The following is a 72089-nucleotide window of genomic DNA, read 5'->3' on the forward strand; positions in this document are numbered from 1 at the left end:
CCGCCCATCAGCATAACAAGGGTCCCAGTTCTCCATGGCCTGTCCTGCCTTTCTGGATTTTACACTTTTTTCAGATGTCCCTTTTGACCGGGGGGAAGTGAGACTTCATTGTAGTGCAGATTTCCTTTGCAAGCTTGCTTGGTTGGCCAAAAAGGGCGTATGCGTTTTTTCCTGAATATATTCAGGAAAATACGCATACGCCCTTTTTGGCCAAGTGCATCATTGTCGACGTTCTGCCTCTTTTCCTATGCTATAAAGGCAATTCCAGTCTACCTCCTGAAATCGGTTTCCTGCAATTCTGCCCCGCTTTCAAGTCCTCTTGGCAGCCTCACTTTAGTATAGTTTTGGACGGTAGCTGTCATTTATAACTCTGCAGGTTTGTGAATTACAGTGCCCCTGAGCTCCTTTCTTCAACTCGCTTTCTTGTGAGCTGGGCACAACACCGCAGGATTGCTTCAGGCCCTAATCTGGTTCCGGCACGGGACGCTGAGCCTTTGGTTCATTCCTCTTCCTGGTGGGAAATGAGAGTTAAATTTGCCCGTCCAGACACCTGCAGCTAGTCTCTCATTGGTTCTCCCTATTCCTGTTCATCTTCCGCAGAAATTGCAAACTGGGCCAAACAGGAGGTTAAAGGCACTGACTCTCCAAGTCGGGAGAGTGTTAGTAAAGAGTCTGGAATGTTGCACCCGAGTACCAGGGGACGAGAACTGAGACATATTGGAACACGTCTCCCGATCACATGGTTGATCATACTCTGTGTTCCACATGCATGCTTTAGCTGAAGGAAGAATCCTTTAAACCTGGAGAGTTGAGACCCGTGGAATGGGTACCATGCAATATGACTTCAAAGGGTCTTCATTTGCTCACTGAACCTCTCCAATCCTATCACTGCTGCGTTTATGCCACTGTACACACGCTTGATTCTCTTTCGGAGACATAGCAATCCATAGATTTTAAGATACTTACTAGTCAGGTACATTCTTAGGCGTTTAATATGGGGTTTTGAGTCCATTTCGTTAAGCAAGGAGTAGCTCTTGTGTATTACATATTTGGCTTAAGGAAATTTATCTGTGCTCATTTCAATCTCTGGTTTTATGCAGCACCCCAACTCACCTTTCCCCTTAAGGAAGCATAAGTTGGTTTTCTAAATTTGAGACCCTGTTGTGTTTTGTAATCTAGTTCCTGTGTAGCCAAGTTTACATTCCGTGTATTAGTGATATCTTATGATGTTTCTTTTTCTGTGTGACTTATTTCAGTTAGAATCATCATACCTGAATCCACTCATTATGCTGCTATGGGCCTGATGACATAGATTTCATTGCTGAGTGATATTGCATTGTACGTAAGTACCACAACTTCTTTATCCATTTTTCACTTTCTGCGATATTGAACTAGTACCATAAACGAGGTTCTTGTAAACAGAGCCGTCCCAAACTTTGGGGTGGCTGTGTCTTTTTGATTTTAATTTCCCTAAGCTATAGGACCATAAGTGGAAGTGCCCTAGGCTCTGTTGCTTTGTTTTTTAGATGTTTCAGGAAACACCATACACTTCTCCCAAGTGGCTGTTGGGAATTTACATTCCGCCCATCAGCATAACAAGGCTCCCAGTTCTCCATGGCCTGTCCTGACTTTCTGGATTTTACACTTTTTTCAGATGGCCCTTTTGACCGAGGTGAAGTGAGACTTCATTGTAGTGCAGATTTCCTTTGCAAGCTTGCTTGGTTGGCCAAAAAGGGCGTATGCGTTTTTTCCTGAATATATTCAGGAAAAAACGCATACGCCCTTTTTGGCCAAGTGCATCATTGTGGACGTTCTGCCCATTTTCTTATGCTTTAAATGCAATTCCAGTCTACCTCCTGAAATCGGTTTCCTGCAATTCTGCCCGGCTTTCAAGTCCTCTTGGCAGCCTTACTTCAGTATATTTTTGGACGATAGCTGTCATTTATAACTCTGCAGCTTTGTGAATTACAGTGCCCCTGAGCTCCTTTCTTCAACTCACTTTCTTGTGAGCTGGCCGCAACACCGCAGGATTGCTTCAGGCCCTAATCTGGTTCCGGCACAGCACACTGAGCCTTTGGTTAATTCCTCTTCCTGGTGGGAAATGAGAGTTAAATTTGCCCGTCCAGACACCTCCAGCTAGTCTCTCATTGGTTCTCCCTATTCCTGTTCACCTTCCGCGGAATTTGCAAACTGGGCCAAACAGGAGGTTAAAGGCACTGACTCTCCAAGTCGGGAGAGTGTTAGTAAAGCGTCTGGAAGGTTGCACCCAAGTACCAGGGGACGAGAATGGAGACATATTTGAACACGTCTCCCGATCACACAGTTGATCATACTCTGGGTTCCACATGCATGTTTTAGCTGAAGGAAGAATCCCTTAAACCTGGAGAGTTGAGACCCGTGGAATGGGTACCATGCAATATGACTTCAAAGGGTCTTCATTTGCTCACCGAACCTCTCCAATCCTATCACTGCTGCGTTTATGCCCCTATACACATGCCTGATTCTCTTTCGGAGACATAGCAATCCATAGGTTTTAAGATACTTACTAGTCAGGTACATTCTTAGGCGTTTAATATGGGGTGTTGAGTCCATTTCGTTGAGCAAGGAGTAGCTCTTGTCTATTCCACATTTGGCTTAAGGAACTTTATCTGTGCTCATTTCAATCTCTGGTTTTATGCAGCACCCCAGCTCACCTTTCCCCTTAAGCAAGCATAAGTTGGTTTTCTAAATTTGAGACCCTGTTCTGTTTTGTAATACAGTTCCTGTGTAGCCAAGTTTACATTCCGTGTATTAGTGATATCTTATGATGTTTCTTTTTCTGTGTGACTTATTTCAGTTACAATCATCATACCTGAATCCACTCATTATGCTGCTACGGGCCTGATGACATAGATGTCATTGCTGAGTGATATTGCATTGTATGTAAGTACCACAACTTGTTTATCCATTTTTCACTTTCTGCGATATTGAACTTGTACCGTAAACGAGGTTCTTGTAAACAGAGCCGTCCCAAACTTTGGGGTGGCTGTGTCTTTTTGATTTTAATTTCCCTAAGCTATAGGATCATAAGTGGAAGTGCCGTAGGCTCTGTTGGTTTGTTTTTTAGACGTTTCAGGAAACACCATACAATTCTCCCGAGTGGCTGTTGGCAATTTACATCCCGCCCATCAGCATAACAAGGCTCCCTGTTCTCCATGGCCTGTCCTACCTTTCTGGATTTTACACTTTTTTCAGATGGCCCTTTTGACCAGGGGGAAGTGAGACTTCATTATAGTGCAGATTTCCTTTGCAAGCTTGCTTGGCTGGACAAAAAGGGTGTATGTGTTTTTTCCTGAATATATTCAGGAAAAAACGCATACGCCCTTTTTGGCCAAGTGCATCATTGTCGACGTTCTGCCTCTTTTCCTATGATTTAAATGCAATTCCAGTCTACCTCCTGAAATCGGTTTCCTGCAATTCTGCCCCGCTTTCAAGTCCTCTTGACAGCCTTACTTCAGTATATTTTTGGACGATAGCTGTCATTTATAACTCTGCAGGTTTGTGAATTACAGTGCCCCTGAGCTCCTTTCTTCAACTCGCTTTCTTGTGAGCTGGCCGCAACACCGCAGGATTATTTCAGGCCCTAATCTTGTTCCGGCATGGCACGCTGAGCCTTTGGTTAATTCCTCTTCCTGGTGGGAAATGAGAGTTAAATTTGCCCGTCCAGACACCTCCAGCTAGTCTCTAACTGGTTCTCCCTCTTCCTGATCATCTTCCACAGAAATTGCAAACTGGGCCAATCAAGAGGTTAAAGGCACTGTGTCTCCAAGTCGGGAGAGTGTTAGTAAAGCATCTGGAATGTTGCACCCGAGTACCAGGGGAGGAAAACTGAGACATATTTGAACACGTCTCCCGATCACAGGGTAGATCATACTCTGGGTTCCACATGCATGTTTTAGCTGAAGGAAGAATCCCTTAAACCTGGAGATTTGAGACCCGTGGAATGGGTACCATGCAATATGACTTCAAAGGGTCTTCATTTGCCCACCGAACCTCTCCAATCCTATCACTGCTGTGTTTATGCCCCTGTACACACGCTTGATTCTCTTTCGGAGACATAGCAATACATAGGTTTTAAGATACTTACTAGTCAGATACATTCTTAGGCGTTTAATATGGGGTGTTGAGTCCATTTTGTTGAGCAAGGAGTAGCTCTTGTCTATTCCATATTTGGCTTAAGGAACTTTATCTGTGCTCATTTCAATCTCCCGTTTTATGCAGCACCCCAACTCACCTTTCCCCTTAAGCAAGCATAAGTTGGTTTTCTACATTTGAGACCCTGTTCTTCTTTGTAATCCAGTTCCTGTGTAGCCAAGCTTACATTCCTTATATTAGTGATATCTTATGATGTTTCCTTTTCTGTGTGACTTGTTTCAGTTAGGATCATCATAGCTGAATCCACTCATTATGCTGCTATTGGCCTGATGACATAGATTTCATTGCTGAGTGATATTGCATTGTACGTAAGTACCACAACTTCTTTATCCATTTTTCACTTTCTGCGATATTGAACTTGTCCCGTAAACGAGTTTCTTGTAAACAGAGCCGTCCCAAACTTTGGGGTGGCTGTGTCTTTTTGATTTTAATTTTCCTAAGCTATAGGACCATAACTGGAAGTGCCCTAGGCTCTGTTGCTTTGTTTTTTAGATGTTTCAGGAAACACCATACACTTCTCCTGAGTGGCTGTTGGCAATTTAAATCCCGCCCATCAGCATAACAAGGCTCGCAGTTCTCCATGGCCTGTCCTGCCTTTCTGGATTTTACACTTTTTTCAGATGGCCCTTTTGACCGGGGGGAAGTGAGACTTCATTGTAGTGCAGATTTCCTTTGCAAGCTTGCTTGGTTGGCCAAAAAGGGCGTATGCGTTTTTTCCTGAATACATTCAGGAAAAAACGCATATGCCCTTTTTGGCCAAGTGCATCATTGTCGACGTTCTGCCTCTTTTCCTATGCTTTAAATGCAATTCCAGTCTACGTCCTGAAATTGGTTTCCTGCAATTCTGCCCCGTTTTCAAGTCCTCTTGGCAGCCTTACTTCAGTATATTTTTGGACGATAGCTGTCATTTATAACTCTGCAGCTTTGTGAAATACAGTGCCCCCGAGCTCCTTTCTTCAACTCGCTTTCTTGTGAGCTGGCCGCAACACCGCAGGATTGCTTCAGGCCCTAATCTGATTCCGGCACGGCACGCTGAGCCTTTGGTTAATTCCTCTTCCTGGTGGGAATTGAGAGTTAAATTTGTCCGTCCAGACACCTCCAGCTAGTCTCTCATTGGTTCTCCCTATTCCTGTTCATCTTCCGCAGAAATTGCAAACTGGGCCAAACAGGAGGTTAAAGGCACTGACTCTCCAAGTCGGGAGAGTGTTAGTAAAGCGTCTGGAATGTTGCACCCAAGTACCAGGGGACGAGAATGGAGACATATTTGAACACGTCTCCCGATCACACGGTTGATCATACTCTGGGTTCCACATGCATGTTTTAGCTGAAGGAAGAATCCCTTAAACCTGGAGAGTTGAGACCTGTGGAATGGGTACCATGCAATATGACTTCAAAGGGTCTTCATTTCCTCACCGAACCTCTCCAATCCTATCACTGCTGTGTTTATGCCCCTGTACACACGCTTGATTCTCTTTCGGAGACATAGCAATACATAGGTTTTAAGATACTTACTAGTCAGGTACATTCTTAGGCGTTTAATATGGGGTGTTGAGTCCATTTTGTTGAGCAAGGAGTAGCTCTTGTCTATTCCATATTTGGCTTAAGGAACTTTATCTGTGCTCATTTCAATGTCCCATTTTATGCAGCACCCCAACTCACCTTTCCCCTTAAGCAAGCATAAGTTGGTTTTCTACATTTGAGACCCTGTTCTTCTTTGTAATCCAGTTCCTGTGTAGCCAAGTTTACATTCCGTGTATTAGTGATATCTTATGATGTTTCCTTTTCTGTGTGACTTGTTTCAGTTAGGATCATCATAGCTGAATCCACTCATTATGCTGCTATTGGCCTGATGACATAGATTTCATTGCTGAGTGATATTGCATTGTACGTAAGTACCACAACTTCTTTATCCATTTTTCACTTTCTGCCATATTGAACTTGTCCCGTAAACGAGTTTCTTGTAAACAGAGCCGTCCCAAACTTTGGGGTGGCTGTGTCTTTTTGATTTTAATTTCCCTAAGCTATAGGACCATAACTGGAAGTGCCCTAGGCTCTGTTGCTTTGTTTTTTAGATGTTTCAGGAAACACCATACACTTCTCCCCAGTGGCTGTTGGCAATTTACATCCCGCCCATCAGCATAACAAGGCTCCCAGTTCTCCATGGCCTGTCCTGCCTTTCTGGATTTTACACTTTTTTCAGATGGCCCTTTTGACCGGGGGGAAGTGAGACTTCATTGTAGTGCAGATTTCCTTTGCAAGCTTGCTTGGTTGGCCAAGAAGGGCGTATGCGTTTTTTCCTGAATATATTCAGGAAAAAACGCATACGCCCTTTTTGGCCAAGTGCATCATTGTCGACGTTCTGCCTCTTTTCCTATGCTTTAAATGCAATTCCAGTCTACGTCCTGAAATCGGTTTCCTGCAATTCTGCCCCGTTTTCAAGTCCTCTTGGCAGCCTTACTTCAGTATATTTTTGGACGATAGCTGTCATTTATAACTCTGCAGCTTTGTGAAATACAGTGCCCCCGAGCTCCTTTCTTCAACTCGCTTTCTTGTGAGCTGGCCGCAACACCGCAGGATTGCTTCAGGCCCTAATCTGATTCCGGCACGGCACGCTGAGCCTTTGGTTAATTCCTCTTCCTGGTGGGAATTGAGAGTTAAATTTGTCCGTCCAGACACCTCCAGCTAGTCTCTCATTGGTTCTCCCTATTCCTGTTCATCTTCCGCAGAAATCGCAAACTGGGCCAAACAGGAGGTTAAAGGCACTGACTCTCCAAGTCGGGAGAGTGTTAGTAAAGCGTCTGGAATGTTGCACCCAAGTACCAGGGGACGAGAATGGAGACATATTTGAACACGTCTCCCGATCACACGGTTGATCATACTCTGGGTTCCACATGCATGTTTTAGCTGAAGGAAGAATCCCTTAAACCTGGAGAGTTGAGACCCGTGGAATGGGTACCATGCAATATGACTTCAAAGGGTCTTCATTTCCTCACCGAACCTCTCCAATCCTATCACTGCTGTGTTTATGCCCCTGTACACACGCTTGATTCTCTTTCAGAGACATAGCAATACATAGGTTTTAAGATACTTACTAGTCAGGTACATTCTTAGGCGTTTAATATGGGGTGTTGAGTCCATTTTGTTGAGCAAGGAGTAGCTCTTGTCTATTCCATATTTGGCTTAAGGAACTTTATCTGTGCTCATTTCAATGTCCCATTTTATGCAGCACCCCAACTCACCTTTCCCCTTAAGCAAGCATAAGTTGGTTTTCTACATTTGAGACCCTGTTCTTCTTTGTAATCCAGTTCCTGTGTAGCCAAGTTTACATTCCGTGTATTAGTGATATCTTATGATGTTTCCTTTTCTGTGTGACTTGTTTCAGTTAGGATCATCATAGCTGAATCCACTCATTATGCTGCTATTGGCCTGATGACATAGATTTCATTGCTGAGTGATATTGCATTGTACGTAAGTACCACAACTTCTTTATCCATTTTTCACTTTCTGCCATATTGAACTTGTCCCGTAAACGAGGTTCTTGTAAACAGAGCCATCCCAAACTTTGGGGTGGCTGTGTCTTTTTGATTTTAATTTCCCTAAGCTATAGGACCATAACTGGAAGTGCCCTAGGCTCTGTTGCTTTGTTCTTTAGATGTTTCAGGAAACACCATACACTTCTCCCGAGTGGCTGTTGGCAATTTAAATCCCGCCCATCAGCATAACAAGGCTCGCAGTTCTCCATGGCCTGTCCTGCCTTTCTGGATTTTACACTTTTTTCAGATCGCCCTTTTGACCAGGGGGAAGTAAGACTTCATTGTAGTGCAGATTTCTTTGCAAGCTTGCTTGATTGGCCTAAAAGTGCATATGCGTTTTTTCCTGAATATATTCAGGAAAAAACGCATATGCCCTTTTTGGCCAAGTGCATCATTGTCGATATTCTGCCTCTTTTCCTATTCTTTAAATGCAATTCCAGTCTACCTCCTGAAATCGGTTTCCTGCATTTCTGCCCCGCATTCAAGGACTCTTGGCAGCCTTACTTCGTATATTTTTGGACGATAGCTGTCATTTATAACTCTGCAGGTTTTTGAATTACAGTGCCCCCGTGCTCGTTTCTTCAACTCGCTTTCTTGTGAGCTGGGCGCAACACCACAGGATTGCTTCAGGCCCTAATCTGATTCCGGCATGGCACGCTGAGCCTTTGGTTAATTCCTCTTCCTGGTGGGAAATGAGAGTTAAATTTGTCCGTCCAGACACCTCCAGCTAGTCTCTCATTGGTTCTCCCTATTCCTGTTCATCTTCCGCAGAAATTGCAAACTGGGCCAAACAGGAGGTTAAAGGCACTGACTCTCCAAGTCGGGAGAGTGTTAGTAAAGCGTCCGGAATGTTGCACCCAAGTACCAGGGGACGAGAATGGAGACATATTTGAACACGTCTCCCGATCACATGGTTGATCATACTCTGGGTTCCACATGCATGTTTTAGCTGAAGGAAGAATCCCTTAAACCTGGAGAGTTGAGACCCGTGGAATGGGTACCATGCAATATGACTTCAAAGGGTCTTCATTTCCTCACCGAACCTCTCCAATCCTATCACTGCTGTGTTTATGCCCCTGTACACACGCTTGATTCTCTGTCAGAGACATAGCGATCCATAGTTTTTAAGATACTTACTAGTCCGGTACATTATTAGGCGTTTAATATGGGGTGTTGAGTCCATTTCTTTGAGCAAGGAGTAGCTCTTGTCTATTACATAATTGGCTTAAGGAACTTTATCTGTGCTCATTTCAATCTCTGGTTTTATGCAGCACCCCAACTCACCTTTCCCCTTAAGCAAGCATAAGTTGGTTTTCTAAATTTGAGACCCTGTTCTGTTTTGTAATCCAGTTCCTGTGTAGCCAAGTTTACATTCCGTGTATTAGTGATATCTTATGATGTTTCTTTTTCTGTGTGACTTATTTCAGTTAGAATCATCATACCTGAATCCACTCATTATGCTGCTACGGGCCTGATGACATTGATTTCATTGCTGAGTGATATTGCATTGTACGTAAGTACGACAACTTCTTTAACCATTTTTTACTTTCTGTGATATTGAACTTGTACCGTAAACGAGGTTCTTGTAAACAGAGCAATCCCAAACTTTGGGGTGGCTGTGTCTTTTTGATTTTAATTTCCCTAAGCTATAGGACCATAACTGGAAGTGCCCTAGGCTCTGTTGCATTGTTTTTTAGATGTTTCAGGAAACACCATACACTTCTCCCCAGTGGCTGTTGGCAATTTACATCCCGCCCATCAGCATAACAAGGCTCCCAGTTCTCCATGGCCTGTCCTGCCTTTCTGGATTTTACACTTTTTTCAGATGGCCCTGTTGATCGTGGGGAAGTGAGACTTCATTGTAGGCCAGATTTCCTTTGCAAGCTTGCTTTGTTGGCCAAAAAGGGCGTATGCGTTTTTTCCTGAATATATTCAGGAAAAAACGCATACGCCCTTTTTGGCCAAGTGCATCATTGTGGACGTTCTGCCTCTTTTCCTATGCTTTAAATGCAATTCCAGTCTACCTCCTGAAATCGGTTTCCTGTAATTCTGCCCCGCTTTCAAGTCCCCTTGGCAGGCTTACTTCAGTATATTTTTGGACGATAGCTGTCATTTATAACTCTGCAGGTTTGTGAATTACAGTGCCCCTGAGCTCCTTTCTTCAACTCACTTTCTTGTGAGCTGCCCGCAACACCGCAGGATTGCTTCAGGCCCTAATCTGGGTCCGGCAGGGCAGGCTGAGCCTTTGGTTAATTCCTCTTCCTGGTGGGAAATGAGAGTTAAATTTGCCCGTCCAGACACCTCCAGCTAGTCTCTCATTGGTTCTCCCTATTCCTGTTCATTTTCCGCAGAAATTGCAAACTGGGCCAAACAGGAGTTTAAAGGCACTGACTCTCCAAGTCGGGAGAGTGTTAGTAAAGTGTCTAGAATGTTGCACCCGAGTACCAGGGGATGAGAACTGAGACATATTGGAACATGTCTCCCGATCACACGGTTAATCATACTCTGGGTTCCACATGCATGTTTTAGCTGAAGGAAGAATCCCTTAAACCTGGAGAGTTGAGACCCGTGGAATGGGTACCATGCAATATGACTTCAAAGGGTCTTCATTTGCTCACCGAACCTCTCCAATCCTATCACTGCTGCGTTTATGCCTCTGTACTCACGATTGATCTCTTTCGGAGACATAGCAATCCATAGGTTTTAAGATACTTACTAGTCAGGTACATTCTTAGGCGTTTAATATGGGGTGTTGAGTCCATTTCATTGAGCAAGGAGTAGCTCTTGTCTATTACATATTTGGCTTCAGGAACTTTATCTGTGCTCATTTCAATCTCTGGTTTTTTGCAGCACCCCAACTCACCTTTCCCCTTAAGCAAGCATAAGTTGGTTTTCTCAATTTGAGACCCTCTTCTGTTTTGTAATTCAATTCCTGTGTAGCCAAGTTTCCATTCCATGTATTAGTGATATCTTATGATGTTTCTTTTTCTGTGTGACTTATTTCAGTTAGAATCATCATACCTGAATCCACTCATTATGCTGCTATGGGCCTGATGACATAGATTTCATTGCTGAGTGATATTGCATTGTACGTAAGTACCACAACTTCTTTATCCATTTTTCGCTTTCTGCGATATTGAACTTGTACCGTAAACGAGGTTCTTGTAAACAGAACCAACCCAAACTTTGGGGTGGCTGTGTCTTTTTGATTTTAATTTCCTGAAGCTATAGGACCATAAGTGGAAGTGTCCTAGGCTCTGTTGCTTTGTTTTTTAGATGTTTCAGGAAACACCATACACTTCTCCCAAGTGGCTGTTGGCAATATACATCCCGCCCATCAGCATAACAAGGCTCCCAGTTCTCCATGGCCTGTCCTGCCTTTCTGGATTTTACACTTTAATCACATGGCCCTTTTGACCGGGGTGAAGTGAGACTTCATTGTAGTGCAGATTTCCTTTGCAAGCTTGCTTGGTTGGCCAAAAAGTGCGTATGCGTTTTTTCCGGAAAAAACTCATACGCCCTTTTTGGCCAAGTGCATCATTGTGGACGTTCTGCCTCTTTTCCTATGCTTTAAATGCACTTCCAGTCTACCTCCTGAAATTGGTTTCCTGCAATTCTGCCCCGCTTTCAAGTCCTCTTGGCAGCCTTACCTCAGTATATTTTTGGACGATAGCTATCATTTATAACTCTGCAGGTTTGTGAATTACAGTGCCCCTGAGTTCCTTTCTTCAACTCGCTTTCTTGTGAGCTGGCCGCAACACCGCAGGATTGCTGCAGGCCCTAATCTGGTTCCAGCATGGCACGCTGAGCCTTTTGTTAATTCCTCTTCCTGGTGGGAAATGAGAGTTAAATTTGCAAGTCCAGACACCTCCAGCTAGTCTCTCATTGGTTCTCCCTATTCCTGTTCATCTTCCGCAGAATTTGCAAACTGGGCTAAACAGGAGGTTAAAGGCACTGACTCTCCAAGTCGGGAGAGTGTTAGTAAAGCGTCTGGAATGTTGCACCCGAGTACCAGGGGACAAGAACTGAGACATATTGGAACACGTCTACCGATCACATGGTTGATCATACTTTGGGTTCCACATGCATGTTTTAGCTGAGGGAAGAATCCCTTAAACCTGGAGAGTTGAGACCCGTGGAATGGGTACCATGCAATATGACTTCAAAGGATCTTCATTTGCTCACCGAACCTCTCCAATCCTATCACTGCTGCGTTTATGCCCCTGTACACACGCTTGATTCTCTTTCAGAGACATAGTAATCCATAGCTTTTAAGATACTTACTAGTCAGTTATATTCATAGGCATTTAATATGGGGTTTTGAGTCCATTTCGTTGAGCAAGGAGTAGCTCTTGTCTATTACATATTTGGCTTAAGGAACTTTATCTGTGCTCATTTCAATATCTGGTTTTATGCAGCACCCCAACTCACCTTTCCCCTTAAGCAAGCATAAGTTGGTTTTCTAAATTAGAGAACCTGTTCTGTTTTGTAATCCAGTTCCTGTGTAGCCAAGTTTCCATTCCGTGTATTAATGATATCTTATGATGTTTCATTTCCTTGTGACTTATTTCAGTTAGAATCATCATACCTGAATCCACTCATTATGCTGCTACGGGCCTGATGACATAGATTTCATTGCTGAGTGATATTGCATTGTACGTAAGTTCCAAAACTTCTTTATCCATTTTTCACTTTCTGCGATATTGAACTTGTCCCGTAAACGAGGTTCTTGTCAACAGAGCCGTCCCAAACTTTGGGGTGGCTGTGTCTTTTTGATTTTAATTTCCCTAAGCTATAGGACCATAAGTGGAAGTGCCCTAGGCTCTGTTGCTTTGTTTCTTAGATGTTTCAGGAAACACCATACACTTCTCCCAAGTGGCTTTTGGCAATTTACATCCCGCCCATCAGCATAACAAGGGTCCCAGTTCTCCATGGCCTGTCCTGCCTTTCTGGATTTTACACTTTTTTCAGATGTCCCTTTTGACCGGGGGGAAGTGAGACTTCATTGTAGTGCAGATTTCCTTTGCAAGCTTGCTTGGTTGGCCAAAAAGGGCGTATGCGTTTTTTCCTGAATATATTCAGGAAAATACGCATACGCCCTTTTTGGCCAAGTGCATCATTGTCGACGTTCTGCCTCTTTTCCTATGCTATAAAGGCAATTCCAGTCTACCTCCTGAAATCGGTTTCCTGCAATTCTGCCCCGCTTTCAAGTCCTCTTGGCAGCCTCACTTTAGTATAGTTTTGGACGGTAGCTGTCATTTATAACTCTGCAGGTTTGTGAATTACAGTGCCCCTGAGCTCCTTTCTTCAACTCGCTTTCTTGTGAGCTGGGCACAACACCGCAGGATTGCTTCAGGCCCTAATCTGGTTCCGGCACGGGACGCTGAGCCTTTGGTTCATTCCTCTTCCTGGTGGGAAATGAGAGTTAAATTTGCCCGTCCAGACACCTGCAGCTAGTCTCTCATTGGTTCTCCCTATTCCTGTTCATCTTCCGCAGAAATTGCAAACTGGGCCAAACAGGAGGTTAAAGGCACTGACTCTCCAAGTCGGGAGAGTGTTAGTAAAGCGTCTGGAATGTTGCACCCGAGTACCAGGGGACGAGAACTGAGACATATTGGAACACGTCTCCCGATCACATGGTTGATCATACTCTGTGTTCCACATGCATGCTTTAGCTGAAGGAAGAATCCTTTAAACCTGGAGAGTTGAGACCCGTGGAATGGGTACCATGCAATATGACTTCAAAGGGTCTTCATTTGCTCACTGAACCTCTCCAATCCTATCACTGCTGCGTTTATGCCGCTGTACACACGCTTGATTCTCTTTCGGAGACATAGCAATCCATAGATTTTAAGATACTTACTAGTCAGGTACATTCTTAGGCGTTTAATATGGGGTTTTGAGTCCATTTCGTTAAGCAAGGAGTAGCTCTTGTGTATTACATATTTGGCTTAAGGAAATTTATCTGTGCTCATTTCAATCTCTGGTTTTATGCAGCACCCCAACTCACCTTTCCCCTTAAGGAAGCATAAGTTGGTTTTCTAAATTTGAGACCCTGTTGTGTTTTGTAATCTAGTTCCTGTGTAGCCAAGTTTACATTCCGTGTATTAGTGATATCTTATGATGTTTCTTTTTCTGTGTGACTTATTTCAGTTAGAATCATCATACCTGAATCCACTCATTATGCTGCTATGGGCCTGATGACATAGATTTCATTGCTGAGTGATATTGCATTGTACGTAAGTACCACAACTTCTTTATCCATTTTTCACTTTCTGCGATATTGAACTAGTACCATAAACGAGGTTCTTGTAAACAGAGCCGTCCCAAACTTTGGGGTGGCTGTGTCTTTTTGATTTTAATTTCCCTAAGCTATAGGACCATAAGTGGAAGTGCCCTAGGCTCTGTTGCTTTGTTTTTTAGATGTTTCAGGAAACACCATACACTTCTCCCAAGTGGCTGTTGGGAATTTACATTCCGCCCATCAGCATAACAAGGCTCCCAGTTCTCCATGGCCTGTCCTGACTTTCTGGATTTTACACTTTTTTCAGATGGCCCTTTTGACCGAGGTGAAGTGAGACTTCATTGTAGTGCAGATTTCCTTTGCAAGCTTGCTTGGTTGGCCAAAAAGGGCGTATGCGTTTTTTCCTGAATATATTCAGGAAAAAACGCATACGCCCTTTTTGGCCAAGTGCATCATTGTGGACGTTCTGCCCATTTTCTTATGCTTTAAATGCAATTCCAGTCTACCTCCTGAAATCGGTTTCCTGCAATTCTGCCCGACTTTCAAGTCCTCTTGGCAGCCTTACTTCAGTATATTTTTGGACGATAGCTGTCATTTATAACTCTGCAGCTTTGTGAATTACAGTGCCCCTGAGCTCCTTTCTTCAACTCACTTTCTTGTGAGCTGGCCGCAACACCGCAGGATTGCTTCAGGCCCTAATCTGGTTCCGGCACAGCACACTGAGCCTTTGGTTAATTCCTCTTCCTGGTGGGAAATGAGAGTTAAATTTGCCCGTCCAGACACCTCCAGCTAGTCTCTCATTGGTTCTCCCTATTCCTGTTCACCTTCCGCGGAATTTGCAAACTGGGCCAAACAGGAGGTTAAAGGCACTGACTCTCCAAGTCGGGAGAGTGTTAGTAAAGCGTCTGGAAGGTTGCACCCAAGTACCAGGGGACGAGAATGGAGACATATTTGAACACGTCTCCCGATCACACAGTTGATCATACTCTGGGTTCCACATGCATGTTTTAGCTGAAGGAAGAATCCCTTAAACCTGGAGAGTTGAGACCCGTGGAATGGGTACCATGCAATATGACTTCAAAGGGTCTTCATTTGCTCAACGAACCTCTCCAATCCTATCACTGCTGCGTTTATGCCCCTATACACATGCCTGATTCTCTTTCGGAGACATAGCAATCCATAGGTTTTAAGATACTTACTAGTCAGGTACATTCTTAGGCGTTTAATATGGGGTGTTGAGTCCATTTCGTTGAGCAAGGAGTAGCTCTTGTCTATTCCACATTTGGCTTAAGGAACTTTATCTGTGCTCATTTCAATCTCTGGTTTTATGCAGCACCCCAGCTCACCTTTCCCCTTAAGCAAGCATAAGTTGGTTTTCTAAATTTGAGACCCTGTTCTGTTTTGTAATACAGTTCCTGTGTAGCCAAGTTTACATTCCGTGTATTAGTGATATCTTATGATGTTTCTTTTTCTGTGTGACTTATTTCAGTTACAATCATCATACCTGAATCCACTCATTATGCTGCTACGGGCCTGATGACATAGATGTCATTGCTGAGTGATATTGCATTGTATGTAAGTACCACAACTTGTTTATCCATTTTTCACTTTCTGCGATATTGAACTTGTACCGTAAACGAGGTTCTTGTAAACAGAGCCGTCCCAAACTTTGGGGTGGCTGTGTCTTTTTGATTTTAATTTCCCTAAGCTATAGGATCATAAGTGGAAGTGCCGTAGGCTCTGTTGGTTTGTTTTTTAGACGTTTCAGGAAACACCATACAATTCTCCCGAGTGGCTGTTGGCAATTTACATCCCGCCCATCAGCATAACAAGGCTCCCTGTTCTCCATGGCCTGTCCTACCTTTCTGGATTTTACACTTTTTTCAGATGGCCCTTTTGACCAGGGGGAAGTGAGACTTCATTATAGTGCAGATTTCCTTTGCAAGCTTGCTTGGCTGGACAAAAAGGGTGTATGTGTTTTTTCCTGAATATATTCAGGAAAAAACGCATACGCCCTTTTTGGCCAAGTGCATCATTGTCGACGTTCTGCCTCTTTTCCTATGATTTAAATGCAATTCCAGTCTACCTCCTGAAATCGGTTTCCTGCAATTCTGCCCTGCTTTCAAGTCCTCTTGACAGCCTTACTTCAGTATATTTTTGGACGATAGCTGTCATTTATAACTCTGCAAGTTTGTGAATTACAGTGCCCCTGAGCTCCTTTCTTCAACTCGCTTTCTTGTGAGCTGGCCGCAACACCGCAGGATTATTTCAGGCCCTAATCTTGTTCCGGCATGGCATGCTGAGCCTTTGGTTAATTCCTCTTCCTGGTGGGAAATGAGAGTTAAATTTGCCCGTCCAGACACCTCCAGCTAGTCTCTAACTGGTTCTCCCTCTTCCTGATCATCTTCCACAGAAATTGCAAACTGGGCCAATCAAGAGGTTAAAGGCACTGTGTCTCCAAGTCGGGAGAGTGTTAGTAAAGCATCTGGAATGTTGCACCCGAGTACCAGGGGAGGAAAACTGAGACATATTTGAACACGTCTCCCGATCACAGGGTAGATCATACTCTGGGTTCCACATGCATGTTTTAGCTGAAGGAAGAATCCCTTAAACCTGGAGATTTGAGACCCGTGGAATGGGTACCATGCAATATGACTTCAAAGGGTCTTCATTTGCCCACCGAACCTCTCCAATCCTATCACTGCTGTGTTTATGCCCCTGTACACACGCTTGATTCTCTTTCGGAGACATAGCAATACATAGGTTTTAAGATACTTACTAGTCAGATACATTCTTAGGCGTTTAATATGGGGTGTTGAGTCCATTTTGTTGAGCAAGGAGTAGCTCTTGTCTATTCCATATTTGGCTTAAGGAACTTTATCTGTGCTCATTTCAATCTCCCGTTTTATGCAGCACCCCAACTCACCTTTCCCCTTAAGCAAGCATAAGTTGGTTTTCTACATTTGAGACCCTGTTCTTCTTTGTAATCCAGTTCCTGTGTAGCCAAGTTTACATTCCTTATATTAGTGATATCTTATGATGTTTCCTTTTCTGTGTGACTTGTTTCAGTTAGGATCATCATAGCTGAATCCACTCATTATGCTGCTATTGGCCTGATGACATAGATTTCATTGCTGAGTGATATTGCATTGTACGTAAGTACCACAACTTCTTTATCCATTTTTCACTTTCTGCGATATTGAACTTGTCCCGTAAACGAGTTTCTTGTAAACAGAGCCGTCCCAAACTTTGGGGTGGCTGTGTCTTTTTGATTTTAATTTCCCTAAGCTATAGGACCATAACTGGAAGTGCCCTAGGCTCTGTTGCTTTGTTTTTTAGATGTTTCAGGAAACACCATACACTTCTCCCGAGTGGCTGTTGGCAATTTAAATCCCGCCCATCAGCATAACAAGGCTCGCAGTTCTCCATGGCCTGTCCTGCCTTTCTGGATTTTACACTTTTTTCAGATGGCCCTTTTGACCGGGGGGAAGTGAGACTTCATTGTAGTGCAGATTTCCTTTGCAAGCTTGCTTGGTTGGCCAAAAAGGGCGTATGCGTTTTTTCCTGAATACATTCAGGAAAAAACGCATACGCCCTTTTTGGCCAAGTGCATCATTGTCGACGTTCTGCCTCTTTTCCTATGCTTTAAATGCAATTCCAGTCTACGTCCTGAAATTGGTTTCCTGCAATTCTGCCCCGTTTTCAAGTCCTCTTGGCAGCCTTACTTCAGTATATTTTTGGACGATAGCTGTCATTTATAACTCTGCAGCTTTGTGAAATACAGTGCCCCCGAGCTCCTTTCTTCAACTCGCTTTCTTGTGAGCTGGCCGCAACACCGCAGGATTGCTTCAGGCCCTAATCTGATTCCGGCACGGCACGCTGAGCCTTTGGTTAATTCCTCTTCCTGGTGGGAATTGAGAGTTAAATTTGTCCGTCCAGACACCTCCAGCTAGTCTCTCATTGGTTCTCCCTATTCCTGTTCATCTTCCGCAGAAATTGCAAACTGGGCCAAACAGGAGGTTAAAGGCACTGACTCTCCAAGTCGGGAGAGTGTTAGTAAAGCGTCTGGAATGTTGCACCCAAGTACCAGGGGACGAGAATGGAGACATATTTGAACACGTCTCCCGATCACACGGTTGATCATACTCTGGGTTCCACATGCATGTTTTAGCTGAAGGAAGAATCCCTTAAACCTGGAGAGTTGAGACCTGTGGAATGGGTACCATGCAATATGACTTCAAAGGGTCTTCATTTCCTCACCGAACCTCTCCAATCCTATCACTGCTGTGTTTATGCCCCTGTACACACGCTTGATTCTCTTTCGGAGACATAGCAATACATAGGTTTTAAGATACTTACTAGTCAGGTACATTCTTAGGCGTTTAATATGGGGTGTTGAGTCCATTTTGTTGAGCAAGGAGTAGCTCTTGTCTATTCCATATTTGGCTTAAGGAACTTTATCTGTGCTCATTTCAATGTCCCATTTTATGCAGCACCCCAACTCACCTTTCCCCTTAAGCAAGCATAAGTTGGTTTTCTACATTTGAGACCCTGTTCTTCTTTGTAATCCAGTTCCTGTGTAGCCAAGTTTACATTCCGTGTATTAGTGATATCTTATGATGTTTCCTTTTCTGTGTGACTTGTTTCAGTTAGGATCATCATAGCTGAATCCACTCATTATGCTGCTATTGGCCTGATGACATAGATTTCATTGCTGAGTGATATTGCATTGTACGTAAGTACCACAACTTCTTTATCCATTTTTCACTTTCTGCCATATTGAACTTGTCCCGTAAACGAGTTTCTTGTAAACAGAGCCGTCCCAAACTTTGGGGTGGCTGTGTCTTTTTGATTTTAATTTCCCTAAGCTATAGGACCATAACTGGAAGTGCCCTAGGCTCTGTTGCTTTGTTTTTTAGATGTTTCAGGAAACACCATACACTTCTCCCCAGTGGCTGTTGGCAATTTACATCCCGCCCATCAGCATAACAAGGCTCCCAGTTCTCCATGGCCTGTCCTGCCTTTCTGGATTTTACACTTTTTTCAGATGGCCCTTTTGACCGGGGGGAAGTGAGACTTCATTGTAGTGCAGATTTCCTTTGCAAGCTTGCTTGGTTGGCCAAGAAGGGCGTATGCGTTTTTTCCTGAATATATTCAGGAAAAAACGCATACGCCCTTTTTGGCCAAGTGCATCATTGTCGACGTTCTGCCTCTTTTCCTATGCTTTAAATGCAATTCCAGTCTACGTCCTGAAATCGGTTTCCTGCAATTCTGCCCCGTTTTCAAGTCCTCTTGGCAGCCTTACTTCAGTATATTTTTGGACGATAGCTGTCATTTATAACTCTGCAGCTTTGTGAAATACAGTGCCCCCGAGCTCCTTTCTTCAACTCGCTTTCTTGTGAGCTGGCCGCAACACCGCAGGATTGCTTCAGGCCCTAATCTGATTCCGGCACGGCACGCTGAGCCTTTGGTTAATTCCTCTTCCTGGTGGGAATTGAGAGTTAAATTTGTCCGTCCAGACACCTCCAGCTAGTCTCTCATTGGTTCTCCCTATTCCTGTTCATCTTCCGCAGAAATCGCAAACTGGGCCAAACAGGAGGTTAAAGGCACTGACTCTCCAAGTCGGGAGAGTGTTAGTAAAGCGTCTGGAATGTTGCACCCAAGTACCAGGGGACGAGAATGGAGACATATTTGAACACGTCTCCCGATCACACGGTTGATCATACTCTGGGTTCCACATGCATGTTTTAGCTGAAGGAAGAATCCCTTAAACCTGGAGAGTTGAGACCTGTGGAATGGGTACCATGCAATATGACTTCAAAGGGTCTTCATTTCCTCACCGAACCTCTCCAATCCTATCACTGCTGTGTTTATGCCCCTGTACACACGCTTGATTCTCTTTCGGAGACATAGCAATACATAGGTTTTAAGATACTTACTAGTCAGGTACATTCTTAGGCGTTTAATATGGGGTGTTGAGTCCATTTTGTTGAGCAAGGAGTAGCTCTTGTCTATTCCACATTTGGCTTAAGGAACTTTATCTGTGCTCATTTCAATGTCCCATTTTATGCAGCACCCCAACTCACCTTTCCCCTTAAGCAAGCATAAGTTGGTTTTCTACATTTGAGACCCTGTTCTTCTTTGTAATCCAGTTCCTGTGTAGCCAAGTTTACATTCCGTGTATTAGTGATATCTTATGATGTTTCCTTTTCTGTGTGACTTGTTTCAGTTAGGATCATCATAGCTGAATCCACTCATTATGCTGCTATTGGCCTGATGACATAGATTTCATTGCTGAGTGATATTGCATTGTACGTAAGTACCACAACTTCTTTATCCATTTTTCACTTTCTGCCATATTGAACTTGTCCCGTAAACGAGGTTCTTGTAAACAGAGCCATCCCAAACTTTGGGGTGGCTGTGTCTTTTTGATTTTAATTTCCCTAAGCTATAGGACCATAACTGGAAGTGCCCTAGGCTCTGTTGCTTTGTTCTTTAGATATTTCAGGAAACACCATACACTTCTACCGAGTGGCTGTTGGCAATTTAAATCCCGCCCATCAGCATAACAAGGCTCGCAGTTCTCCATGGCCTGTCCTGCCTTTCTGGATTTTACACTTTTTTCAGATCGCCCTTTTGACCAGGGGGAAGTAAGACTTCATTGTAGTGCAGATTTCTTTGCAAGCTTGCTTGATTGGCCTAAAAGTGCATATGCGTTTTTTCCTGAATATATTCAGGAAAAAACGCATATGCCCTTTTTGGCCAAGTGCATCATTGTCGATATTCTGCCTCTTTTCCTATTCTTTAAATGCAATTCCAGTCTACCTCCTGAAATCGGTTTCCTGCATTTCTGCCCCGCATTCAAGGACTCTTGGCAGCCTTACTTCGTATATTTTTGGACGATAGCTGTCATTTATAACTCTGCAGGTTTTTGAATTACAGTGCCCCCGTGCTCGTTTCTTCAACTCGCTTTCTTGTGAGCTGGCCGCAACACCGCAGGATTGCTTCAGGCCCTAATCTGATTCCGGCACGGCACGCTGAGCCTTTGGTTAATTCCTCTTCCTGGTGGGAATTGAGAGTTAAATTTGTCCGTCCAGACACCTCCAGCTAGTCTCTCATTGGTTCTCCCTATTCCTGTTCATCTTCCGCAGAAATTGCAAACTGGGCCAAACAGGAGGTTAAAGGCACTGACTCTCCAAGTCGGGAGAGTGTTAGTAAAGCGTCCGGAATGTTGCACCCAAGTACCAGGGGACGAGAATGGAGACATATTTGAACACGTCTCCCGATCACATGGTTGATCATACTCTGGGTTCCACATGCATGTTTTAGCTGAAGGAAGAATCCCTTAAACCTGGAGAGTTGAGACCCGTGGAATGGGTACCATGCAATATGACTTCAAAGGGTCTTCATTTCCTCACCGAACCTCTCCAATCCTATCACTGCTGTGTTTATGCCCCTGTACACACGCTTGATTCTCTGTCAGAGACATAGCGATCCATAGTTTTTAAGATACTTACTAGTCCGGTACATTATTAGGCGTTTAATATGGGGTTTTGAGTCCATTTCTTTGAGCAAGGAGTAGCTCTTGTCTATTACATAATTGGCTTAAGGAACTTTATCTGTGCTCATTTCAATCTCTGGTTTTATGCAGCACCCCAACTCACCTTTCCCCTTAAGCAAGCATAAGTTGGTTTTCTAAATTTGAGACCCTGTTCTGTTTTGTAATCCAGTTCCTGTGTAGCCAAGTTTACATTCCGTGTATTAGTGATATCTTATGATGTTTCTTTTTCTGTGTGACTTATTTCAGTTAGAATCATCATACCTGAATCCACTCATTATGCTGCTACGGGCCTGATGACATAGATTTCATTGCTGAGTGATATTGCATTGTACGTAAGTACGACAACTTCTTTAACCATTTTTTACTTTCTGTGATATTGAACTTGTACCGTAAACGAGGTTCTTGTAAACAGAGCAATCCCAAACTTTGGGGTGGCTGTGTCTTTTTGATTTTAATTTCCCTAAGCTATAGGACCATAAGTGGAAGTGCCCTAGGCTCTGTTGCATTGTTTTTTAGATGTTTCAGGAAACACCATACACTTCTCCCCAGTGGCTGTTGGCAATTTACATCCCGCCCATCAGCATAACAAGGCTCCCAGTTCTCCATGGCCTGTCCTGCCTTTCTGGATTTTACACTTTTTTCAGATGGCCCTGTTGATCGTGGGGAAGTGAGACTTCATTGTAGGCCAGATTTCCTTTGCAAGCTTGCTTTGTTGGCCAAAAAGGGCGTATGCGTTTTTTCCTGAATATATTCAGGAAAAAACGCATACGCCCTTTTTGGCCAAGTGCATCATTGTGGACGTTCTGCCTCTTTTCCTATGCTTTAAATGCAATTCCAGTCTACCTCCTGAAATCGGTTTCCTGTAATTCTGCCCCGCTTTCAAGTCCCCTTGGCAGGCTTACTTCAGTATATTTTTGGACGATAGCTGTCATTTATAACTCTGCAGGTTTGTGAATTACAGTGCCCCTGAGCTCCTTTCTTCAACTCACTTTCTTGTGAGCTGCCCGCAACACCGCAGGATTGCTTCAGGCCCTAATCTGGGTCCGGCAGGGCAGGCTGAGCCTTTGGTTAATTCCTCTTCCTGGTGGGAAATGAGAGTTAAATTTGCCCGTCCAGACACCTCCAGCTAGTCTCTCATTGGTTCTCCCTATTCCTGTTCATTTTCCGCAGAAATTGCAAACTGGGCCAAACAGGAGTTTAAAGGCACTGACTCTCCAAGTCGGGAGAGTGTTAGTAAAGTGTCTAGAATGTTGCACCCGAGTACCAGGGGATGAGAACTGAGACATATTGGAACATGTCTCCCGATCACACGGTTAATCATACTCTGGGTTCCACATGCATGTTTTAGCTGAAGGAAGAATCCCTTAAACCTGGAGAGTTGAGACCCGTGGAATGGGTACCATGCAATATGACTTCAAAGGGTCTTCATTTGCTCACCGAACCTCTCCAATCCTATCACTGCTGCGTTTATGCCTCTGTACTCACGATTGATTCTCTTTCGGAGACATAGCAATCCATAGGTTTTAAGATACTTACTAGTCAGGTACATTCTTAGGCGTTTAATATGGGGTGTTGAGTCCATTTCATTGAGCAAGGAGTAGCTCTTGTCTATTACATATTTGGCTTCAGGAACTTTATCTGTGCTCATTTCAATCTCTGGTTTTTTGCAGCACCCCAACTCACCTTTCCCCTTAAGCAAGCATAAGTTGGTTTTCTCAATTTGAGACCCTCTTCTGTTTTGTAATTCAATTCCTGTGTAGCCAAGTTTCCATTCCATGTATTAGTGATATCTTATGATGTTTCTTTTTCTGTGTGACTTATTTCAGTTAGAATCATCATACCTGAATCCACTCATTATGCTGCTATGGGCCTGATGACATAGATTTCATTGCTGAGTGATATTGCATTGTACGTAAGTACCACAACTTCTTTATCCATTTTTCGCTTTCTGCGATATTGAACTTGTACCGTAAACGAGGTTCTTGTAAACAGAACCAACCCAAACTTTGGGGTGGCTGTGTCTTTTTTATTTTAATTTCCCGAAGCTATAGGACCATAAGTGGAAGTGTCCTAGGCTCTGTTGCTTTGTTTTTTAGATGTTTCAGGAAACACCATACACTTCTCCCAAGTGGCTGTTGGCAATATACATCCCGCCCATCAGCATAACAAGGCTCCCAGTTCTCCATGGCCTGTCCTGCCTTTCTGGATTTTACACTTTAATCACATGGCCCTTTTGACCGGGGTGAAGTGAGACTTCATTGTAGTGCAGATTTCCTTTGCAAGCTTGCTTGGTTGGCCAAAAAGTGCGTATGCGTTTTTTCCGGAAAAAACTCATACGCCCTTTTTGGCCAAGTGCATCATTGTCAACGTTCTGCCTCTTTTCCTATGCTTTAAATGCACTTCCAGTCTACCTCCTGAAATTGGTTTCCTGCAATTCTGCCCCGCTTTCAAGTCCTCTTGGCAGCCTTACCTCAGTATATTTTTGGACGATAGCTGTCATTTATAACTCTGCAGGTTTGTGAATTACAGTGCCCCTGAGTTCCTTTCTTCAACTCGCTTTCTTGTGAGCTGGCCGCAACACCGCAGGATTGCTGCAGGCCCTAATCTGGTTCCAGCATGGCACGCTGAGCCTTTTGTTAATTCCTCTTCCTGGTGGGAAATGAGAGTTAAATTTGCAAGTCCAGACACCTCCAGCTAGTCTCTCATTGGTTCTCCCTATTCCTGTTCATCTTCCGCAGAAATTGCAAACTGGGCTAAACAGGAGGTTAAAGGCACTGACTCTCCAAGTCGGGAGAGTGTTAGTAAAGCGTCTGGAATGTTGCACCCGAGTACCAGGGGACAAGAACTGAGACATATTGGAACACGTCTACCGATCACATGGTTGATCATACTTTGGGTTCCACATGCATGTTTTAGCTGAGGGAAGAATCCCTTAAACCTGGAGAGTTGAGACCCGTGGAATGGGTACCATGCAATATGACTTCAAAGGATCTTCATTTGCTCACCGAACCTCTCCAATCCTATCACTGCTGCGTTTATGCCCCTGTACACACGCTTGATTCTCTTTCAGAGACATAGTAATCCATAGCTTTTAAGATACTTACTAGTCAGTTATATTCATAGGCATTTAATATGGGGTTTTGAGTCCATTTCGTTGAGCAAGGAGTAGCTCTTGTCTATTACATATTTGGCTTAAGGAACTTTATCTGTGCTCATTTCAATCTCTGGTTTTATGCAGCACCCCAACTCACCTTTCCCCTTAAGCAAGCATAAGTTGGTTTTCTAAATTAGAGAACCTTTTCTGTTTTGTAATCCAGTTCCTGTGTAGCCAAGTTTCCATTCCGTGTATTAATGATATCTTATGATGTTTCATTTCCTTGTGACTTATTTCAGTTAGAATCATCATACCTGAATCCACTCATTATGCTGCTACGGGCCTGATGACATAGATTTCATTGCTGAGTGATATTGCATTGTACGTAAGTTCCAAAACTTCTTTATCCATTTTTCACTTTCTGCGATATTGAACTTGTCCCGTAAACGAGGTTCTTGTCAACAGAGCCGTCCCAAACTTTGGGGTGGCTGTGTCTTTTTGATTTTAATTTCCCTAAGCTATAGGACCATAAGTGGAAGTGCCCTAGGCTCTGTTGCTTTGTTTCTTAGATGTTTCAGGAAACACCATACACTTCTCCCAAGTGGCTTTTGGCAATTTACATCCCGCCCATCAGCATAACAAGGGTCCCAGTTCTCCATGGCCTGTCCTGCCTTTCTGGATTTTACACTTTTTTCAGATGTCCCTTTTGACCGGGGGGAAGTGAGACTTCATTGTAGTGCAGATTTCCTTTGCAAGCTTGCTTGGTTGGCCAAAAAGGGCGTATGCGTTTTTTCCTGAATATATTCAGGAAAATACGCATACGCCCTTTTTGGCCAAGTGCATCATTGTCGACGTTCTGCCTCTTTTCCTATGCTATAAAGGCAATTCCAGTCTACCTCCTGAAATCGGTTTCCTGCAATTCTGCCCCGCTTTCAAGTCCTCTTGGCAGCCTCACTTTAGTATAGTTTTGGACGGTAGCTGTCATTTATAACTCTGCAGGTTTGTGAATTACAGTGCCCCTGAGCTCCTTTCTTCAACTCGCTTTCTTGTGAGCTGGGCACAACACCGCAGGATTGCTTCAGGCCCTAATCTGGTTCCGGCACGGGACGCTGAGCCTTTGGTTCATTCCTCTTCCTGGTGGGAAATGAGAGTTAAATTTGCCCGTCCAGACACCTGCAGCTAGTCTCTCATTGGTTCTCCCTATTCCTGTTCATCTTCCGCAGAAATTGCAAACTGGGCCAAACAGGAGGTTAAAGGCACTGACTCTCCAAGTCGGGAGAGTGTTAGTAAAGCGTCTGGAATGTTGCACCCGAGTACCAGGGGACGAGAACTGAGACATATTGGAACACGTCTCCCGATCACATGGTTGATCATACTCTGTGTTCCACATGCATGCTTTAGCTGAAGGAAGAATCCTTTAAACCTGGAGAGTTGAGACCCGTGGAATGGGTACCATGCAATATGACTTCAAAGGGTCTTCATTTGCTCACTGAACCTCTCCAATCCTATCACTGCTGCATTTATGCCCCTGTACACACGCTTGATTCTCTTTCGGAGACATAGCAATCCATAGATTTTAAGATACTTACTAGTCAGGTACATTCTTAGGCGTTTAATATGGGGTTTTGAGTCCATTTCGTTAAGCAAGGAGTAGCTCTTGTGTATTACATATTTGGCTTAAGGAAATTTATCTGTGCTCATTTCAATCTCTGGTTTTATGCAGCACCCCAACTCACCTTTCCCCTTAAGGAAGCATAAGTTGGTTTTCTAAATTTGAGACCCTGTTGTGTTTTGTAATCTAGTTCCTGTGTAGCCAAGTTTACATTCCGTGTATTAGTGATATCTTATGATGTTTCTTTTTCTGTGTGACTTATTTCAGTTAGAATCATCATACCTGAATCCACTCATTATGCTGCTATGGGCCTGATGACATAGATTTCATTGCTGAGTGATATTGCATTGTACGTAAGTACCACAACTTCTTTATCCATTTTTCACTTTCTGCGATATTGAACTAGTACCATAAACGAGGTTCTTGTAAACAGAGCCGTCCCAAACTTTGGGGTGGCTGTGTCTTTTTGATTTTAATTTCCCTAAGCTATAGGACCATAAGTGGAAGTGCCCTAGGCTCTGTTGCTTTGTTTTTTAGATGTTTCAGGAAACACCATACACTTCTCCCAAGTGGCTGTTGGCAATTTACATCCCGCCCATCAGCATAACAAGGCTCCCAGTTCTCCATGGCCTGTCCTGCCTTTCTGGATTTTACACTTTTTTCAGATGGCCCTGTTGATCGTGGGGAAGTGAGACTTCATTGTAGGCCAGATTTCCTTTGCAAGCTTGCTTTGTTGGCCAAAAAGGGCGTATGCGTTTTTTCCTGAATATATTCAGGAAAAAACGCATACGCCCTTTTTGGCCAAGTGCATCATTGTGGACGTTCTGCCTCTTTTCCTATGCTTTAAATGCAATTCCAGTCTACCTCCTGAAATCGGTTTCCTGTAATTCTGCCCCGCTTTCAAGTCCCCTTGGCAGGCTTACTTCAGTATATTTTTGGACGATAGCTGTCATTTATAACTCTGCAGGTTTGTGAATTACAGTGCCCCTGAGCTCCTTTCTTCAACTCACTTTCTTGTGAGCTGCCCGCAACACCGCAGGATTGCTTCAGGCCCTAATCTGGGTCCGGCAGGGCAGGCTGAGCCTTTGGTTAATTCCTCTTCCTGGTGGGAAATGAGAGTTAAATTTGCCCGTCCAGACACCTCCAGCTAGTCTCTCATTGGTTCTCCCTATTCCTGTTCATTTTCCGCAGAAATTGCAAACTGGGCCAAACAGGAGTTTAAAGGCACTGACTCTCCAAGTCGGGAGAGTGTTAGTAAAGTGTCTAGAATGTTGCACCCGAGTACCAGGGGATGAGAACTGAGACATATTGGAACATGTCTCCCGATCACACGGTTAATCATACTCTGGGTTCCACATGCATGTTTTAGCTGAAGGAAGAATCCCTTAAACCTGGAGAGTTGAGACCCGTGGAATGGGTACCATGCAATATGACTTCAAAGGGTCTTCATTTGCTCACCGAACCTCTCCAATCCTATCACTGCTGCGTTTATGCCTCTGTACTCACGATTGATTCTCTTTCGGAGACATAGCAATCCATAGGTTTTAAGATACTTACTAGTCAGGTACATTCTTAGGCGTTTAATATGGGGTGTTGAGTCCATTTCATTGAGCAAGGAGTAGCTCTTGTCTATTACATATTTGGCTTCAGGAACTTTATCTGTGCTCATTTCAATCTCTGGTTTTTTGCAGCACCCCAACTCACCTTTCCCCTTAAGCAAGCATAAGTTGGTTTTCTCAATTTGAGACCCTCTTCTGTTTTGTAATTCAATTCCTGTGTAGCCAAGTTTCCATTCCATGTATTAGTGATATCTTATGATGTTTCTTTTTCTGTGTGACTTATTTCAGTTAGAATCATCATACCTGAATCCACTCATTATGCTGCTATGGGCCTGATGACATAGATTTCATTGCTGAGTGATATTGCATTGTACGTAAGTACCACAACTTCTTTATCCATTTTTCGCTTTCTGCGATATTGAACTTGTACCGTAAACGAGGTTCTTGTAAACAGAACCAACCCAAACTTTGGGGTGGCTGTGTCTTTTTTATTTTAATTTCCCGAAGCTATAGGACCATAAGTGGAAGTGTCCTAGGCTCTGTTGCTTTGTTTTTTAGATGTTTCAGGAAACACCATACACTTCTCCCAAGTGGCTGTTGGCAATATACATCCCGCCCATCAGCATAACAAGGCTCCCAGTTCTCCATGGCCTGTCCTGCCTTTCTGGATTTTACACTTTAATCACATGGCCCTTTTGACCGGGGTGAAGTGAGACTTCATTGTAGTGCAGATTTCCTTTGCAAGCTTGCTTGGTTGGCCAAAAAGTGCGTATGCGTTTTTTCCGGAAAAAACTCATACGCCCTTTTTGGCCAAGTGCATCATTGTCAACGTTCTGCCTCTTTTCCTATGCTTTAAATGCACTTCCAGTCTACCTCCTGAAATTGGTTTCCTGCAATTCTGCCCCGCTTTCAAGTCCTCTTGGCAGCCTTACCTCAGTATATTTTTGGACGATAGCTGTCATTTATAACTCTGCAGGTTTGTGAATTACAGTGCCCCTGAGTTCCTTTCTTCAACTCGCTTTCTTGTGAGCTGGCCGCAACACCGCAGGATTGCTGCAGGCCCTAATCTGGTTCCAGCATGGCACGCTGAGCCTTTTGTTAATTCCTCTTCCTGGTGGGAAATGAGAGTTAAATTTGCAAGTCCAGACACCTCCAGCTAGTCTCTCATTGGTTCTCCCTATTCCTGTTCATCTTCCGCAGAAATTGCAAACTGGGCTAAACAGGAGGTTAAAGGCACTGACTCTCCAAGTCGGGAGAGTGTTAGTAAAGCGTCTGGAATGTTGCACCCGAGTACCAGGGGACAAGAACTGAGACATATTGGAACACGTCTACCGATCACATGGTTGATCATACTTTGGGTTCCACATGCATGTTTTAGCTGAGGGAAGAATCCCTTAAACCTGGAGAGTTGAGACCCGTGGAATGGGTACCATGCAATATGACTTCAAAGGATCTTCATTTGCTCACCGAACCTCTCCAATCCTATCACTGCTGCGTTTATGCCCCTGTACACACGCTTGATTCTCTTTCAGAGACATAGTAATCCATAGCTTTTAAGATACTTACTAGTCAGTTATATTCATAGGCATTTAATATGGGGTTTTGAGTCCATTTCGTTGAGCAAGGAGTAGCTCTTGTCTATTACATATTTGGCTTAAGGAACTTTATCTGTGCTCATTTCAATCTCTGGTTTTATGCAGCACCCCAACTCACCTTTCCCCTTAAGCAAGCATAAGTTGGTTTTCTAAATTAGAGAACCTTTTCTGTTTTGTAATCCAGTTCCTGTGTAGCCAAGTTTCCATTCCGTGTATTAATGATATCTTATGATGTTTCATTTCCTTGTGACTTATTTCAGTTAGAATCATCATACCTGAATCCACTCATTATGCTGCTACGGGCCTGATGACATAGATTTCATTGCTGAGTGATATTGCATTGTACGTAAGTTCCAAAACTTCTTTATCCATTTTTCACTTTCTGCGATATTGAACTTGTCCCGTAAACGAGGTTCTTGTCAACAGAGCCGTCCCAAACTTTGGGGTGGCTGTGTCTTTTTGATTTTAATTTCCCTAAGCTATAGGACCATAAGTGGAAGTGCCCTAGGCTCTGTTGCTTTGTTTCTTAGATGTTTCAGGAAACACCATACACTTCTCCCAAGTGGCTTTTGGCAATTTACATCCCGCCCATCAGCATAACAAGGGTCCCAGTTCTCCATGGCCTGTCCTGCCTTTCTGGATTTTACACTTTTTTCAGATGTCCCTTTTGACCGGGGGGAAGTGAGACTTCATTGTAGTGCAGATTTCCTTTGCAAGCTTGCTTGGTTGGCCAAAAAGGGCGTATGCGTTTTTTCCTGAATATATTCAGGAAAATACGCATACGCCCTTTTTGGCCAAGTGCATCATTGTCGACGTTCTGCCTCTTTTCCTATGCTATAAAGGCAATTCCAGTCTACCTCCTGAAATCGGTTTCCTGCAATTCTGCCCCGCTTTCAAGTCCTCTTGGCAGCCTCACTTTAGTATAGTTTTGGACGGTAGCTGTCATTTATAACTCTGCAGGTTTGTGAATTACAGTGCCCCTGAGCTCCTTTCTTCAACTCGCTTTCTTGTGAGCTGGGCACAACACCGCAGGATTGCTTCAGGCCCTAATCTGGTTCCGGCACGGGACGCTGAGCCTTTGGTTCATTCCTCTTCCTGGTGGGAAATGAGAGTTAAATTTGCCCGTCCAGACACCTGCAGCTAGTCTCTCATTGGTTCTCCCTATTCCTGTTCATCTTCCGCAGAAATTGCAAACTGGGCCAAACAGGAGGTTAAAGGCACTGACTCTCCAAGTCGGGAGAGTGTTAGTAAAGCGTCTGGAATGTTGCACCCGAGTACCAGGGGACGAGAACTGAGACATATTGGAACACGTCTCCCGATCACATGGTTGATCATACTCTGTGTTCCACATGCATGCTTTAGCTGAAGGAAGAATCCTTTAAACCTGGAGAGTTGAGACCCGTGGAATGGGTACCATGCAATATGACTTCAAAGGGTCTTCATTTGCTCACTGAACCTCTCCAATCCTATCACTGCTGCATTTATGCCCCTGTACACACGCTTGATTCTCTTTCGGAGACATAGCAATCCATAGATTTTAAGATACTTACTAGTCAGGTACATTCTTAGGCGTTTAATATGGGGTTTTGAGTCCATTTCGTTAAGCAAGGAGTAGCTCTTGTGTATTACATATTTGGCTTAAGGAAATTTATCTGTGCTCATTTCAATCTCTGGTTTTATGCAGCACCCCAACTCACCTTTCCCCTTAAGGAAGCATAAGTTGGTTTTCTAAATTTGAGACCCTGTTGTGTTTTGTAATCTAGTTCCTGTGTAGCCAAGTTTACATTCCGTGTATTAGTGATATCTTATGATGTTTCTTTTTCTGTGTGACTTATTTCAGTTAGAATCATCATACCTGAATCCACTCATTATGCTGCTATGGGCCTGATGACATAGATTTCATTGCTGAGTGATATTGCATTGTACGTAAGTACCACAACTTCTTTATCCATTTTTCACTTTCTGCGATATTGAACTAGTACCATAAACGAGGTTCTTGTAAACAGAGCCGTCCCAAACTTTGGGGTGGCTGTGTCTTTTTGATTTTAATTTCCCTAAGCTATAGGACCATAAGTGGAAGTGCCCTAGGCTCTGTTGCTTTGTTTTTTAGATGTTTCAGGAAACACCATACACTTCTCCCAAGTGGCTGTTGGGAATTTACATTCCGCCCATCAGCATAACAAGGCTCCCAGTTCTCCATGGCCTGTCCTGACTTTCTGGATTTTACACTTTTTTCAGATGGCCCTTTTGACCGAGGTGAAGTGAGACTTCATTGTAGTGCAGATTTCCTTTGCAAGCTTGCTTGGTTGGCCAAAAAGGGCGTATGCGTTTTTTCCTGAATATATTCAGGAAAAAACGCATACGCCCTTTTTGGCCAAGTGCATCATTGTGGACGTTCTGCCCATTTTCTTATGCTTTAAATGCAATTCCAGTCTACCTCCTGAAATCGGTTTCCTGCAATTCTGCCCGGCTTTCAAGTCCTCTTGGCAGCCTTACTTCAGTATATTTTTGGACGATAGCTGTCATTTATAACTCTGCAGCTTTGTGAATTACAGTGCCCCTGAGCTCCTTTCTTCAACTCACTTTCTTGTGAGCTGGCCGCAACACCGCAGGATTGCTTCAGGCCCTAATCTGGTTCCGGCACAGCACACTGAGCCTTTGGTTAATTCCTCTTCCTGGTGGGAAATGAGAGTTAAATTTGCCCGTCCAGACACCTCCAGCTAGTCTCTCATTGGTCCTCACTATCTCTGTTCATCTTCCGCAGAATTTGCAAGCTGGGCCAAACAGGAGGTTAAAGGCACTGAGTCTCCAAGTCGGGAGAGTGTTAGTAAAGCTTCGGGAATGTTGCACCCGAGTACCAGGGGACGAAAACTGAGACATATATGAAAACGTCTCCTGATCACACGGTTGAACATACTCTGGGTTCCACATGAATGTTTCAGCTGAAGGAAGAATCCCTTAAACCTGGAGAGTTGAGACGCGTGGAATGGGTACCATGCAATATGACTTCAAAGGGTCTTCATTTGCTCACCGAACCTCTCCAATCCTATCACTGCTGCGTTTATGCCCCTGTACACACGCTTGATTCTCTTTCGGAGACATAGCAATCCATAGGTTTTAAGATAATTACTAGTCAGGTACATTCTTAGGCGTTTAATATGGGGTGTTGAGTCCATTTTGTTGAGCAAGGTGTAGCTCTTGCCTATTACATATTTGGTTTAAGGAACTTTATCTGTGCTCATTTCAATCTCTGGTTTTATGCAGCACCCCAACTCACCTTTCCCCTTAAGCAAGCATAAGTTGGTTTTCTAAATTTGAGACCGTGTTCTCTTTTGTAATCCAGTTCCTGTGTAGCCAAGTTTACATTCCGTGTATTAGTGATATCTTATGATGATTCTTTTTCTGTGTGACTTATTTCAGTTAGAATCATCATACCTGAATCCACTCATTATGCTGCTACGGGCCTGATGACATAGATTTCATTGCTGAGTGATATTGCATTGTACGTAAGTACCAAAACTTCTTTATCCATTTTTCGCTTTCTGCGATATTGAACTTGTCCCGTAAACGAGTTTCTTGTAAACAGAGCCGTCCCAAACTTTGGGGTGGCTGTGTCTTTTTGATTTTAATTTCCCTAAGCTATAGGACCATAAGTGGAAGTGCCCTAGGCTCTGTTGCTTTGTTTTTTAGATGTTTCAAGAAATACCATACACTAATCCCGAGTGGCTGTTGGCCATTTACATCCCGCCCATCAGCATAACAAGGCTCCCAGTTCTCCTTGGCCTGTCCTGCCTTTCTGGATTTTACACTTTTTTCAGATGGCCCTTTTGACTGGGGGGAAGTGAGACTTCATTGTAGTGCAGATTTCCTTTGCAAGCTTGCTTGGTTGGCCAAAAAGGGCGTATGCGTTTTTTCCTGAATATATTCAGGAAAAAACGAATACGCCCTTTTTGGCCAAGTGCATCATTGTGGACGTTCTGCCTCTTTTCCTATGCTTTAAATTCAATTCCAGTCTACCTCCCGATATCGGTTTCCTGCAATTCTGCCCCACTTTCAAGTCCTCTTGGTAGCCTTACTTCAGTATATTTTTGGACGATAGCTGTCATTTATAACTCTGCAGGTTTGTGAATTACAGTGCCCCTGAGCTCCTTTCTTCAACTCGCTTTCTTGTGAGCTGGCCGCAACACCGCAGGATTGCTTCAGGCCCTAATCTGGTTCCGGCATGGCACGCTGAGCCTTTGGTTAATTCCTCTTCCTGGTGGGAAATGAGAGTTAAATTTGCCCGTCCAGACAACTCCAGCTAGTCTCTCATTGGTCCTCCCTATTCCTGTTCATCTTCCGCAGAAATTGCAAACTGGGCCAAACAGGAGGTTAAAGGCACTGACTCTCCAAGTTGGCAGAGTGTTAGTAAAGCGTCTGGAATGTTGCACCCGAGTACCAGGGAACGAAAACTGAGAAATATTTGAAAACGTCTCCTGATCACACGGTTGAACATACTCTGGGTTCCACATGCATGTTTCAGCTGAAGGAATAATCCCTTAAACCTGGAGAGTTGAGACCCGTGGAATGGGTACCATGCAATATGACTTCAAAGGGTCTTCATTTGCTCACCGAACCTCTTCAATCCTATCACTGCTGCGTTTATGCCCCTGTACACACGCTTGATTCTCTTTCGGAGACATAGCAATCCATAGGTTTTAAGATATTTAATAGTCAGGTACATTCTTAGGCATTTAATATGGGGTGTTGAGTCCATCTAGCTGAGCAAGGAGTAGCTCTTGTCTATTACATATTTGGCTTAAGGAACTTTATCTGTGCTCATTTCAATCTCTGGTTTTATGCAGCACCCCAACTCACCTTTGCCCTTAAGCAAGCATAAGTTGGTTTTCTAACTTTGAGACCCTGTTCTGTTTTGTAATCCAGTTCTGTGTAGCCAAGTTTACATTCCGTGTATTAGTGATATCTTATGATGTTTCTTTTTCTGTGTGACTTATTTCAGTTAGAATCATCATACCTGAATCCACTCATTATGCTGCTACGGGCCTGATGACATAGATGTCAATGCTAAGTGATATTGCATTGTACGTAAGTACCACAAATTCTTTATCCATTTTTCACTTTCTGCGATATTGAACTTGTACCGTAAACGAGGTTCTTGTAAACAGAGCCGTCCCAAATTTTGGGGTGGCTGTGTCTTTTTGATTTTAATTTCCCTAAGCTATAGGACCATAAGTGGAAATGCGCTAGGCTCTGTTGCTTTGTTTTTTAGATGTTTCAGGAAACACCATACACTTCTCCCAAGTGGCTGTTGGCAATTTACATCCCGCGCATCAGCATAACAAGGCTCCCAGTTCTCCATGGCCTGTCCTGCCTTTCTGGATTTTACACTTTTTTCAGATGGCCCTTTTGACCAGGGGGAAGTGAGACTTCTTTGTAGTGCAGATTTCCTTTGCAAGCTTGCTTGGTTGGCCAAAAAGGGCGTATGTGTTTTTTCCTGAATATATTCAGGAAAAAATGCATACGCCCTTTTTGGCCAAGGGCATTATTGTCGACGTTCTGCCTCTTTTCCTATGCATTAAATGCAATTCCAGTCTACCTCCTGAAATCGGTTTCCTGCAATTCTGCCCCGCTTTCACGTCCTCTTGGCAGCCTTACTTCAGTATATTTTTGGATGATAGCTGTCATTTATAACTCTGCAGGTTTGGGAATTACAGTGCCCCTGAGCTCCTTTCTTCAACTCGCGTTCTTGTGAGCTGGCCGCAACACCGCAGGATTGCTTCAGGCCCTAATCTGGTTCCGGTACGGCACGCTGAGCCTTTGGTTAATTCCTGTTCCTGGTGGGAAATGAGAGTTAAATTTGCCCGTCGAGACCCCTCCAGCTAGTCTCTCATTGGTCCTCCCTATTCCTGTTCATCTTCCGCAGAAATTGCAAACTGGGCCAAACAGGAGGTTAAAGGCACTGACTCTCCAAGTCGGGAGAGTGTTAGTAAAGCGTCTGGAATGTTGCACCCAAGTACCAGGGGACGAGAACTGAGACATATTTGAACAGGTCTCCTGATCACACGGTTGATCATACTCTGGGTTCCACATGCATGTTTCAGCTGAAGGAAGAATCCCTTAAACCTGGAGAGTTGAGACCCGTGGAATGGGTACCATGCAATATGACTTCAAAGGGTCTTCATTTGCTCACCGAACCTCTCCAATCCTATCACTGCTGCGTTTATGCCCCTGTACACACGCTTGATTCTCTTTCGGAGACATAGCAATCCATAGGTTTTAAGATAATTACCAGTCAGGTACATTCTTAGGCGTTTAATATGGGGTGTTGAGTCCATTTCGTTGAGCAAGGTGTAGCTCTTGCCTATTACATATTTGGTTTAAGGAACTTTATCTGTGCTCATTTCAATCTCTGGTTTTATGCAGCACCCCAACTCACCTTTCCCCTTAAGCAAGCATAAGTTGGTTTTCTAAATTTGAGACCCTGTTCTGTTTTGTAATTCAGTTCCTGTGTAGCCAAGTTTACATTCCATGTATTAGTGATATCTTATGATGTTTCTTTTTCTGTGTGACTTATTTCAGTTAGAATCATCATACCTGAATCCACTCATGATGCTGCTACGGGCCTGATGACATAGATTTCATTGCTGAGTGATATTGCATTGTACGTAAGTACCAAAACTTCTTTATCCATTTTTCGCTTTCTGCGATATTGAACTTGTACCGTAAACGAGGTTCTTGTAAACAGAGCCGTCCCAAACTTTGGGGTGGCTGTGTCTTTTTTAATTTAATTTCCCTAAGCTATAGGACCGTAAGTGGAAGTGCCCTAGGCTCTGTTGCTTTGTTTTTTAGATGTTTCAGGAAACACCATACACTAATCCCAAGTGGCTGTTGGCCATTTACATCCCGCCCATCAGCATAACAAGGCTCCCAGTTCTCCTTGGCCTGTCCTACCTTTCTGGATTTTACACTTTTTTCAGATGGCCCTTTTGACCAGGGTGAAGTGAGACTTCATTGTAGTGCAGATTTCCTTTGCAAGCTTGCTTGGTTGGCCAAAAAGGGCGTATGCGTTTTTTCCTGAATATATTCAGGAAAAAACGCATACGCCCTTTTTGGCCAAGTGCATCATTGTGGACGTTCTGCCTCTTTTCCTATGCTTTAAATGCAATTCCAGTCTACCTCCCGATATTGGTTTCCTGCAATTCTGCCCCACTTTCAACTCCTCTTGGCAGGCTTACTTCAGTATATTTTTGGATGATAGCTGTCATTTATAACTCTGCAGGTTTGTGAATTACATTGCCCCTGAGCTCCTTTCTTCAACTCGCTTTCTTGTGAGCTGGCCGCAACACCGCAGCATTGCTTCAGGCCCTAATCTGGTTCCGGCATGGCACGCTGAGCCTTTGGTTAATTCCTCTTCCTGGTGGGAAATGAGAGTTAAATTTGCCCGTCCAGACAACTCCAGCTAGTCTCTCATTGGTCCTCCCTATTCCTGTTCATCTTCCGCAGAAATTGCAAACTGGGCCAAACAGGAGGTTAAAGGCACTGACTCTCCAAGTCGGGAGAGTGTTAGTAAGGCATCTGGAATGTTGCACCCGAGTACCAGGGAACGAGAACTGAGACATATTTGAACACGTCTCCTGATCACACGGTTGATCATACTCTGTGTTCCACATGCATGTTTCAGCTGAAGGAAAAATCCCTTAAACCTGGAGACTTGAGACCCGTGGAATGGGTACCATGCAATATGACTTCAAAGGGTCTTCATTTGCTCACCGAACCTCTCCAATCCTATCACTGCTGCGTTTATGCCCCTGTACACACGCTTGATTCTCTTTCGGAGACATTGAAATCCATAGATTTTAAGATACTTAGAAGTCAGGTACATTCTTAGGCGTTTAATATGGGGTGTTGAGTCCATTTCGTTGAGCAAGGAGTAGCTCTTGTCTATTCCATATTTGGCTTAAGGAACTTTATCTGTGCTCATTTCAATCTCTGGTTTTATGCAGCACCCCAACTCACCTTTCCCCTTAAGCAAGCATAAGTTGGTTTTCTAAATTTGAAACCCTGTTCTGTTTTGTAATTCAGTTCCTCTGTAGCCAAGTTTACATTCTGTGTATTAGTGATATCTTATGATGTTTCTTTTTCTGTGTGACTTATTTCAGTTAGAATCATCATACCTGAATCCACTCATTATGCTGCTACGGGCCTGATGACATAGATTTCATTGCTGAGTGATATTGCATTGTACGTAAGTACCACAACTTCTTTATCCATTTTTCGCTTTCTGCGATATTGAACTTGTACCGTAAACGAGGTTCTTGTAAACACAGCCGTCCCAAACTTTGGGGTGGCTGTGTCTTTTTTATTTTAATTTCCCTAAGCTATAGGACCATAAGTGGAATTGACCTAGGCTCTGTTGCTTTGTTTTTTAGATGTTTCAGGAAACACCATACACTTCTCCCGAGTGGCTGTTGGCAATTTACATCCCGCCCATCAGCATAACAAGGCTCCCAGTTCTCTATGGCCTGTCCTGCCTTTCTGGATTTTACACTTTTTTCAGATGACCCTTTTGACCGGGGGGAAGTGAGACTTCATTGTAGTGCAGATTTCCTTTGCAAGCTTGCTTGGTTGGCCAAAAAGGGCGTATGCGTTTTTTCCTGAATATATTCAGGAAAAAACGCATACGCCCTTTTTGGCCAAGTGCATCATTGTCGACGTTCTGCCACTTTTCCTATGCTTTAAATGCAATTCCAGTCTACCTCCTGAAATCGGTTTCCTTCAATTCTGCCCCACTTTCAAGTCCTCTTAGCAGCCTTACTTCCGTATATTTTTGGACGATAGCTGTCATTTATAACTCTGCAGGTTTGTGAATTACAGTGCCCCTGAGCTCCTTTCTTCAACTCGCTTTCTTGTGAGCTGGCCGCAACACCGCAGGATTGCTTCAGGCCCTAATCTTGTTCCGGCACGGCACGCTGAGCCTTTGGTTAATTCCTCTTCCTGGTGGGAAATGAGAGTTAAATTTGCCCGTCCAGACACCTCCAGCTAGTCTCTCATTGGTTCTCCCTATTCCTGTTCATCTTCCGCAGAATTTGCAAACTGGGCCAAACAGGAGGTTAAAGGCACTGACTGTCCAAGTCAGGAGAGTGTTAGTAAAGCGTCTGGAATGTTGCACCCGAGTACCAGGGGATGAAAACTGAGACATATTTGAATACGTCTCCCAATCACACGGTTGATCATACTCTGGGTTCCACATGCATGTTTTAGCTGAAGGAAGAATCCCTTAAACCTGGAGAGTTGAGACCCGTGGATTGGGTACCATGCAATATGACTTCAAAGGGTCTTCATTTGCTCACCGAACCTCTCCAATCCTATCACTGCTGCGTTTATGCCCGTGTACACACGCTGGATTCTCTTTCAGAGACATAGCGATCCAAAGGTTTTAAAATACTTACTAGTCAGGTACATTCTAAGGCGTTTAATATGGGGTGTTGTGTCCGTCTCATTGAGCAAGGAGTAGCTCTTGTCTATTACATATTTGGCTTAAGGAATTTTATCTGTGCTCATTTCAATCTCTGGTTTTATGCAGCACCCCAACTCACGTTTCCCCTTAAGCAAGCATAAGTTGGTTTTCTAAATTTGAGACCCTGTTCTGTTTTGTCATTCAGTTCCTGTGTAGCCAAGTTTACATCCCGTGTATTAGTGATATCTTATGATGTTTCTTTTTCTGTGTGACTTATTTCAGTTAGAATCATCATACTTGAATCCACTCTTTATGCTGCTACGGGCCTGATGACATAGATTTCATTGCTGAGTCATATTGCATTGTACGTAAGTACCACAACTTCTTTATCCAGTTTTCGCTTTCTGCGATATTGAACTTGAACCGTAAATGAGGTTCTTGTGAACAGAGCCATCCCAAACTTTGGGGTGGCTGTGTCTTTTTTATTTTAATTTCCCTAAGCTATAGGACCATAAGTGGAAGTGCCCTAGGCTCTGTTGCTTTGTTTTTCAGATGTTTCAGGAAACACCATACACTTCTCCCTAGTGGCTGTTGGCAATTTACATACCGCCCATCAGCATAACAAGGCTCCCAGTTCTCCATGGCCTGTCCTGCCTTTCTGGATTTTACACTTTTTTCAGATGGCCCTTTGGACCGGTGGGAAGTGAGACTTCATTGCAGTGCAGATTTCCTTTGCAAGCTTGCTTGGTTGGCCAAAAAGGACGTATGTGTTTTTTCCTGAATATATTCAGGAAAAAACGCATACGCCCTTTTTGGCCAAGTGCATCATTGTGGACGTTCTGCGTCTTTTCCTATGCTTCAAATGCAATTCCAGTCTACCTCCTGAAATCGGTTTCCTGCAATTCTGCCCCGCTTTCAAGTCCTCTTGGCAGCCTTACTTCAGTATATTTTTGGACGATAGCTGTCATTTATAACTCGGCAGGTTTGTGAATTACAGTGCCCCTGAGCTCCTTTCTTCAACTCGCTTTCTTGTGAGCTGGCCGCAACACCGCAGGATTGCTTCAGGCCCTAATCTGGTTCCGGCATGGCATGCTGAGCCTTTGGTTAATTCCTCTTCCTGGTGGGAAATGAGAGTTAAATTTGCCCGTCCAGACACCTCCAGCTAGTCTCTCATTGGTTCTCCCTAAAGAATCTGGAATGTTGCACCCGAGTACCAGGGGACGAGAACTGAGACATATTTGAACACGTCTCCCGATCACACGGTTGATCATATTCTGGGTTCCACATGCATGTTTTAGCTGAAGGAAGAATCCCTTAAACCTGGAGAGTTGAGACCCTTGGAATGGGTACCATGCAATATGACTTCAAAGGGTCTTCATTTGGTCACCGAACCTCTCCAATCCTATCACTGTTGCGTTTATGCCCCTGTCCACGCGCCTGATTCTCTTTTGGGGACATAGCAATCCATAGTTTTTAAGATAATTACTAGTCAGGTACATTCTTAGGCGTTTAATATGGGGTGTTGAGTCCATCTCGTTGAGCAAGGAGTAGCTCTTGTCTATTTCATATTTTGCTTAAGGAACTTTATCTGTGCTCATTTCAATCTCTGGATTTATGAAGCACCCCAACTCACCTTTCCCCTTAAGCAAGCATAAGTTGGTTTTCTAAATTTGAGACCCTGTTCTGTTTTGTCATTCAGTTCCTGTGTAGCCAAGTTTACATCCCGTGTATTAATGTTACCTTATGATGTTTCTTTTTCTGTTTGACTTATTTCAGTTGAAATCATCATACCTGAATCCACTCATTATGCTGCTACGGGCCTGATGACATAGATTTCATTGCTGAGTGATATTGCATTGTACGTAAGTACCACAACTTCTTTGTCCATTTTTCACTTTCTGCGATATTGAACTTGTACCGTAAACGAGGTTCTAGTAACCAGAGCCGTCCCAAACTTTGGGGTGGCTGTGTCTTTGTGATTTTAATTTCCCTAACCTATAGGACCATAAGTGGAAGTGCCCTAGGCTCTGTTGCTTTGTTTTTTAGATGTTTCAGGAAACACCATACACTTCTCCCGAGTGGCTGTTGGCAATTTACATCCCGCCCATCAGCATAACAAGGCTCCCAGTTCTCCATGGCCTGTCCTGCCTTTCTGTATTTTACACTTTTTTCAGATGGCCCTTTTGACTGGGTGGAAGTGAGACTTCATTGTAGTGCAGATTTCCTTTGCAAGCTTGCTTGGTTAGCCAAAAAGAGCGTATGCGTTTTTTTCTGAATATATTCAGGAAAAAACGCATACGCCCTTTTTGGCCAAGTGCATCATTGTCGACGTTCTGCCTCTTTTCCTATGCTTTACATGCAATTCCAGTCTACCTCCTGAAATCGGTTTCCTGCAGTTCTGCCCCGCTTTCAAGTCCTCTTCGCAGCCTTACTTCAGTATATTTTTGGACGATAGCTGTCATTTATAACTCTGCAGGTTTGTGAATTTCAGTGCCCCTGAGCTGCTTTCTTCAACTCACTTTCTTGTGAGCTGGCCGCAACACCGCAGGATTGCTTCAGGCCCTAATCTGGGTCCGGCACGGCATGCTGAGCCTTTGGTTAATTCCTCTTCCTGGTGGGAAATGAGAGTTAAATTCGCCGGTCCAAACACCTCTAGCTAGTCTCACATTGGTCCTCCCTATTGTTGTTCATCTTCCGCAGAAATTTCAAACTGGGCCAAACAGGAGGTTAAAGGCACTGACTCTCCAAGTCGGGAGAGTGTTAGTAAAGCATCTGGAATGTTGCACCCGAGTAACAGGGGACGAGAACTGAGACATATTGGAATACGTCTCCCAATCACACGGTTGATCATACTGTGGGTTCCATATGCATGTTTTAGCTGAAGGAAGAATCCCTTAAACCTGGAGAGTTGAGACCCGTGGAATGGGTACCATGCAATATGACTTCAAAGGGTCTTCATTTGCTCACCGAACCTCTCCAGTCCTATCACTGCTGCGTTTATGCCCCTGTACACACTTGATTCTCTTTAGGAGACAATGCAATCCATAGGTTTTAAGATACTTACTAGTCAGGTACATTCTTAGGCGTTTAATATGGGGTGTTGAGTCCATCTCGTTGAGCAAGGAGTAGCTCTGTCTATTACATGTTTGGCTTAAGAACTTTATCTGTGCTCATTTCAATCTCTGGTTTTATGCAGCACCCCAACTCACCTTTCCCCTTAAGAAAGCATAAGTTGGTTTTCTAAATTTGAGACCCTGTTCTGTTTTGTAATTCAGTTCCTGTGTAGCCAAGTTTACATTCCGTGTATTAGTGATATCTTATGATGTTTCTTTTTCTGTGTGACTTATTTCAGTTAGAATCATCATACCTGAATCCACTCATTATGCTGCTACGTGCCTGATGACATAGATTTCATTGCTGAGTGATATTGCATTCTACGTATGTACCACAAATTCTTTATCCATGTTTCACTATCTGTGATATTGAACTTGTACCGTAAACGAGGTTCTTGTAAACAGAGCCGTCCCAAACTTTGTGGTGGCTGTGTCTTTTTGATTTTAATTTCCATAAACTATAGGACCATAAGTGTAAGTGCCCCAGGCTCTGTTGCTTTGTTTTTTAGATGTTTCAGGAAACACCATACACTTCTCCCTAGTGGCTGTTGGCAATTTACATACCGCCCATCAGCATAACAAGGCTCCCAGTTCTCCATGGCCTGTCCTGCCTTTCTGGAATTTACACTTTTTTCAGATGGCCCTTTGGACCGGTGGGAAGTGAGACTTCATTGCAGTGCAGATTTCCTTTGCAAGCTTGCTTGGTTGGCCAAAAAGGGCGTATGCGTTTTTTCCTGAATATATTCAGGAAAAAACGCATACGCCCTTTTTGGCCAAGTGCATCATTGTGGACGTTCTGCGTCTTTTCCTATGCTTTAAATGCAATTCCAGTCTACCTCCTGAAATCGGTTTCCTGCAATTCTGCCCCGCTTTCAAGTCCTCTTGGCAGCCTTACTTCAGTATATTTTTGGACGATAGCCGTCATTTATAACTCTGCAGGTTTGTGAATTACAGTGCCCCTGAGCTCCTTTCTTCAACTCGCTTTCTTGTGAGCTGGCCGCAACACCGCAGGATTGCTTCAGGCCCTAATCTTGTTCCGGCATGGCACGCTGAGCCTTTGGTTAATTCCTCTTCCTGGTGGGAAATGAGAGTTAAATTTGCCCGTCCAGACACCTCCAGCTAGTCTCTCATTGGTTCTCCCTATTTCTGTTCATCTTACACAGAAATTGCAAACTGGGCCAAACAGGAGGTTAAATGCCCTGACTCTCCAAGTAGGGAGAGTGTTAGTAAAGTGTCTGAAATGTTGCACCCGAGTACCAGGGGAGGAAAACTGAGACACATTTGAACACGTTTCACGATCACAAGGTGGATCATACTCTGGGTTCCACATGCATGTTTTAGCTGAAGGAAGAATCCCTTAAACCTGGAGAGTTGAGACCCATGGAATGGGTACCATGCAATATGACTTCAAAGGGTCTGCATTTGCTCACCGAACCTCACCAATCCTATCACTGCTGCGTTTATGCCGCTGTACACACGCTTGATTCTCTTTCGGAGACATATAAATACATAGGTTTTAAGATTCTTACTAGTCAGGTATATTCTTAGGCGTTTAATATGTGGTGTTGAGTCCACTTCGTTGAGCAAGGAGTAGCTCTTGTCTATTACATATTTGGCTTATGGAACGGTATCTGTGCTAATTTCAATCTCTGGTTTTATGCAGCACCCCAACTCACCTTTCCCCTTAAGCAAATATAAGTTGGTTTTCTACATTTGAGACCCTGTTCTGTTTTGTAATTCAGTTCCTGTGTAGCCAAGTTTACACTCCGTGTAGTAGTGATATCTTATGATGTTTCTTTTCCTGTGTGACTTATTTCATTTAGAATCATCGTACCTGAATCCACTCATTATGCTGCTACTGGCCTGATGACATAGATTTCATTGCTGAGTGATATTGCATTGTACGTAAGTACCACAACTTCTTTATCCATTTTTCACTTTCTGTGATATTGAACTTGTACCGTAAAGGAGGTTCTTGTAAACAGAGCCGTCCCAAACTTTGGGGTGGCTGTGTCTTTTTGATTTTAATTTCCCTAAGCTATAGGACCATAAGTGGAAGTGCCCTAGGCTCTGTTGCTTTGTTTTTTAGATGTTTCAGGAAACACCATACACTTCTCCAGAGTGGCTGTTGGCAATTTACATCCCGCCCATCAGCATAACAAGGCTCCCAGTTCTCCATGGCCTGTCCTGTCTTTCTGGATTTTACACTTTTTTCAGATGGCCCTTTTGACCGGGGGGCAGTGAGACTTCATTGTAGTGCAGATTTCCTTTGCAAGCTTGCTTGATTGGCCAAAAAGGGCGTATGCGTTTTTTCCTGAATATATTCAGGAAAAAACGCATACGCCCTTTTTGGCCAAGTGCATCATTGTGGACGTTCTGCCTCTTTTCCTATGCTTTACATGCAATTCCAGTCTACCTCCTGAAATCGGTTTCCTGCAATTCTGTCCCGCTTTCAAGTCCTCTTGGCAGCCTTACTTCAATATATTTTTGGACGATAGCTGTCATTTATAACTCTGCAGGTTTGTGAATTACAGTGCCCCTGAGCTCCTTTCTTCAACTCGCTTTCTTGTGAGCTGGCCGCAACACCGCAGGATTGCTTCAGGCCCTAGTGTGGTCCCGGCATGGCACGCTGAGCCTTTGGTTAATTCCTCTTCCTGGTGGGAAATGAGAGTTAAATTTGCCCGTCCAGACACCTCCAGCTAGTCTCTCATTGGTTCTCCCTATTCCTGTTCATTTTCCGCAGAAATTGCAAACTGGGCCAAACAGGAGGTTAAAGGCACTGACTCTCCAAGTGGGGAGAGTGTTAGTAAAGCGTCTGGAATGTTGCACCCGAGTACCAGGGGACGAAAACTGAGACACATTTGAACACGTTTCCCGATCACATGGTGGATCATACTCTGGGGTCCACATGCATGTTTTAGCTGAAGGAAGAATCCCTTAAACCTGGAGAGTGGAGACCCATGGAATGGGTCCCATGCAATATGACTTCAAAGGTTCTGCATTTGCTCACCGAACCTCACCAATCCTACCACTGCTGCGTTTTTGCCGCTGTACACATGCTTCATTCTCTTTCGGAGACATATAAATCCATAGGTTTTAAGATTCTTACTAGTCAGGTATATTCTTAGGCATTTAATATGGGGTGTTGAGTCCACTTCGTTGAGCAAGGAGTAGCTCTTGTCTATTACATATTTGGCTTATGGAACGATATCTGTGCTAATTTCAATCTCTGGTTTTATGCAGCACCCCAACTCACCTTTCCCCTTAAGCAAGCATAAGTTTTTTTTCTACATTTGAGACCATGTTCTGTTTTGTAATTCAGTTCCTGTGTAGCCAAGATTACATTCTGTGTAGTAGTGATATCTTACGATGTTTCTTTTTCTGTGTGACTTATTTCACTTAGAATCATTGTACCTGAATCCACTCATTATGCTGCTACGGGCCTGATGACATAGATTTCTTTGCTGAGTGATATTACATTGTACGTAAGTACCACAACCTCTTTATTCATTTTTCGCTTTCTGTGATATTGAACTTGTACCGTAAACGAGGTTGTTGTAAACAGAGCCGTCCCAGACTTTGGGGTGGCTGTGTCTTTTTCATTTTAATTTCCCAAACTATAGGACTATAAGTGGAAGTGCCCTAGCTCTGTTGCTTTGTGTTTTATATATCTCAGGAAACACCATACACTTCTCCAGAGTGGCTGTTGGCAATTTACATCCCGCCCATCATCATAACAAGGCTCCCAGTTCTCCATGGCCTGTCCTGCCTTTCTGGATTTTACACTTTTTTCAGATGGCCCTTTTGACCGGGGGGCAGTGAGACTTCATTGTAGTGCACATTTCCTTTGCAAGCTTGCTTGGTTGGCCAAAATGTGCGTATGCGTTTTTTCCTAAATATATTCAGGAAAAAACGTTTACGCAATTTTTGGCCAAGTGCATCATTGTGGACGTTCTGCCTCTTTTCCTATGCTTTACATGCAACTCCAGTCTACCTCCTGAAATCGGTTTCCTGCAATTCTGCCCCGCTTTCAAGTCCTCTTGGCAGCCTTACTTCAATATATTTTTGGACGATAGCTGTCATTTATAACTCTGCAGGTTTGTGAATTACAGTGCCCCTGAGCTCCTTTCTTCACCTCGCTTTCCTGTGAGGTGGCAGCACACCGCAGGATTGCTTCAGGCCCTAATGTGGTTCTGGCATGGCACGCTGAGCCTTTGGTAAATTCCTCTTCCTGGTGGGAAATGAGAGTTAAATTTGCCCGTCCAGACACCTCCAGCTAGTCTCTCATGGATTCTCCATATTCCTATTCATTTTCCGCAGAAATTGCAAACTGGGCCAAACAGGAGGTTAAAGGCACTGACTCTCCAAGTGGGGAGGGAGTTAGTAAAGCGTCTGGAATGTTGCACCCGATTACCAGGGGACGAAAACTGAGACACATTTGAACACGTTTCCCGATAACACGGTGGATCATACTCTGGTTTCCACATGCGTGTTTTAGCTGAAGGAAGAATCCCTTAAACCTGGAGAGTTGAGACCGATGGAATGGGTACCATGCAACATGACTTCAAAGGGTCTGCATTTGCCCACCGATCCTCACCAATCCTATCAGTGCTGCGTTTATGCCGCTGTACACACGCTTGATTCTCTTTCGGAGATATATAAATCCATAGGTTTTAAGATTCTTACTAGTCAGGTATGTTGTTAGGCATTTAATATGGGGTGTTGAGTCCACTTCGTTGAGCAAAGAGTAGCTCTTGTCTATTACATATTTGGCTTATGGAAGGGTATCTGTGCTAATTTCACTCTCTGGTTTTATGCAGCACCCCAACTCACCTTTCCCCTTAAGCAAGCATAAGTTGGTTTTCTACATTTGAGACCCTGTTCTGTTTTGTAATTCAGTTCCTGTGTAGCCAAGTTTACATTCCGTGTAGTAGTGATATCTTATGATGTTTCTTTTCCTATGTGACTTATTTCACTTAGAATCATCGTACCTGAATCCACTCATTATGCTGCTAATTGCCTGATGACATAGATTTCATTGCTGAGTGATATTGCATTGTACGTAAGTACCACAACTTCTTTATCCATTTTTCGCTTTCTGTGATATGGAACTTGTATCGTAAACGAGGTTCTTGTAAACAGAGCCGGCCCAATTTTTGGGGTGGCTGTGTCTGTTTGATTTTAATTTCCCTAAGCTATAGGACCATAAGTGGAATTGCCCTAGGCTCTGATGCTTTGTTTTTTAGATGTTTCAGGAAACACCATACACTTCTCCAGAGTGGCTGTTGGCAATTTACATCCCGCCCATCAGCATAACAAGGCTCCCAGTGTTCCATGGCCTGTCCTGCCTTTCTGGATTTTACACTTTTTTCAGATGGCCCTTTTGACCGGGGGGCAGTGAGACTTCATTGTAGTGCAGATTTCCTTTGCAAGCTTGCTTGGTTGGCCAAAAAGGGCGTATGCGTTTTTTCCTGAATATATTCAGGAAAAAACGCATACGCCCTTTTTGGCCAAGTGCATCATTGTGGACGTTCTGCCTCTTTTCCTATGCTTTACATGCAATTCCAGTCTACCTCCTGAAATCGGTTTCCTGCAATTCTGCCCCGCTTTCAAGTCCTCTTGGCAGCCTTACTTAAATATATGTTTGGACGATAGCTGTCATTTATAACTCTGCAGGTTTGTGAATTACAGTGCCCCTGAGCTCCTTTCTTCAACTCGCTTTCTTGTGAGCTGGCCGCAACACCGCAGGATTGCTTCAGGCCCTAGTGTGGTTCCGGCATGGCACGCTGAGCCTTTGGTTAATTCCTCTTCCTGGTGGGAAATGAGAGTTAAATTTGCCTGTCCAGACACCTCCAGCTAGTCTCTCATTGGTTCTCCCTATTCCTGTTCATTTCCCGCAGAAATTGCAAACTGGGCCAAACAGGAGGTTAAAGGCACTGACTCTCCAAGTGGGGAGAGTGTTAGTAAAGCGTCTGGAATGTTGCACCCGAGTACCAGGGGACGAAAACTGAGACACATTTGAACACATTTCCCGATCACATGGTGGATCATACTCTGGGTTCCACATGCATGTTTAAGCTGAAGGAAGAATCCCTTAAACCTGGAGAGTTGAGACCTATGGAATGGGTACCATGCAATATGATTTCAAAGGGTCTGCATTTGCTCACCGATCCTCACCAGTCCTATCACTGCTGCGTTTATTCCGCTGTACACACGTTTGATTCTCTATCGGAGACATATAAATCCATAGGTTGTAAGATTCTTACTAGTCAGGTATATTCTTAGGCATTTAATATGGGGTGTTGAGTCCACTTCGTTGAGCAAGGAGTAGCTCTTGTCTATTACATATTTGGCTTATGGAACGGTATCTGTGCTAATTTCAATCTCTGGTTTTATGCAGCACCCCAACTCACCTTTCCCCTTAAGCAAGCATAAGTTGGTTTTCTACATTTGAGCCACTGTTCTGTTTTGTAATTCGGTTCCTGTGTAGCCAAGGTTACATTCCCTGTATTAGTGATATCTTCTGATGTTTCTTTTTCTGTGTGACTTATTTCACTTAGAATCATCGTACCTGAATCCACTCATTATGCTGCTACGGGCCTCATGACATAGATTTCATTGCTGAGTGATATTGCATTCTACGTAAGTACCACAACTTCTTTATCCATTTTTCACTTTCTGTGATATTGAACTTGTACCGTAAACAAGGTTCTTGTAAACAGAGCCATTCCAAATTTTGGGGTGGCTGTGTCTTTTTGATTTTAATTTCCCTAAACTATAGGACCATAAATGGAAGTGCCCTAGGCTCTGTTGCTTTGTTTTTCAGATGTTTCAGGAAACACCATACACTTCTCAAGAGTGCCTGTTGGCAATTTACATCCCGCCCATTAGCATAACAAGGCTCCCAGTTCTCAATGGACTTTCCTGCCTTTCTGGATTTTACACTTTTTTCAGATGGCCCTTTTGACTGGGGGGGAAGTAAGACTTCATTGTAGTGCAGTTTTCCCTTGCAAGCTTGCTTGCTTGGCCAAAAAGGGCGTATGCGTTTCTTCCTGCATATATTCAGGAAAAAACGCATACGTTCTTTTTGGCCAAGTGCATCATTGAGGACGTTATGCCTCTTTTCCTATGCTTTACATGCAATTCCAGTCTACCTCCTGAAATCGGTTTCCTGCAATTCTGCCCCGCTTTCAAGTCCTCGTGGCAGCCTTACTTCAATATATTTTTGCACGGTAGCTGTCATTTATAACTCTGCAGGTTTGTGAATGACAGTGCCCCTGAGCTCCTATCCTCTACTCGTTTTCTTGTGAGCTGGCCGCAACACTGCAGGATTGCTTCAGGCCCTAGTGTGGTTCTGCCACGGCACGCTGAGCCTTTGGTTAATTCCTCTTCCTGGTGGGAAATGAGAGTTAAATTTGCCCGTCCAGACACCTCCAGCTAGTCTCACATTTGTTCTCACTATTCCTGTTCATCTTCCACAGATATTGCAAACTGGGCCAAACAGGAAGTTAAAGGCACTGACTCTCCAAGTGGGGAGAGTGTTAGTAAAGCGTCTGGAATGTTGCACCCGAGTACCAGGGGACGAAAACTGAGACACATTTGAACACGTTTCCCGATCACACGGTGGATCATACTCTGGGTACCACATGAATGTTTTAGCTAAAGGAAGAATCCCTTAAACCTGGAGAGTTGAGACCCATGGAATGGGTACCATGCAATATGACTTCAAAGGGGCTGCATTTGCTCACCGAACCTCACCAATCCTATCACTGCTGCGTTTATGCCACTGTACACAAGCTTGATTCTCTTTCGGAGACATATAAATCCATAGGTTTTAAGATTCTTACTAGTCAGGTATATTCTTAGGCGTTTAATATGGGGTGTTGAGTCCACTTCGTTGAGCAAGGAGTAGTTCTTGTCTATTACATATTTGGCTTATGGAACGGTATCTGTGCTAATTTCAATCTCTGGTTTTATGCAGCACCCCAACTCACCTTTCCCCTTAAGTAACCATAAGTTGGTTTTCTACATTTGAGTCCCTGTTCTGTTTTGTAATTCAGTTCCTGTGTAGCCAAGTTTACATTCCGTGTAGTATTGATATCTTGTGATGTTTCTTTTTCTGTGTGACTTATTTCACTTAGAATCATCGTACCTGAATCCACTCATTATGCTGCTATGGGTCTGATGACATAGATTTCATTGCTGAGTGATATTGCATTGTACGTAAGTACCACAACTTCTTTATCCGTTTTTCGCTTTCTGTGATATTGAACTTGTACCGTACACGAGGTTCTTGTAAACAGAGCCGGCCCAAACTTTGGGGTGGCTGTGTCTTTTTGATTTTAATTTCCCTAAGCTATAGGATCATAAGTGGAAGTGCCCTAGGCTCTGTTGCTTTGTTTTTTAGATGTTTCAGGAAACACCATTCACTTCTCCAGAGTGGCTGTTGGCAATTTACATCCCGCCCATCAGCATAACAAGGCTCCCAGTTCTCCATGGCCTGTCCTGCCTTTCTGGATTTTACACTTTTCTCAGATGGCCCTTTTGACCAGGGGGAAGTGAGACTTCATTGTAGTGCAGATTTACTTTGCAAGCTTGCTTGGTTGGCCAAAAAGTGCGTATGCGTTTTTTCCTGAATATATTCAGGAAAAAACGCCTACCCCCTTTTTGGCCAAGTGCATCATTGTGGACGTTCTGCCTCTTTTCCTATGCTTTACATGCAATTCCAGTCTACCTCCTGAAATCGGTTTCCTGCAATTCTGCCCCGCTTTCAAGTCCTCTTGGCAGCCTTACTTCAATATATTTTTGGACGATAGCTGTCATTTATAACTCTGCAGGTTTGTGAATTAGAGTGCCCCTGAGCTCCTTTCTTCAACTCGCTTTCTTGTGAGCTGGCCGGAACACTGCAGGATTGCTTCAGGCCCTAGTGTGGTTCCGGCATGGCACGCTGAGCCTTTGGTTAATTCCTCTTCCTGGTGGGAAATGAGAGTTAAATTTGCCTGTCCAGACACCTCCAGCTAGTCTCTCATGGGTTCTCCCTATTCCTGTTCATTTTCCGCAGAAATTGCAAACTGGGTCAAACAGGAGGTTAAAGGCACTGACTCTCCAAGTGGGGAGAGTGTTAGTGAAGCCTCTGGAATGTTGCACCCGAGTACCAGGGGACGAAAACTGAGACACATTTGAACACGTTTCCCGATCACATGGTGGATCATACTCTGGGTTCCACATGCATGTTTTAGCTGAAGGAAGAATCCCTTAAACCTGGAGAGTTGAGACCCATGGAATGGGTACCATGCAATATGACTTCAAAGGGTCTGCATTTGCTCACCGAACCTCACCAATCCTATCACTGCTGCATTTATACCACTGTACACACGCTTGATTCTCTTTCGGAGACATATAAATCCATAGGTTGTAAGATTCTTACTAGTCAGGTATATTCTTAGGCGTTTAATATGACGTCTTGGGTGCACTTCGTTGAGCAAGGAGTAGCTCTAGTCTGTTACATATGTGGCTTATGGAGCGGTATCTGTGCTAATTTCAATCTCTGGTTTTATGCAGCACCCCAACTCACCTTTCCCCTTAAGCAAGCATAAGTTGGTTTTCTACATTTCAGACCCTGTTCTGTTTTTTAATTCAGTTCCTGTGTAGCCAAGTTTACATTCCGTGTATTAGTGATATCTAATGATGTTTCTTTTTCTCTGTGACTTATTTCACTTAGAATCATCATACCTGAATCCACTCATTATGCTGCTACGGGCCTGATGACATACATTTCATTGCTGAGTGATATTGCATTGTACGTAAGTACCATAACTTCTTTATCCATTTTTCGCTTTCTGTGATATTGAACGTGTACTGTAAACGAGGTTCTTGTAAACAGAGCCGGCCCAAAATTTGGGGTGGCTGTGTCTTTTTGATTTTAATTTCCCTAAGCTATAGGACCATAAGTGGAAGTGCCCTAGGCTCTCTTGCTTTGTTTCTTAGATGTTTCAGGAAACACCATACACTTCTCCAGAGTGGCTGTTGGCAATTTACATCCCGCCCGTCAGCATAACAAGGCTCCCAGTTCTCCATGGCCTGTCCTGCCTTTCTGGATTTTACACTTTTTTCAGATGGCCCTTTTGACCGGGGGAAGTGAGACTTCATTGTAGTGCAGATTTCCTTTGCAAGCTTGCTTGGTTGGCCAAAAAGGGCGTATGCGTATTTTCCTGAAAATATTCAGGAAAAAACGCATACGCCCTTTTTGACCAAGTGCATCATTGTGGTCGTTCTGCCTCTTTTCCTATGTTTTACATGCAATTCCTGTCTACCTCCTGCAATCGGTTTCCTGCAATTCTGCCCCGCTTTCAAGTCCTCTTGGCAGCCTTACTTCAATATTTTTTTGGACGATAGCTGTCATTTATAACTCTGCAGTTTTGTGAATGACAGTGCCCCTGAGCTCCTTTCTTCAACTCGCTTTCTGTGAGCTGGCCGCAACACCGCAGGATTGCTTCAGGCCCTAGTGTGGTTCCGGCATGGCATGCTGAGCCTTTGGTTAATTCCACTTCCTGTTGGGAAATGAGAGTTAAATTTGCCCGTCCAGACACCTCCAGCTAGTCTCTCATTGGTTCTCCCTATTCCTGTTCATTTTCCGCAGAAATTGCAAACTGGGCCAAACAGGAGGTTAAAGGCACTGACTCTCCAAGTGGGGAGAGTGTTAGTAAAGCGTCTGGAATGTTGCACCCGAGTACCAGGGGACGAAAACTGAGACACATTTGAACACGTTTCCCAATCATACGGTGGATCATACTCTGGGTTCCACATGCATGTTTTAGCTGAAGGAAGAATCCCTTAAACCTGGAGAGTTGAGACCCATGGAATGGCTACCATGCAATATGACTTCAAAGGGTCTGCATTTGCTCACCGAACCTCACCAATCCTATCACTGCTGCGTTTATGCCGCTGTACACGCGCTTGATTCTCTTTCGGAGACATATCAATCCATAGGTTGTAAGATTCTTACTAGTCAGGTATATTCTTAGGCGTTTAATATGGGGTGTTGAGTCCACTTCGTTGAGCAAGGAGTAGCTCTTGTCTATTACATATTTGGCTTATGGAACGGTATCTGTGCTCATTTCAATCTCTGGTTTTATGCAGCACCCCAGCTCACCTTTCCCCTTTAGCAAGCATACGTTGGTTCTCCACATTTGAGACCCTGTTCTGTTTTGTAATTCAGTTCCTGTGTAGCCACGTTTACATTCCGTGTAGTAGTGATATCTTGTGATGTTTCTTTTTCTGTGTGACTTATTTCACTTAGAATCATCGTAACTGAATCCACTGATTATGCTGCTACGGGCCTGATGACATAAATTTCATTGCTGAGTCATATTGCTTTGTACGTAAGTACCGCAACGTCTTTATCCATTTTTCGCTTTCTGTGATATTGAACTTGTACCGTAAATGAGGTTCTTGTAAACAGAGCCGTCCCAAACTTTGGGGTGGCTGTGTCTTTTTGATTTTAATTTCCCTAAGCTATAGGACCATAAGTGGAAGTGCCGTAGGCTCTGTTGCTTGGTTTTTTAGATGTTTCAGGAAACACCATACACTTCTCCAGAGTGGCTGTTGGCAATTTACAGCCCGCCCATCAGCATAACAAGGCTCCCAGTTTTCCATGGCCTGTCCTGCCTTTCTGGATTTTACACTTTTTTCAGATGGCCCTTTTGACCGGGGGGCAGTGAGACTTCATTGTAGTGCACATTTCCTTTGCAAGCTTGCTTGGTTGGCCAAAAAGTGCGTATGCGTTTTTTCCTGAATATATTCAGGAAGAAACGCATATGCCCTTTTTGGCCAAGTGCATCATTGTGGACGTTCTGCCTCTTTTCCTATGCTTTACATGCAATTCCAGTCTACCTCCTGAAATCGGTTTCCTGCAATTCTGCCCCGATTTCAAGTCCTCTTGGCAGGCTTACATCAACATATATTTGGACGATAGCTGTTATTTATAACTCTGCAGGTTTGTGAATTACAGTGCCCCTGAACTCCTTTCTTCAACTCGCTTTCTTGTGAGCTGGCCGCAACACCGCAAGATTGCTTCAGGCCCTAGGGTCGTTCAGGCACGGCACGCTGAGCCTTTGGTTAATTCCTCTTCCTGGTGGGAAATGAGAGTTAAATTTGCCCGTCCAGACACCTCCAGCTAGTCTCTCATTGGTTCTCCCTATTCCTGTTCATTTTCCACAGAAATTGGAAACTGGGCCAAACAGGAGGTTAAAGGCACTGACTCTCCAAGTGGGGAGAGTGTTAGTAAAGCGTCTGGAATGTTGCACCCGAGTACCAGGGGACGAAAACTGAGACACATTTGAACACGTTTCCCGATCACATGGTGGATCATACTCTGGGGTCCACATGCATGTTTTAGCTGAAGGAAGAATCCCTTAAACCTGGAGAGTGGAGACCCATGGAATGGGTCCCATGCAATATGACTTCAAAGGTTCTGCATTTGCTCACCGAACCTCACCAATCCTACCACTGCTGCTTTTTTGCCGCTGTACACATGCTTCATTCTCTTTCGGAGACATATAAATCCATAGGTTTTAAGATTCTTACTAGTCAGGTATATTCTTAGGCATTTAATATGGGGTGTTGAGTCCACTTCGTTGAGCAAGGAGTAGCTCTTGTCTATTACATATTTGGCTTATGGAACGATATCTGTGCTAATTTCAATCTCTGGTTTTATGCAGCACCCCAACTCACCTTTCCCCTTAAGCAAGCATAAGTTTTTTTTCTACATTTGAGACCATGTTCTGTTTTGTAATTCAGTTCCTGTGTAGCCAAGATTACATTCTGTGTAGTAGTGATATCTTACGATGTTTCTTTTTCTGTGTGACTTATTTCACTTAGAATCATTGTACCTGAATCCACTCATTATGCTGCTACGGGCCTGATGACATAGATTTCTTTGCTGAGTGATATTACATTGTACGTAAGTACCACAACCTCTTTATTCATTTTTCGCTTTCTGTGATATTGAACTTGTACCGTAAACGAGGTTGTTGTAAACAGAGCCGTCCCAAACTTTGGGGTGGCTGTGTCTTTTTCATTTTAATTTCCCAAACTATAGGACTATAAGTGGAAGTGCCCTAGGCTCTGTTGCTTTGTGTTTTATATATCTCAGGAAACACCATACACTTCTCCAGAGTGGCTGTTGGCAATTTACATCCCGCCCATCATCATAACAAGGCTCCCAGTTCTCCATGGCCTGTCCTGCCTTTCTGGATTTTACACTTTTTTCAGATGGCCCTTTTGACCGGGGGGCAGTGAGACTTCATTGTAGTGCAGATTTCCTTTGCAAGCTTGCTTGGTTGGCCAAAATGTGCGTATGCGTTTTTTCCTAAATATATTCAGGAAAAAACGTTTACGCAATTTTTGGCCAAGTGCATCATTGTGGACGTTCTGCCTCTTTTCCTATGCTTTACATGCAACTCCAGTCTACCTCCTGAAATCGGTTTCCTGCAATTCTGCCCCGCTTTCAAGTCCTCTTGGCAGCCTTACTTCAATATATTTTTGGACGATAGCTGTCATTTATAACTCTGCAGGTTTGTGAATTACAGTGCCCCTGAGCTCCTTTCTTCACCTCGCTTTCCTGTGAGCTGGCAGCACACCGCAGGATTGCTTCAGGCCCTAATGTGGTTCTGGCATGGCACGCTGAGCCTTTGGTAAATTCCTCTTCCTGGTGGGAAATGAGAGTTAAATTTGCCCGTCCAGACACCTCCAGCTAGTCTCTCATGGATTCTCCATATTCCTATTCATTTTCCGCAGAAATTGCAAACTGGGCCAAACAGGAGGTTAAAGGCACTGACTCTCCAAGTGGGGAGAGTGTTAGTAAAGCGTCTGGAATGTTGCACCCGAGTACCAGGGGACGAAAACTGAGACACATTTGAACACATTTCCCGATCACATGGTGGATCATACTCTGGGTTCCACATGCATGTTTAAGCTGAAGGAAGAATCCCTTAAACCTGGAGAGTTGAGACCTATGGAATGGGTACCATGCAATATGATTTCAAAGGGTCTGCATTTGCTCACCGATCCTCACCAGTCCTATCACTGCTGCGTTTATTCCGCTGTACACACGTTTGATTCTCTATCGGAGACATATAAATCCATAGGTTGTAAGATTCTTACTAGTCAGGTATATTCTTAGGCATTTAATATGGGGTGTTGAGTCCACTTCGTTGAGCAAGGAGTAGCTCTTGTCTATTACATATTTGGCTTATGGAACGGTATCTGTGCTAATTTCAATCTCTGGTTTTATGCAGCACCCCAACTCACCTTTCCCCTTAAGCAAGCATAAGTTGGTTTTCTACATTTGAGCCACTGTTCTGTTTTGTAATTCGGTTCCTGTGTAGCCAAGGTTACATTCCCTGTATTAGTGATATCTTCTGATGTTTCTTTTTCTGTGTGACTTATTTCACTTAGAATCATCGTACCTGAATCCACTCATTATGCTGCTACGGGCCTCATGACATAGATTTCATTGCTGAGTGATATTGCATTCTACGTAAGTACCACAACTTCTTTATCCATTTTTCACTTTCTGTGATATTGAACTTGTACCGTAAACAAGGTTCTTGTAAACAGAGCCATTCCAAATTTTGGGGTGGCTGTGTCTTTTTGATTTTAATTTCCCTAAACTATAGGACCATAAATGGAAGTGCCCTAGGCTCTGTTGCTTTGTTTTTCAGATGTTTCAGGAAACACCATACACTTCTCAAGAGTGCCTGTTGGCAATTTACATCCCGCCCATTAGCATAACAAGGCTCCCAGTTCTCAATGGACTTTCCTGCCTTTCTGGATTTTACACTTTTTTCAGATGGCCCTTTTGACTGGGGGGGAAGTAAGACTTCATTGTAGTGCAGTTTTCCCTTGCAAGCTTGCTTGCTTGGCCAAAAAGGGCGTATGCGTTTCTTCCTGCATATATTCAGGAAAAAACGCATACGTTCTTTTTGGCCAAGTGCATCATTGAGGACGTTATGCCTCTTTTCCTATGCTTTACATGCAATTCCAGTCTACCTCCTGAAATCGGTTTCCTGCAATTCTGCCCCGCTTTCAAGTCCTCGTGGCAGCCTTACTTCAATATATTTTTGCACGGTAGCTGTCATTTATAACTCTGCAGGTTTGTGAATGACAGTGCCCCTGAGCTCCTATCCTCTACTCGTTTTCTTGTGAGCTGGCCGCAACACTGCAGGATTGCTTCAGGCCCTAGTGTGGTTCTGCCACGGCACGCTGAGCCTTTGGTTAATTCCTCTTCCTGGTGGGAAATGAGAGTTAAATTTGCCCGTCCAGACACCTCCAGCTAGTCTCACATTTGTTCTCACTATTCCTGTTCATCTTCCACAGAAATTGCAAACTGGGCCAAACAGGAAGTTAAAGGCACTGACTCTCCAAGTGGGGAGAGTGTTAGTAAAGCGTCTGGAATGTTGCACCCGAGTACCAGGGGACGAAAACTGAGACACATTTGAACACGTTTCCCGATCACACGGTGGATCATACTCTGGGTACCACATGCATGTTTTAGCTGAAGGAAGAATCCCTTAAACCTGGAGAGTTGAGACCCATGGAATGGGTACCATGCAATATGACTTCAAAGGGGCTGCATTTGCTCACCGAACCTCACCAATCCTATCACTGCTGCGTTTATGCCACTGTACACAAGCTTGATTCTCTTTCGGAGACATATAAATCCATAGGTTTTAAGATTCTTACTAGTCAGGTATATTCTTAGGCGTTTAATATGGGGTGTTGAGTCCACTTCGTTGAGCAAGGAGTAGTTCTTGTCTATTACATATTTGGCTTATGGAACGGTATCTGTGCTAATTTCAATCTCTGGTTTTATGCAGCACCCCAACTCACCTTTCCCCTTAAGTAACCATAAGCTGGTTTTCTACATTTCAGACCCTGTTCTGTTTTTTAATTCAGTTCCTGTGTAGCCAAGTTTACATTCCGTGTATTAGTGATATCTAATGATGTTTCTTTTTCTCTGTGACTTATTTCACTTAGAATCATCATACCTGAATCCACTCATTATGCTGCTACGGGCCTGATGACATACATTTCATTGCTGAGTGATATTGCATTGTACGTAAGTACCATAACTTCTTTATCCATTTTTCGCTTTCTGTGATATTGAACGTGTACTGTAAACGAGGTTCTTGTAAACAGAGCCGGCCCAAAATTTGGGGTGGCTGTGTCTTTTTGATTTTAATTTCCCTAAGCTATAGGACCATAAGTGGAAGTGCCCTAGGCTCTCTTGCTTTGTTTCTTAGATGTTTCAGGAAACACCATACACTTCTCCAGAGTGGCTGTTGGCAATTTACATCCCGCCCGTCAGCATAACAAGGCTCCCAGTTCTCCATGGCCTGTCCTGCCTTTCTGGATTTTACACTTTTTTCAGATGGCCCTTTTGACCGGGGGAAGTGAGACTTCATTGTAGTGCAGATTTCCTTTGCAAGCTTGCTTGGTTGGCCAAAAAGGGCGTATGCGTATTTTCCTGAAAATATTCAGGAAAAAACGCATACGCCCTTTTTGACCAAGTGCATCATTGTGGTCGTTCTGCCTCTTTTCCTATGTTTTACATGCAATTCCTGTCTACCTCCTGCAATCGGTTTCCTGCAATTCTGCCCCGCTTTCAAGTCCTCTTGGCAGCCTTACTTCAATATTTTTTTGGACGATAGCTGTCATTTATAACTCTGCAGTTTTGTGAATGACAGTGCCCCTGAGCTCCTTTCTTCAACTCGCTTTCTGTGAGCTGGCCGCAACACCGCAGGATTGCTTCAGGCCCTAGTGTGGTTCCGGCATGGCATGCTGAGCCTTTGGTTAATTCCACTTCCTGTTGGGAAATGAGAGTTAAATTTGCCCGTCCAGACACCTCCAGCTAGTCTCTCATGGGTTCTCCCTATTCCTGTTCATTTTCCGCAGAAATTGCAAACTGGGCCAAACAGGAGGTTAAAGGCACTGACTCTCCAAGTGGGGAGAGTGTTAGTAAAGCGTCTGGAATGTTGCACCCGAGTACCAGGGGACGAAAACTGAGACACATTTGAACACGTTTCCCAATCATACGGTGGATCATACTCTGGGTTCCACATGCATGTTTTAGCTGAAGGAAGAATCCCTTAAACCTGGAGAGTTGAGACCCATGGAATGGGTACCATGCAATATGACTTCAAAGGGTCTGCATTTGCTCACCGAACCTCACCAATCCTATCACTGCTGCGTTTATGCCGCTGTACACACGCTTGATTCTCTTTCGGAGACATATAAATCCATAGGTTGTAAGATTCTTACTAGTCAGGTATATTCTTAGGCGTTTAATATGGGGTGTTGAGTCCACTTCGTTGAGCAAGGAGTAGCTCTTGTCTATTACATATTTGGCTTATGGAACGGTATCTGTGCTAATTTCAATCTCTGGTTTTATGCAGCACCCCAACTCACCTTTCCCCTTAAGCAAGCATACGTTGGTTCTCGATATTTGAGACCCTGTTCTGTTTTATAATTCAGTTCCTGTGTAACCAAGTTTACATTCCGTGTAGTAGTGATATCTTGTGATGTTTCTTTTTCTGTGTGACTTATTTCACTTAGAATCATTGTAACTGAATCCACTGATTATGCTGCTACGGGCCTGATGACATAAATTTCATTGCTGAGTCATATTGCTTTGTACGTAAGTACCGCAACGTCTTTATCCATTTTTCGCTTTCTGTGATATTGAACTTGTACCGTAAATGAGGTTCTTGTAAACAGAGCCGTCCCAAACTTTGGGGTGGCTGTGTCTTTTTGATTTTAATTTCCCTAAGCTATAGGACCATAAGTGGAAGTGCCGTAGGCTCTGTTGCTTGGTTTTTTAGATGTTTCAGGAAACACCATACACTTCTCCAGAGTGGCTGTTGGCAATTTACAGCCCGCCCATCAGCATAACAAGGCTCCCAGTTTTCCATGGCCTGTCCTGCCTTTCTGGATTTTACACATTTTTCAGATGGCCCTTTTGACCGGGGGGCAGTGAGACTTCATTGTAGTGCACATTTCCTTTGCAAGCTTGCTTGGTTGGCCAAAAAGTGCGTATGCGTTTTTTCCTGAATATATTCAGGAAGAAACGCATATGCCCTTTTTGGCCAAGTGCATCATTGTGGACGTTCTGCCTCTTTTCCTATGCTTTACATGCAATTCCAGTCTACCTCCTGAAATCGGTTTCCTGCAATTCTGCCCCGATTTCAAGTCCTCTTGGCAGGCTTACATCAACATATATTTGGACGATAGCTGTTATTTATAACTCTGCAGGTTTGTGAATTACAGTGCCCCTGAGCTCCTTTCTTCAACTCGCTTTCTTGTGAGCTGGCCGCAACACCGCAAGATTGCTTCAGGCCCTAGGGTCGTTCCGGCACGGCACGCTGAGCCTTTGGTTAATTCCTCTTCCTGGTGGGAAATGAGAGTTAAATTTGCCCGTCCAGACACCTCCAGCTAGTCTCTCATTGGTTCTCCCTATTCCTGTTCATTTTCCGCAGAAATTACAAACTGGACCAAACAGGAGGTTAAAGGCACTGACTCTCCAAGTGGGGAGAGTGTTAGTAAAGCGTCTGGAATGTTGCACCCGAGTACCAGGGGACGAAAACTGAGACACATTTGAACACGTTTCCCGATTCCACGGTGGATCATACTCTGGGTTCCACATGCATGTTTTAGCTGATGGAAGAATCCCTTAAACCTGGAGAGTTGAGACCCGTGGAATGTGTACCATGCAATATGACTTCAAAGGGTCTGCATTTGCTCACCGGACCTCACCAATCCTATCACTGCTGTGTTTATGCGGCTGTACACACGCTTGATTCTCTTTCAGAGACATATAAATCCATAGGTTTTAAGATTCTTACTAGTCAGGTATATTCTTAGGCGTTTAATATGGGGTGTTGAGTCCACTTCGTTGAGCAAGGAGTAGCTCTTGTCTATTACATATTTGGCTTATGGAACGGTATCTGTGCTAATTTCAATCTCTGGTTTTATGCAGCACCCCAACTCACCTTTCCCCTTAAGGAAGCATAAGTTGGTTTTCTGCATTTGAGACCCTGTTCTGTTTTGTAATTCAGTTCCTGTGTAGCCAAGTTTACATTCCGTGTAGTAGTGACATCTTATGATGTTTCTTTATCTCTGTGATTTATTTCACTTAGAATCATCGTACCTGAATCCACTCATTATGGTGCTATGGGCTTGATGACATAGATTTCATTCCTGAGTGATATTGCATTGTACATAAGGACCACAACTTCTTTATCCATTTTTCACTTTCTGTGATATTGAACTTGTACCGTAAATGAGGTTCTTGTAAACAGAGCCATCCCAAAATTTGGGGTGGCTGTGTCTTTTTGATTTTAATTTCCCTGAGCTATAGGACCATAAATGGAAGTGCCCTAGGCTCTGTTGCTTTGTTTTGTAGATGTTTCAGGAAACACCATACACTTCTCCAGAGTGGCTGTTGGCAATTTACATCCCGCCCATCAGCATAACAAGGCTCCCAGTTCTCCATGGCCTGTCCTGCCTTTCTGGATTTTACACTTTTTTCAGATGGCCCTTTAGACCGGGGGGCAGTGAGACTTCATTTTAGTGCAGATTTCCTTTGCAATCTTGCTTGGTTGGTCAAAAAGGGCATATGCGTGTTTTCCTAAATATATTCTAGAAAAAACGCATACGCCCTTTTTGGCCAAGTGCATCATTGTGGACGTTCTGCCTCTTTTCCTATGCTTTACATGCAATTCCAGTCTACCTCCTGAAATCGGTTTCCTGCAATTCTGCCCCGCTTTCAACTCCTTTTGGCAGCCTTACTTCAATATATTTTTGGACGATAGCTGTCATTTATAACTCTGCAGGTTTGTGAATGACACTGCCCCTGAGCTCCTTTGTTCAACTCGCTTTCTTGTGAGCTGGCCACAACACCGCAGGATTTCTAAAGGCCCTAGTGTGGTTCTGGCACGGCACGCTGAGCCTTTGGTTAATTCCTCTTCCTGGTGGGAAATGAGAGTTAAATTTGCCCGTCCAGACACCTCCAGCTAGTCTCTCATTGGTTCTCCCTATTCCTGTTCATTTTCTGCAGAAATTGCAAACTGGGCCAAACAGGAGGTTAAAGGCACTGACTCTCCAAGTGGGGAGAGTGTTAGTAAAGCATCTGGAATGTTGCACCCGAGTACCAGGGGACGAAAACTGATACACATTTGAACACGTTTCCCGATCACACGGTGGATCGTACTCTGGGTTCCACATGCATGTTTTAGCTGAAGGAAGAATCCCTTAAACCTGGAGAGTTGAGACCCATGGAATGGGTACCATGCAATATGACTTCAAAGGGTCTGCATTTGCTCACCGAACCTCACCAATCCTATCACTGCTGCGTTTATGCCACTGTACACACGCTTGATTCTCTTTCGGAGACATATAAATCCATAGGTTTTAAGGTTCTTACTAGTCAGGTATATTCTTAGGCATTTAATATGGCGTCTTGAGTCCACTTCGTTGAGCAAGGAGTAGCTCTTGATTATTCCATATTTGGCTTATGGAATGGTATCTGTGTTAATTTCAATCTCTGCTTTTATGCAGCACCCCAACTCACCTTTCCCCTTAAGCAAGCATAAGTTGGTTTTGTACATTTGAGACCCTGTTCTGTTTTGTAATTCAGTTCCTGTGTAGCCAAGTTTACATTCCGTGTAGTAGTGATATCTTATGATATTTCTTTTTCTGTGTGAGTTATTTAACTTAGAATCATCGTGCCTGAATTTACTCATTAAGCTGCTACGGGACTAATTACAGAGATTTCATTGCTGAGTGAAATTGCATTGTATGTAAGTACCACAACGTCTTTATCCATTTTTCGCTTTCTGTGATATAGAACTTGTACCGTCAGCGAGGTTCTTGAAAACAGAGCCGTCCCAAACTTTGGGGTGGCTGTGTCTTTTTGATTTTAATTTCCCTAAGCTATAGGACCATAAGTGGAAGTGCCCTAGGCTGTGTTGCTTTGTTTTTTAGATGTTTCAGGAAACACCATACACTTCTCCAGAGTGGCTGTTGGCAATTTACATCCCGCCCATCAGCATAACAAGGCTCCCAGTTCTCCATGGCCTGTCCTGCCTTTCTGGATTTTACACTTTTTTCAGATGGCCCTTTTGACCGGGGGGCAGTGAGCCTTCATTGTAGTGCAGATTTCCTTTGCAAGCTTGCTTGGTTGGCCAAAAAGGGCATATGAGTTTTTTCCTGATTCAGGAAAAAACGTATACGCCCTTTTTGGCCAAGTGCATCATTGTGGACGTTCTGCCTCTTTTCCTATGCTTTACATGCAATTCCATTCTACCTCCTGAAGTCGGTTTCCTGCAATTCTGCCCCGCATTCAAGTCTTCTTGGCAGCCTTACTTCAATATATTTTTGGACGATAGCTGTCATTTATAACTCTGTAGGTTTGTGAATGACAGTGCCCCTGAGCTCCTTTCTTCAACTCGCTTTCATGTGAGCTGGCCGCATAACTGCAGGATTGCTTCAGGCCCTAGTGTGTTTCGGGCATGGCATGCTGAGCCTTTGGTTAATTCCTCTACCTCGTGGGAAATGAGAGTTAAATTTGCCCGTCCAGACACCTGCAGCTACTCGCTCATGGGTTCTCCCTATTCCTGTTCATTTTCCGCAGAATTTGCAAACTGGGCCAAACAGGAGGTTAAAGGCACTGACTCTCCAAGTGAGGAGAGTGTTAGTAAAGCCTCTGGAATGTTGCACCCGAGTACCAGGGGACGAAAACTGAGACACATTTGAACACATTTCCCGATCACACGGTGGATCATACTCTGGCTTCCACATGCATGTTTTAGCTGAAGGAAGAATCCCTTAAACCTGGAGAGTTGAGACCCATGGAATGGGTACCATGCAATATGACTTCAAAGCGTCTGTATTTGCTCAGGGAACCTCACCAATCCTATCACTGCTGCATTTATGCCGCTGTCCATGCGCTTGCTTCTCTTTTGGAGACATATAAATCCATAGGTTTTAAGATTCTTACTAATCAGGTATATTCTTAGGCGTTTAATATGGGGTGTTGAGTCCACTTCGTTGAGCAAGGAATAGTTCTTGTCTATTACATATTTGGCTTATGGAACGGTATCTGTGCTAATTTCAATCTCTGGTTTTATGCAGCACCCCAACTCACCTTTCCCCTTAAGTAACCATAAGTTGGTTTTCTACATTTGAGTCCATGTTCTGTTTTGTAATTCAGTTCCTGTGTAGCCAAGTTTACATTCCGTGTAGTATTGATATCTTGTGATGTTTCTTTTTCTGTGTGACTTATTTCACTTAGAATCATCGTACCTGAATCCACTCATTATGCTGCTATGGGTCTGATGACATAGATTTCATTGCTGAGTGATATTGCATTGTACGTAAGTACCACAACTTCTTTATCCGTTTTTCGCTTTCTGTGATATTGAACTTGTACCGTACACGAGGTTCTTGTAAACAGAGGCGGCCCAAACTTTGGGGTGGCTGTGTCTTTTTGATTTTAATTTCCCTAAGCTATAGGATCATAAGTGGAAGTGCCCTAGGCTTTGTTGCTTTGTTTTTTAGATGTTTCAGGAAACACCATACACTTCTCCAGAGTGGCTGTTGGCAATTTACATCCCGCCCATCAGCATAACAAGGCTCCCAGTTCTCCATGGCCTGTCCTGCCTTTCTGGATTTTACACTTTTCTCAGATGACCCTTTTGACCAGGGGGAAGTGAGACTTCATTGTAGTGCAGATTTCCTTTGCAAGCTTGCTTGGTTGGCCAAAAAGTGCGTATGCGTTTTTTCCTGAATATATTCAGGAAAAAACGCCTACCCCCTGTTTGGCCAAGTGCATCATTGTGGACGTTCTGCCTCTTTTCCTATGCTTTACATGCAATTCCAGTCTACCTCCTGAAATCGGTTTCCTGCAATTCTGCCCCGCTTTCAAGTCCTCTTGGCAGCCTTACTTCAATATATTTTTGGACGATAGCTGTCATTTATAACTCTGCAGGTTTGTGATTTACAGTGCCCCTGAGCTCCTTTCTTCAACTCGCTTTCTTGTGAGCTGGCAGGAACACTGCAGGATTGCTTCAGGCCCTAGTGTGGTTCCGGCATGGCACGCTGAGCCTTTGGTTAATTCCTCTTCCTGGTGGGAAATGAGAGTTAAATTTGCCTGTCCAGACACCTCCAGCTAGTCTCTCATTGGTTCTCTCTATTCCTGTTCATTTTCCGCAGAAATTGCAAACTGGGTCAAACAGGAGGTTAAAGGCACTGACTCTCCAAGTGGGGAGAGTGTTAGTGAAGCCTCTGGAATGTTGCACCCGAGTACCAGGGGACGAAAACTGAGACACATTTGAACACGTTTCCCGATCACATGGTGGATCATACTCTGGGTTCCACATGCATGTTTTAGCTGAAGGAAGAATCCCTTAAACCTGGAGAGTTGAGACCCATGGAATGGGTACCATGCAATATGACTTCAAAGGGTCTGCATTTGCTCACCGAACCTCACCAATCCTATCACTGCTGTGTTTATGCCGCTCTACACACGCTTGATTCTCTTTCGGAGACATATAAATCCATAGGTTGTAAGATTCTTACTAGTCAGGTATATTCTTAGGCGTTTAATATGGGGTGTTGTGTCCACTTCGTTGAGCAAGGAGTAGCTCTTGTCTATTACATATTTGGCTTATGGAGTGGTATCTGTGCTAATTTCAATCTCTGGTTTTATGCAGCACCCCAACTCACCTTTCCCCTTAAGCAAGCATAAGTTGGTTTTCTACATTTCAGACCCTGTTCTGTTTTTTAATTCAGTTCCTGTGTAGCCAAGTTTACATTCCGTGTATTAGTGATATCTAATGATGTTTCTTTTTCTCTGTGACTTATTTCACTTAGAATCATCATACCTGAATCCACTCATTATGCTGCTACGGGCCTGATGACATACATTTCATTGCTGAGTGATATTGCATTGTACGTAAGTACCATAACTTCTTTATCCATTTTTCGCTTTCTGTGATATTGAACGTGTACTGTAAACGAGGTTCTTGTAAACAGAGCCGTCCCAAAATTTGGGGTGGCTGTGTCTTTTTGATTTTAATTTCCCTAAGCTATAGGACCATAAGTGGAAGTGCCCTAGGCTCTCTTGCTTTGTTTCTTAGATGTTTCAGGAAACACCATACACTTCTCCAGAGTGGCTGTTGGCAATTTACATCCCGCCCGTCAGCATAACAAGGCTCCCAGTTCTCCATGGCCTGTCCTGCCTTTCTGGATTTTACACTTTTTTCAGATGGCCCTTTTGACCGGGGGAAGTGAGACTTCATTGTAGTGCAGATTTCCTTTGCAAGATTGCTTGGTTGGCCAAAAAGGGCGTATGCGTATTTTCCTGAAAATATTCAGGAAAAAATGCATACGCCCTTTTTGACCAAGTGCATCATTGTGGTCGTTCTGCCTCTTTTCCTATGTTTTACATGCAATTCCTGTCTACCTCCTGCAATCGGTTTCCTGCAATTCTGCCCCGCTTTCAAGTCCTCTTGGCAGCCTTACTTCAATATATTTTTGGACGATAGCTGTCATTTGTAACTCTGCAGGTTTGTGAATTAGAGTGCCCCTGAGCTCCTTTCTTCAACTCGCTTTCTTGTGAGCTGGCCGGAACACTGCAGGATTGCTTCAGACCCTAGTGTGGTTCCAGCATGGCACACTGAGCCTTTGGTTAATTCCTCTTCCTGGTGGGAAATGAGAGTTAAATTTGCCCGTCCAGACACCTCCAGCTAGTCTCTCATTGGTTCTCCCTATTCCTGTTCATCTTACGCAGAAATTGCAAACTGGGCCAAACAGGAGGTTAAAGGCACTGACTCTCCAAGTGGGGAGAGTGTTAGTAAAGCATCTGAAATGTTGCACCCGAGTACCAGAGGACGAAAACTGAGACACATTTGAACACATTTCCCGATCACACGGTGGATCATACTCTGGGTTCCACATGCATGTTTTAGCTGAAGGAAGAATCCCTTAAACCTGGAGAGTTGAGACCCATGGAATGGGTCCCATGCAATATGACTTCAAAGGGTCTGCATTTGCTCACCGAACCTCACCAATCCTACCACTGCTGCGTTTATGCCATTGTACACACGCTTGATTCTCTTTCGGAGACATATCAATCCATAGGTTGTAAGATTCTTACTAGTCAGGTATATTCTTAGGCGTTTAATATGGGGTGTTGAGTCCACTTCGTTGAGCAAGGAGTAGCTCTTGTCTATTACATATTTGGCTTATGGAGCGGTATCTGTGCTAATTTCAATCTCTGGTTGTATGCAGCACCCCAACTCACCTTTCCTCTTAAGCAAGCATAAGTTGGTTTTCTACATTTGAGACCCTATTCTGTTTTGTAATTCAGTTCCTGTGTAGCCAAGTTTACATTCCGTGTAGTAGTGATATCTTACGATATTTCTTTTTCTGTGTGACTTATTTCACTTAGAATCATCGTACCTGAATCCAGTCATTATGCTGCTACGGGCCTGATGACATAGATTTCATTGCTGAGTGATATTGCATTGTACGTAAGTACCACATCTTCTTTATCCATTTTTCGCTCTGCCATATTGAACTTGTACCGTAAACGAGGTTCTTGTAAACAGAGCCATCGGAACGTTGGGGTGGCTGTGTCTTTTTTATTTTAATTTCCCTAAGCTATAGGACCATAAGTGGAAGTACCCTAAGCTCTGTTGTTTTGTTTTTTAGATGTTTCAGGAAACACCATACACTTCTCCAGAGTGGCTGTTGACAATTCACATCCAGCCCATCAGCATAACAAGGCTCCCAGTTCTCCATGGCCTGTCCTGCCTTCCTGGATTTTACACTTTTTTCAGATGGCCCTTTTGACCGGGGGGCAGAGAGACTTCATTGTAGTGCAGATTTCCTTTGCAAGCTTGCTTGGTTGGCCAAAAAGGGCGTATGCGTTTTTTCCTGAATATATTCAGGAAGAAACGCATACGCACTTTTTGGCCAAGTGCATCATTGTGGACGTTCTGCCTCTTTTCCTATGCTTTACACGCAATTACAGTCTACCTCGTGAAATGGGTTTCCTGCAATTCTGCCCCACTTTCAAGTCCTCTTGGCAGCCTTACTTCAATATATTTTTGGACGATAGCTGTCATTTATAACTCTGCAGGTTTGTGAATGACAGTGCCCCTGAGCTCCTTTCTTCAACTCGCTTTCTTGTGAGCTGGCAGCAACACCGCAGGATTGCTTCAGGCCCTAATGTGGTTCTGGCATGGCACGCTGAGCCTTTGTTTAATTCCTCTTCCTGGTGGGAAATGAGAGTTAAATTTGCCCGTCCAGACACCTCTAGCTAGTGTCTCATGGGTTCTCCATATTCCTGTTCATTTTCCACAGAAATTGCAAACTGGGCCAAAGAGGAGGTTAAAGGCACTGACTCTCCAAGTGGGGAGGGTGTTAGTAAAGCGTCTTGAATGTTGCACCCGAGTACCAGGGGACGAAAACTGAGACACATTTGAACACGTTTCCCGATAACACGGTGGATCATACTCTGGTTTCCACATGCGTGTTTTAGCTGAAGGAAGAATCCCTTAAACCTGGAGAGTTGAGACCGATGGAATGGGTACCATGCAACATGATTTCAAAGGGTCTGCATTTGCTCACCGATCCTCACCAATCCTATCAGTGCTGCGTTCATGCCGCTGTACACACGCTTGATTCTCTTTCGGAGACATATAAATCCATAGGTTTTAAGATTCTTACTAGTCAGGTATATTCTTAGGCGTTTAATATGGTGTGTTGAGTCCACTTCGTTGAGCAAGGAGTAGCTCTTGTCTATTACATATTTGGCTTATGGAATGGTATCTGTGCTAATTTCAATCTCTGGTTTTATGCAGCACCCCAACTCACCTTTCCCCTTAAGCAAGCATAAGTTGGTTTTCTACATTTGAGACCCTGTTCTGTTTTTTAATTCAGTTCCTGTGTAGCCAAGTTTACATTCCGTGTAGTAGTGATAACTTATGTTTCTTTTTCTGTGTGACTTATTTCACTTAGAATCATCGTACCTGAATCCACTCATTATGCTGCTATGGGCCTGATGACATAGATTTCATTGCTGAGTGATATTGCACTGTACGTAAGTACCACAAATTTTTTATCCATTTTTCGCTTTCTGCGATATTGAACTTGTACCGTACACGAGGTTCTTGTAAACACAGCCGTCCCAAACTTTGGGGTGGCTGTGTCTTTTTGATTTTAATTTCCCTAATCTATAGGACCATAAGTGGAAGTGCCCTAGGCTCTGTTGCTTTGTTTTTTGGATATTTCGGTAAACACCATACACTTCTCCAGAGTGGCTGTTGGCAATTTACATCACGCCCATCAGCATAACAAGGCTCCCAGTTCTCCATGGCCTTTCCTGCCTTTCTGGATTTTACACTTTTTTCAGATGGCCCTTTTGACCAGGGGGAAGTGAGACGTCATTGTAGTGCAGATTGCCTTTGCAAGCTTGCTTGGTTGGCCAAAAAGGGCATATGAGTTTTTTCCTGATTCAGGAAAAATCGCATACGCACTTTTTGGCCAAGTGCATCATTGTGGACGTTCTGCCTCTTTTCCTATGCTTTACATGCAATTCCAGTCTACCTCCTGAAATCTGTTTTCTGCAATTCTGTCCCGTTTTCAAGTCCTCTTGGCAGCCTTAGTTGAATATATTTTTGGACGATAGCTGTCATTTATAACTCTGCAGGTTTGTGAATTACAGTGCCCCTGAGTTCCTTTCTTCAACTCGCTTTCTTGTGAGCTGGCCGCTCACTGCAGGATTGCTTCAGGCCCTAGTGATTTTCTGGCATGGCACGCTGAACCTTTGGTTAATTCCTCTTCCTGGTGGGAAATGAGAGTTAAATTTGCCCGTCCAGACATGTCCACCTAGTCTCTCATTCGTTCTCCCTATTCCTGTTCATTTTCCACAGAAATTGCAAACTGGGCCAAACAGGAGGTTAAAGGAACTGACTCTCCAAGTGGAGAGAGTGTTAGTAAAGCGTCTGGAATGTTGCACCCGAGTACCAGGGGATGAAATCTGAGACACATTTGAACACGTTTCCCGATCACACGGTGGATCATACTCTGGGTTCCACATGCATGTTTTAGCTGAAGGAAGAATCCCTTAAACCTGGAGAGTTGAGACCCATGGAATGGGTACCATGCAATATGACTTCAAAGGGTCTGCATTTGCTCACCGAACCTCACCAATCCTATCACTGCTGCATTTATGCCGCTGTACACATGCTTGATTCTCTTTCGGAGACATAGAAATCCACAGGTTTTAAGATTCTTACTAGTCAGGTATATTCTTAGGCGTTTAATATGGGGTGTTGAGTCCACTTCGTTGAGCAAGGAGTAGCTCTTGTCTATTACATATTTGGCTTATGGAATGGTATCTGTGCTAATTTCAATCTCTGGTTTTATGCAGCACCCCAACTCACCTTTCCCCTTAAGCAAGCATAAGTTGGTTTTCTACATCTGAGACCCTGTTCTCTTTTGTAATTCAGTTCCTGTGTAGCCAAGTTTACATTCCATGTAGTAGTGATATCTTATGATGTTTCTTTTTCTGTGTGACTTATTTCACTTAGAATCATCGTACCTGAATCCACTCATTATGTTGCTATGGGCCTGATGACATAGATTTCATTGCTGAGTGATATTTCATTGTAGGTAAGTACCACAACTTCTTTATCAATTTTTCACTTTCTGTGATATTGAACTTGTACCGTGAACAGGTTCTTGTAAACAGAGCCGGCCCAAACTTTGGGGTGGCTGTGTCTTTTTGATTTTAATTTCCCTATGCTATAGGACCATAAGTGGAAGTGCCCTAGGCTCTGTTGCTTTGTTTTGTAGATGTTTCAGGAAACACCATACACTTCTCCAGAGTGGCTGTTGGCAATTTACATCCCGCCCATCAGCATAACAAGGCTCCCAGTTCTCCATGGCCTGTCGTGCCTTTCTGGATTTTACACTTTTTTCAGATGGCCCTTCTGACCGGAGGACAGTGAGACTTCATTGTATTGCAGATGTCCTTTGCAAGCTTGCTTCGTTGGCCAAAAAGTGCGTATGCGTTTTTTCCTGAATATATTCAGGAAAAAACGCATACGCCCTTTTTGGCCAAGTGCATCATTGTGGACGTTCTGCCTCTTTTCCTATGCTTTACATGCAATTCCAGTCTACCTCCTCAAATCAGTTTCCTGCAATTCTCCCCTGCTTTCAAGTCCTCTTGGCAGCCTTACTTCAATATATTTTTGGACGATACCTGTCATTTATAACTCTGCAGGTTTGTGAATTACAGTGCCCCTGAGCTCCTTTCTTCAACTCGCTTTCTTGTGAGCTGGCCGCAACACCGCAGGATTGCTTCAGGCCCTAGTGTGGTTCCGGCATGGCACGCTGAGCCTTTGGTTAATTCCTCTTCCTAGGGCAAATGAGAGTTAAATTTGCCCGTCCAGACACCTCCAGCTAGTCTCTCATCGGTTCTCCCTATTCCTGTTCATCTTACGCAGAAATTGCAAACTGGGCCAAACAGGAGGTTAAAGGCACTGACTCTCCAAGTGGGGAGAGTCTTAGTAAAGCGTCTGGAATGTTGCACCCGAGTACCAGGGGACGAAAACTGAGACACATTTGAACACGTTTCCCGATCACACGGTGGATCATACTCTGGGTTCCACATGCATGTTTTAGCGGAAAGAGGAATCCCTTAAATCTGGAGAGTTGAGACCCATGGAATGGGTACCATGCAATATGACTTCAAAGGGTCTGCATTTGCTCACCGAACCTCACCAATCCTATCACTGCTGCATTTATGCCGCTGTACACATGCTTGATTCTCTTTCGGACACATACAAATCCATAGGTTTTAAGATTCTTATTAGTCAGGTATATTCTTAGGCGTTTAATATGGGGTGTTGAGTCCACTTCGTTGAGCAAGGAGTAGCTCTTGTCTATTACATATTTGGCTTATGGAACGGTATCTGTGCTAATTTCAATCTCTGATTTTATGCAGCACCCCAACTCACCTTTCCCCTTAAGCAAGCATAAGTTGGTTTTCTACATT

Source organism: Orcinus orca, chromosome 1, assembly GCF_937001465.1.
Source record: "Orcinus orca chromosome 1, mOrcOrc1.1, whole genome shotgun sequence".
In the NCBI taxonomy this organism is placed as follows: domain Eukaryota; kingdom Metazoa; phylum Chordata; class Mammalia; order Artiodactyla; family Delphinidae; genus Orcinus; species Orcinus orca.